Source organism: Adiantum capillus-veneris, chromosome 30, assembly GCF_014529385.1.
Source record: "Adiantum capillus-veneris isolate H3 chromosome 30, ASM1452938v2, whole genome shotgun sequence".
NCBI lineage: Eukaryota > Viridiplantae > Streptophyta > Polypodiopsida > Polypodiales > Pteridaceae > Adiantum > Adiantum capillus-veneris.
In genome coordinates this window covers 89065367-89137455 of record NC_140960.1, presented here as the reverse complement: position 1 = coordinate 89137455, position 72089 = coordinate 89065367, and the positions used below count along the sequence as shown (strand labels likewise).

Sequence of the window (72089 nt, the reverse complement as noted above, 5' to 3'; positions counted from 1 at the left end):
TGCATCCACACATGCACTCTTCACAAGTGGTATCAGAACCGATTGGTTTTCAACGAGAGAGCTTCATTGTTGTGAGTGCTTTGTGTACTATTTGGAGCTGATTTGTAGTTGTTCTTGAGTGCTTACGGAGGAGAGTATTCTACCAAAGTGTTGCCCTTTGATTGCACACACATTGGAGTTTATTGGTGTGTGCTTATAATAAGATTTGGAGCAGGAAATTTGCAGCCATGTATGGGATTAGGGAGCTGATATCTTCAGCTTGTGTTCAGCTCATTTGGGCTTTGATTTTTCTGAGATTTGGGATCCTTTTGTTGTGGTTATTCAACCCACATTGTGGTAGATTTGCAGAAAGAGGTTTTCGCAGGTGCATTTCTTGGCCCGAAAAACACATTTTTGGCCATAGTTTCCTCAATGGACTAGAATCTATGCAACCCAGGTATTATTTTGGGGGTTTTGGCACATTCCAAATGCAATGGTGGTATCCTTTTATTTCATACATGTTGGAGTGCATTGGTGTGTTCTTACAATAAGTTTAGAGCAAGAATTTGCAGCAATGTATGTGCTTGTGGAGCTGAGACCTCCAACTTATGTTCCACTCATTTAGGATCTGATTTTGTTGAGATTTGGGACCATTTTTCTGTGGTTATTCAACTCACAGTGTGGCAGATTTACAAAAATTTTGCATGTGCATTTTTTGGCCCGAAAAATGCATTTTGGCCATAATTTCCTCATACAGACTCAGATTTGCGCAACCTAGAAGTCATTTTGGGGAATTTGGCATGTTTTAAATGCAATGTTGGTGTTCTTTTGATTGCATACACATTGAAGTACATTGGTGTGTTCTTACAACAAGATTTGGAGCAGGAAATTTACAACCATGTATGGGATTGTGGACTTGAGATCTTCATATTGTGTTTAGATCATTCAGGATCTAGTTTTGCTAAGATTTGGGACCATTTTTCTATGGTTAGTCAACCCACAATGTGGTGGATTAGCAAAAACTGGTTTTTGCAGATGCTTTTTTGGCCTGAAAAGTGCATTTTTGACCAAAATTTCCTCATATGGACTCAGATTTGCGCAACCCAGGAGTCCTTTTGAGGGTTTTGGCATGTTTCAAACACAATGGTGGTGTCCATTTGACCTAATTTTGATCACATTTTTTGTAGCAATGTGCACAACATTAGTATCCTTTATACATACACACACAACGGCGTTCTGCTTTAAAACACACACACACACACACAACGCTTTGACATCAGAGTGGTGGCATCATCTCTTTGGATTGCGGCATCAGTGAAGAATCTTTAAGCTTGACGGCTGTGATATAGAAAGGTAGAGAGAGCACATTAGCTTTCTCAATGTTTCACATCGATGTTCAACATCAACGAGGTGTTTCCATCTGGCAGCCAAAATTGGCATTGACATCCAACGAGTTTTCTCGGCATTGACTTCTTTTGCATCGACATCGGCACCTAATTTGGCATCAATACACCGTCTCAACATTGGCACATTGGTTTTTATGGCATTGTTAGAGAGAGCAATTTTGATGGTTACTATTCGGCGTGATGTATGCCTATTGTGGTTTGGTTATGTGATGCTTAGCCGTTGATGGCTCACAAATTACCAGTTTTTATCCATTTTTTGGACTCACAAGTTTACACAATTACATGTTTTACTAATTTTCTTGGCAGGCTTCCCACTACGAGTTTGTTGTTCTTACACTTGACAAGTGCCCATTACTGTATACATGGCATATGTGGTTTGATTTTGTCTAGCCTATTTGGCTACAATCGATAGTTTTGTTAGTGATAGATTTTTGATTTAGTGGGAGATTTTTGACCGGTGATTGCTTCTCTTTTGGGATCTTTATGCATCGAATATGCATGATTAGCACCTTGTGTGTGCTTGAGCTCTATTGAGAACAATTTTTTTACTCCCTGTAGGGAGCTCGGTTGAATTCATATTTTTGCTTGCATCTCATTGGGACCTATTTGAGCACTTGTTTGTCGATCTTACAGTGATAGTTTTACGTTTTTGATGTATATTGTGCTACAGATAATGCCATTGTACCTCGTTGTGGAGCACCTTTTGGCTTGTTTTGACAATTTCAACCGTTTTTAAGACTCGATCCAAAAGAGCCCTTTTTGAGACTATGGCTAACCGTGTCTACATAACCTTTTTTGAGGGTCATTGTGGAGCTAATTTTGGCTTGTTTTGGCAGTCTCGACCGGTTTTGAGACTCGATTCAAAAGAGCCCTTTTTGAGACTATGGCTAGTCGTGTTAACATAACCTTTTGTGAGGGTCATTGTGTGAGGTTTTTTGAAGCGGAGCATTGGAGGACCGAGCTATCTAGTGTGAGGTGGAAAGTCCTCTAGTTTTCCTATAGCACTCTTCTGCATTGACCTTATAGTGATTTTATCGCGTTTTTAGTTAATAATCTTGGAGCAAAGGAAACACTGCTGAAATTTTTGATGAAAATTTGCCATAAGCTCTTAGTGTTACTCTCTGCAAGTAGCTCTTGTCAGTATGGTTGGATCTTCTAAGAAAGAAGATTACTACATTAAGAAGTTTGACGGCACAAAATTCACTATATGGAAGCAAAGAATTCTTGATATCCTTATCAAAACAGGACTTGAAAATCCATTGAAAGAGCATAGAGAGGGTTTGTACACTAATGATCAATGGGAGAATCTTGATGCTTATGACATGGAAACTATTAGGTTGCATCTTGGTGAGTCTATATGCATCATGATTATGGAAAAGATCAATGCTAAAGATGTCTTAATGCTCAACATGGGATGGTAAGAGTGAATTGAACAAAGTATTTTTGATGAAGAAGCTTACGCGTCTAAATATGAAAAAAGGTAGCAGTGTCAGTTCACACATGAACGAGTTTAAATGTGTGTTTACTCAATTAACATGAAAGAAGGTAGCAGTGTCAGTTCACACATGAACGAGTTTAAATGTGTGTTTACTCAGTTACTTATGCGTCTTAATATGAAAGAAGGTAGCAGTGCCCCTTCACACATGAACGATTTTAAATGTGTGTTTACTCAGTTAACATCAAAGGGGCTTAATTTTGATGATGAAATGAAAGACATTTTCTTGCCATGTTCTTTGCTTGCATCATGGAATAAATTTAACACTGCCATTAGTAACTATACCCCTAGGGACAAGCTCATTTTCAATTTTGTTACTAGTGCTTTGCTCACAAAAGAGATTCAACATCAATCTCTTGAAACTAGTGGGCATGTTGATGCATATATGGCAAGTGGAAGTAGACAAAGGAACAATCAAAAGCAAAGAGGTCATAGTCAAAGTTGCAATCATTCTCAAGATTGCAAGAAGATGCAAAGCAAGAGCCATGGGCATGACTTGAGGAACAGTGAATGCTACTACTGTCACAAGAAAGGACACATGAAAAAGGTTTGCCATTTGTTTGTTGCAAAGAGAGAAGGGTAAAGCCATTGTCATAAGTTTTGTGTCTCCTAAGAGCAATTTGAAGATAGAGGAGCTCAATGTCATTGAGTCTCCACACCTTGATGTTGCTCGTGACGTGCCATAGCGATTAGATGTACTCGTCTTCACTTTTGATTTGAATCCAGAGGTGTTGTTAGCTCTTGATGTTAGTATTGGATTATTGACTCAGGTGCTGGTTTTCATGTTACTCCTCACAAAAAGTGGTTCTCTAGTTATGTTCTACACACAATTCAGTTAAGCTGGGTGATTATCATTAGCTTGAGATATGTGACATTGGAGATGTGAAGTTGGTATGTGCAATGGTTCTGAGTTCATGTTGCAAGGTGTTAGACATGTGCCAAAGCTAACTAAGATCTTGGTTTTAACAAGACATCTTGATGATCTTGGATACGCTACAATGTTTGGAAATTGTCCTTGGATTATAAAAAAGGGTAGCTCGGTTATGCTCAAAGGCCAAAAGTTTGGCTCATTATATTCCTTGTATGAATCTTCTATGGAAGAGAACTCTATCTTTGTAGCCGAGCTTCCTTCTACTGAGTTGTGGCATAGTTGGCTTGGTATATAAATTAGAAGGAATGAAGCAATTACAACGTTTTGGCTATATCCCTTTGTTAAACTATTCTGATTTTAGTTTGTGTGAGCATTGCATATATGGAAAGTAAACTACCCTTAGCACTTCACCATTAAATCAAAATTTAAGGAATCCTCTACATTTGGTTCGTAGTGATCTATGCGGGCCTATGCTGTATAAGTCTCTAGGCAGGACATTATATTTCTTGAATTTCCTAGATAACTCTTCTCGAAAGCTGTGAGTCTACCTCTTGAAGAGGAAAAACGAAGTCTCTAGTGTCTTCCAAAAGTTCCTAGCAATGACTGAGAACCAATCATGCAAGAAGTTGACAAGGGAGAGTATGTCTCCACTAAGTTAAGGAGTTTTGTAGCACATGAGGTATTTGAAGGAAGTTTACTATGCCGTACACACCTACTCATAATGGAGTTGTTGAGCACATGAATATGAATATTCAAGAGAGGGTCACTTCAATGCTATCTATAAAAAAATTACCTCAAGAGTTTTGGGGAGAGGCTGCTATGATATTGGCGCATATAATCGAACAGTCACCTAGTACAATGTTGAACTACAATATTTGGTAGGAGATGTGGGGCATGCAAGAAGCTTAACTATGACAGATTATGTGTAAACATGTGAGGCATTCTCACAGTGTTGGGGTATAGGCGTCTGTGCCTTGCCCGGTCGCCCAGAGTCTGGGCGCCCACTGACTTGTATACTTTATACATAGCATAAGTGTATAGGGGGCTGCTCACTCTTTGGAGTCTCCCCACCCACATCGTGTTGTGTGTCTCCTTCTCTCTCTCTCTCACTCTTCATCTGTGGTGCTCCCCGATCCCCTTCAATTGGTATCAGAGCTATGGTGACCGCGGAGAGCACGACGGCTTTGAGAGCTTCGAGGCGATAGCTCGCTCGCTCTCGACGGTAGAGAGATTAAGAAAGCTTGGAAGCTTTGTGAGAATGCAATGGGAGCTTGCGAGCTCAGTTGAGAGTGATGTATGCTCTTGTGGAAGCTCAGAAAGGAGTGTGGAAGATTGCGTGTAAGTGAAGGTGCTGCCCTAAAACTGTGTGCGCAGTAGCACAATTTTCAGATTCGTTTTTCTCCTTGTAGAATGCAGATCTGAGAATTCTATCCCCGCAACCCATCCGTTTCGATGTGGTCTACAACTTTGCAGAAGAAACTTTTTGCAAATTCCTCACCGTTTTGCTGGTATTCAGCTCAGACTGATTGTATACAGAAATTCCAGATTTTCTGTTGTCGCATTGTGTGCGAGTTTGATGCACTTTTGGAAGCACGGGAGATGCTTGAAGTTGAGTGCATAAATTCTGAGCTGAAGATGCAATTGCAGCTTGTGTTAAGCTTGTGGTTTGAGGGTTTTTTGGTAGACTTGGGCAACGAAGTACGGAGGCGTTTACACACCACCGAAGCGGTCTCTTGAGAGACGCAGTTTTTTGGAGCACACAGGTGGAGCTTCTTTCACTGGTTTTCATAGGATACTTTGGCAGTGATTTTGTGCTTGGATTCATGGTCTTTGCAGATGGTTTGCATATGGTTATGGCACATGGTTGATGCCCATTATATATGCATTTTGGCGAGCACTTTCAAGTGCCGGTGAGCTCTCTTGAGAGAATTGTTTTCGCATTGAATAAGTTTCCGGATTGCAAATCTTTTGGTGCTTGCTTAAGCGTGGTCACTCCGTTGATGTACGTTGAGTGCGGATTGCCATTGTATGTGAAAATGTGGAGCCATTTTGGCATTTCTACTCATTGGCATTGAGTAGTGTTATGGTTTATGGTAGAGATTGTACTTGAGTTTTTTGCTCAGTTTTGAGGGGAAATTCTGTCGGATTTTTCCCAGATTCTCGCCATAGTTTGTGATTGAGTGTTTACTCTCACTTTGACAGGTTTTGTCAGTTTGTACACAGTTTTGTGTTTTTTGTATCCACTCTCGCAAGAGTGAGGAGTTGTGTATCTTTCTTTGCTTGAGACAGTGGTTTGCTCTCAGGTGGGAGAGTCTTGTGATCTCGAGCATTGTTTGCCATAGTTTTGCAGAGCTTATGCATGTATGTTGAGTGTAGTTTGATGCGCATTGATTGCTCATTGTATTGAGCTTGTAGGACAATGGTTATTTTGTGTTGATAGCCATTGTACGTCGAAACTCTGGCGAAATTTTCCCAGGAGTTTTATGCGTATCATTTATGCGATCTAGGTAGAGATTGCGGGTTGCACTCAGCATTTGCGTGCGGTGTTCTCTGCAGGTGGGAGATTTGTGCGTGTGTATGCATCGATACCACACAGTGTGGGCTTGGTGATTAGCTCACAGATTGCAGTGTGATACTAGAGCAGGTGAGGCTTGTATTGACATTGCGAGAGCTCTATTTTGGAGTGTGTCTCACAGGTTTTACATTGTGTTTCTGGCCATATTTGTAGACAGTTTCCAGGTGTTGTTGGTGAGGTGGTTTTGCTTTCTAGTTTGCTACATTGTGCTCATGGCAGAGATAGGTGATCGATCAGATTGTGACCTCTCACAGATGCGCGTGTTTGATGGGTCAGACTTTGCGGCATGGAGAGAGTGTATGCTTGATGCATTGACACAGCAAGGGTTGCATCGACCATTGAGTGGTGATGCAGGTAGACCTTCAAACATGTCTGACGATCAGTGGCAGGAGCTAGAGGAGATGGCACTATCTACGCTCTCTTTGCACCTTGTGGAATCTGTATATGCTCTTGTTATGTATGAGGCTACTTCGAGAGCACTTTGGCGCAGATTACATGATATGTATGATAGATCTGAGTCATCAAGGACTCGTGTGAGACATGTACATTCACGAGTATGCCAACAGGTGATATGTTGGTATTGTGGTCATTCTGGACACGTTAGACGGCGTTGTTTTTGTCGTATGCGATATCGTAGGAGACATGGCAGTCTCAGAGATGTATGTAGTGATGCCATGGACTCAGTTGCTTTGATAGTTGAGGCAGATGTAGTGTCGGAGTATACTAGTGACGGGGATGTCACTTTTACCTCGAGCTATGCACGAGATGCTATACATGTGCATAGTGCACTCCCTTCGCAGTGGTTGCTAGACGCAGATGCTATGTTTCATGTCACGCCGCATCATGAATGGTTTTGTAGCTATTCTAGCGGGATGCTTGGCAGTGTACGTTTGACCGATGGATTGGTGCATGCGATAGCAGGTGCAGGAGATGTGAGATTGTCATTACCGAGTGGCGCTATGTACCAGATTTGACAGTGAGTCTGATCTCGATTGGTCAGCTTAGAGATTGTGGATGTCAGATTTCGCTACGAGAGCGAGATTTTGTGATGCATTTGGGCTCGCTAGTGATTGCGAGAGGTGCCAGGAGTGGTACAGGTTACCCATTGCATGTGGATCACACGAGAGACGGTGTTGTCTCTGTGATCACGCAGCCAGGTAGAGAGCGAGAGAGCAGGAGAGTCTCTTTTGCTCATGGGTTGTAGGGTACTTTGCATGGAGTGCAGAGTAGTGAGCTCGTTGTGCACACAGATGGGGCACGACTTGAGCAGTCACACAGAGAGGTGACAGAGTCAGACATGCATGCTTTGCTAGTGACTGAGCAAAGCAGAGAGTCAGTTGTGCGAGATACTTCTATGCAGGATAGACAAGTAGAGCGGTCTTGCTCTAGTGAGTCACGACAGGAGGACATTGTGCAAGAGTCTATGCATACGGAGTTAGAGCATGAGAGCTCTAGCGAGTCACAATAGATTGAGTGGTCATGTTTGTAGTGGATGATTGCAGAGGAGACTGAGACGTCAGCAATTATGCAATCATTCCTTTCTATGCTCGACAGTGAGCATGGGGATATAGTTGTGCAGGATATGTCTTCCAGCAGACACCTAGAGCAGTTGGTTTGCTCTGAGGTTGCACGACAGGTTGATGCGTCTTTTGTGGACAGTCAGGAGATGCATGTGGCTGACACGCCTTGTCAGTCAGAGATGCCTATTGCCAGGGATATATATGTTGATGCATGCTCCGTAGAGCTAGCAGGGCCCGCTAGCATTGCATCGGCATTCGGTGGTCTCATGTATGAGATGCTGATCTTGAGACCGGATATCGCAGCTGTAGTGGGAGCATTTGCAGTTGGGGTTTTCAGTCGTTTGTTGACCGATGATGGCATAGTGCACGAGGGAGATATGCAGGTATTGCGTACATACTTGCAGTACGTGTGCGGTACGTCTGGTGGTGTATGGACTTACACGGGAGCAGGACAACCGGATGCACATGATCACAGCCAGCCAGTGGGCATCGGTTGAGAGCGGTTTTCTCTCGCCTTTTGTAGTCTTTAGACTAGGTTCTCTTGCTTAAAGGCACAGTCGCCTTTAAGTGGGAGGTTGTTGGGGTATAGGCGTATGTGCCTTGCCCGGCCGCCTAGAGTCTGGGCGCCCACTGACTTGTATACCTTATACATAGCATAAGTGTATAGGGGGCTGCTCACTCTTTGGAGTCTCCCCACCCACATTGTGTTGTGTGTCTCCTTCTCTCTCTCTCTCACTCTTCGTCTGTGGTGCTCCCCGATCCCCTTCACACAGTGCCTAAAGAGCTTAGAAAAAAGATGGACCCCATGTCACAAAAATGCATCTTCATTAGCTATAGTGGAGATGCAGAGATGGGTTATCGTCTCTTGCACCTAGAATCTTGAAGAGTTATTTGTGGCTCACAAGTGATCTTTAGTGAATCAAAGTTGCATCATACAACTCTTGAAAGAATTTGAGTATTGCAAAGTGAGATTCAAGGACGTAGCCTCATGCCAGTTGAGCAAACAACTCAGTCTATTAGCAATGTACCTATTGCTAGTAATGCTCCATAGAGATCTAGTGATGCTCCTAATAGAGCAGAGTCCAACAAACTAAGTAGTGAGGAGATTTACACGTGTATCTCATGCCCCTGAGCGGTTTTAGCCAGGGTTAAACTATCTATTGATCACTGACTATGGAGAGCCTACCTACTACCAAGAAGCTATTGTGATGGAAGATAGTGTGAAGTGGGAGCATGCAATGCAATTTGAGTATAATTTGATTATGGAAAATGAAAGAACTCTTATAAAAAAAGGTCAAAAGGTGGGCCAAATAGGCAAGAAACAGATCAAGGCGAAAACCACTGAAATAGACCCTAAAATTGATTTTTGGTTGACTTAAAAAACTCCAAAACCATATAGCTAGCATGGTAGACCAAGGACTATTTGTGTGTCAAGTTTCAGTACATTTTGGCACTGAGGTACATGGATCACGATCGATGTTCCTCTGACACAATTTGATACAAAATTTGCACCATAGCTAGAGGACATCACACAGAGCCTAGTGACCTTTTCAAAACTGAATTTGGATATAGAAAACCAGATCAAAAGCCCAAATTTGCCAAGAACTTTGGCAAAGTGTCAGAATTGACCTAATTTTTAATCCAGAGGTCCATTTCCAAAAAATTTGATGACATAATACCTACTCATCATGCTAAATCTGATGGTACCAAGAAAATGTTGGGTTAAAGGCCCGTGTGCCCGGCTGCCCGTTGTTCAGCCGCCCATGTACAGCCATTCATTTACTCATTCATAATAATTATACTCATAACTACACATTGTAGTGTGAGTACCGCCCCGCCACACACTGCGTCTATCTCCTTCTTCGTGTTGGCTCTCTGTCTGTGTGCTCTCCGATCCCAACAAGTGGTATCAGAGCTTGGTAGTGAGAGCATTGAGAGCTTCATCATCATTGTTGAGTGTGTTGAAACTTGCTGCTGTTTCATTGCCGTTTTTTGGTTTCGCGCACGCGCGCATTTCTAAAGAGCAGAAGGTTTTTCTGAGTTGGGCATTGGAAGGTTCAGCACTCTGCGAGTATTTTCAGCAGGTGTCCTGCAGGTGTCCTGGGGTTTAACCCCCCTTTCGGAGCCATTCGTGCCATTAGAAATCCCATCCGAGCTACAAACTAGGAGCTACGTTTTTCATCTCTCTTTGGTAGTTTTCTACTGCCAGAGCTTCCATAGCCATTACAGGTGCCATTGTTGTAGTGTCTTCCACTTACGTGAGCCCACAGCTCATTTGAGAGTGTGTAGCCTCTTCTTGGAGTGGCCTCATACACACAGATAGAGTGGGAGTTTGGCGACATTGTCTTCTTCGACTACAGGTACAGGTACAGGTACAGGTACAGGTACAGGTACAGGTGCAGGTACTGGTACAGGTACGGGTACAAGTTACAGGTTACAGGGAGCTTTGGATACAGGTTTCTTCTGTGGTTACAAAACATGTATTTTGACTGTGGGACAGCCATGCATATGGTTGTGGTTTGAGTGGGAGCTTCTACTCTTCTGGGTAGTCTGTTTATGCGTGTTCTTGAGCTACAGGTTTACATCATATATGTATGTTGATGGATGTGGATATGGCAGTTTGACAGACACTCTTTATGCATGATATTGTGGAGATTTGGTTCACTTATACATAGAGCGGGTTTGCTCTTGCTTGCAGTGTTGCGGTTTGAGTACAGACAGGTACTTGGTTGACAGTAGAGATTGGACTTCGCTGAGCTTGTGCATTGGTTATATGCTCACTTGGATCCATTTATGCTCACAGATTTGTGTAAGCTTGGTCAGCTTATGTCTCTATTGTGGTTATTCAGACATGGAGTATGTTTATGCCTCTATGACAGCTCATTGTTGATGCATTTTGTGGCACAGTTTGCCTAGGCCGGTTGAGTTACAGGTGTCACGGGTTTATGCATTTGTTTGTGGATTTCTACGTACGTTTTTTTGACCATATTATGGGCTGATTTATACTCTATGCGTTTGCTCTTTGATTAAGCAGCAGGTGTTGTCAGATTTGCAACACTACTTTGTTGTGGCAGTTTGTTGGTTGGTTACAGGTTTCTCATTGTTGCATTCTTGTTGTAATGGGCACTAAAGAGGACACAGTTTTCAATATTGAGAAGTTGGATGGTGCTAACTTCTCATATTGGAAAGATCAGATTTGGGATGTCTTGGTGCAGAAGAAACAGATTCGACCTCTAAAGTTGCAGGGAGTTAAGCCAGAGAACATGGAGAGGGATGATTGGGAGGAGTTGGATGAGATGTGCAGGTCTACCATTAGGCTTTCCCTTTCAAAGTCTGTTTATTACAATGTGAAAGATGCACAGGGTGGAGCTTATGAGCTATGGCAGCGGATTTGCGATATGTATGATAAGCATTCGGCTGCTTCTATGGTGTATTGGATTAAAAAGCTTATTGATTTGCGAATGGAGGAAGGTGCTTTCATGAATGCGCATTTGAATGAGTTCAATACAATTTTCAGCCAACTTGCTACGCAGGAAATTACGTTTGAGGAAAATGTAAAAGCTATGTTTTTACTTGTCACGTTGCCTGAGTCATGGGACACATTTAGGACAACCATAAGTAACTCGGTTCCTGCGAATGAGTTGACAAGTACTAATGTGGAGTCTAGTCTTCTCACGGAAGAGATTAATCGAAAGAATAATGCAGGTAATAAGTCTTCTAGTGCAATGGTTGTCAGAGGCAGGACTATGGACAAGTATAAGTCCAACAGGGGTAAATCTAGAAGCAGGTCCCGTGCAGGCACAAGTAAAAAGGATGTGGAATGTTTCCATTGTGGTAGAAAAGGCCATTTCAAAAAGGATTGCTACAAGTGGAAAAGGGAAAATGGAGATGGTAAGAAGAAAGACCATGATGCTAAGGACAAGCCTAAATCCAATGTCAAGATTGAGGAGTTAAATGCAACACAGGGAGAGTGTAGCTCTCAAGATGACCATGTATGTGCTCCGACTAGTGCTACTAGTGAAGAGCTTGGTGATGTGTTGCTTGCATCCTATTTTGATGACGCTTTTCTTCTCACTCATGAGCGTAGTATGCCTATGGATTGGGTCATTGACAGTGGTGCTTCTTTTCACGTTACGCCTCATAGGTCGTGGTTTCATGACTATGATGCTTCGAGCACAGGTACTGTCAGGATTGCCGATGGGCGTTCTATGCAGATTCATGGCATTGGGGATATTCATTTGGCTATGCCAAACTCTACTACGTTTGTCTTGCAGCGTGTGCGTCATGTGCCGGCTCTTGCAAAAAGCTTGATTAGTGTGGGTCAGTTGGATTCACTTGGTTTCAATGTATCTTTTGGTGATGGAGGTTGGAAGATCACTACGGGCAGCCTTGTTTTGGTTAAAGGTGCTAAGAGGAATACGTTGTATTCCCTTTGTGTAGCTAGTGTGGCTGATCACATTGTGGGGATCACTGAGCAACCTCCTGCTTCTTTATGGCATCAGCGTTTGGGGCATATGTCACTAAAAGGTTTGAAGTTGTTGGCACGTGCGGATTACATTCCCGTTTCAGATTTTGGTGGTTTTGAGTTTTGTGAGCATTGCCTTTATGGTCGACATGTTCGGTCTTCTCATAAGAAAAGTGTTCCACACAGATCTTTGGAAAAGCTAGCTTTGGTGCATAGTGATGTATGTGGGCCGATGCCCAATGCTTCTCTTGGAGGTGCTATATACTTTGTTACGTTCATTGATGATGCTAGCACGAAGGTATGGGCATACCCCATTCGTAAGAAGGATATGGTGTTTGATATATTTAAGCAATGGTTGGCTCTTGTTGAGAACCAATCAGGTTGTAAGTTGAAGTGCTTACGTACGGACAATGGGGGTGAATTTATGTCTCATGCTTTCACAACATTATGTGTTGAGAAGGGTATACGGCGCGAGCTTAGTGCTCCCTATACACCTCCTCAAAATGGTGTGGCAGAGCGCATGAATAGGACTATACAGGAAAAAGTCCGTAGTATGCTTTCTATGGCTGGTTTGTCAAATGGATTTTGGGCTGAAGCTGTTGCCACTTCTGTGGATTTGATAAATCGTTCACCTAGTGTTCCTTTGGGCTTCAAAGTGCCTGAAGAGGTATGGACAGGTTTTCCACCTTCGTATGGTCACCTTCGTGTTTTTGGCTGTGAAGCTTATGTACATGTACCTAAGGCAAAACGCAGCAAATTGGATCCAAAGAGCAAGAGATGTATCTTCTTGGGTTATGGTAGCTCTGGTGAGATGGGTTATCGATTGTGGGATCCTATTGACAGGAAGATTGTGCGCAGCCATGATGTTGTTTTTCATGAGGACTCTATGTATAGAGCATCACCGCGAACGGTTGAGGTTCGGCGTGTGATATTTGAGGAGGATGGACATCGGTATGATGGTCCCATGGCTGCTCGTGGGCAGCCCATTGACCCTCAAGTGGGAGATCAGCCCTTGTTGGGAGATCATGTAGATAAGGGACAGCCAGATCAGCCCTTGTTAAGAGATCATGTAGATGTGGGACAGCCAGATGCACCTCCTGCACAGTCTTTGAGGCGTTCAGAGCGGCGTGCAAGACAGCCTCAGCGTTTTGTGCCTTCTATGGATTATGTATTGTTGACTGATTGCGGGGAGCCATGATGTTATGATGAGGCCATGTCTAGTGTTGACAAGCTCAAGTGGGAGCAGGCTATGCAGTCAGAGATGGATTCGTTGATCCAAAATGAAACGTGGGAGCTTACTCCTTTGCCAAAGGGTAAGAAGGCACTACCATGCAAGTGGGTTTACAAGATAAAACTGTGTTCAATGGATGCAAAGCCTAGGTACAAAGCAAGGCTTGTGGCTAAAGGATTCAAGCAACAGAAGGGCATTGATTTTGACGAGATCTTCTCCCCAGTGGTGAAGATGTCTACTTTGCGTATGTTGTTTGCTTTGGTAGCTACAGAAGACATGGAATTGAAGCAAATGGATGTAAAGACAGCTTTCTTACATCCGGACTTGCATGAGGATTTGTACATGGAGCAACCAAGTGGGTTTGTTATTCATGGTTCAAAGAAGATGGTATGCCGGCTTCTTAAGACCTTGTATGGGCTGAAGCAATCATCTCGTGAATGATATCGTAAGTTTGATGCATTCATGAGTTCATTGGGCTATGTACGCAGTTATGAGGACCCATGCCTCTATACTCGCAAGGCTGCAGATGGTAGTCTTATTGTTTTGGTTTTGTATGTGGATGACATGCTGATCGCAGGGAAGTGTATTTCTGATGTGGATGCCTTGAAACATAGGCTACATGAGACCTTTTCCATGAAGGATCTTGGGGATGCCAGTCATATTTTGGGTATGCGGATCACTCGTGATCGTTCTCGCAAGATGCTCTTTCTTAGTCAGAAAGAGTACATTGACAGGGTGCTTGAGCGTTTTCATATGGAAGGGGGGAAGGCCATTAGTACCCCGTTGCCTCCATATGTAAAACTCAGCCATGATGACTGCCCTCAGACAGATTTGGAGACTACAGAGATGTCTCAGATTCCCTATGCGTCAGCTGTTGGTTCCTTGATGTATGCCATGGTGGCTACGCGTCCAGATCTTGCTCATGCAGTTGGTGTGGTTAGCAGGTACATGTCTAACCCGGGCAAGCGTCATTGGGATGCAGTGAGAGGTATTCTCAGATACTTGAGAGGGACTTCAGAGTTGTCCCTATGTTATGGTGAGAAGGATATGTATGTTTGCGGATATACAGATTCAGACTATGCAGGGTCAGTGGACTCGAGGAAGTCTACTAGCGGCTATGTGTTCACAGTTGCAGGTGGACCGGTTTCGTGGGCATCACGTTTACAGCCATGCGTTGCTTTGAGCACTACAGAGGCTGAATATATGGCTGCCAAGGAGGCCGTATGGCTCTCACGACTAGTGGGAGATCTTGGTATGGCTGGTGATGCTCCGATTCTACATTGTGATAGCCAGAGTGCCATAGCGTTGGCACGGAATCCTGTCTTCCATGCGAAGATAAAGCACATTGAGGTGAGGTATCACTTCATACAAGAGGTGCTAGAGGACAAGCGCATAGAGCTTGTCAAGGTACACACTGACGATAACCCTGCTGATCTACTCACGAAGTCGTTACCCTCACAGCGGTTTGCACACTGTAGATCGCTGATGGGTATGGCTTGACTTCTTTTGCTGTACTTTGGCCACTTTAAAGGCACACTGCCTTTAAGTGGGAGATTGTTGGGTTAAAGGCCCGTGTGCCCGGCTGCCCGTTGTTCAGCCGCCCATGTACAGCCATTCATTTACTCATTCATAATAATTATACTCATAACTACACATTGTAGTATGAGTACCGCCCCGCCACACACTGCGTCTATCTCCTTCTTCGTGCTGGCTCTCTGTGTGTGTGCTCTCCGATCCCAACAGAAAAGTCAATTTGGCTTCTCAACATGGATCGTGATCCAGGTTCCTCTGAGTAGAACGAAAGCAGAATTTGATCACACAGAGAGGTAGTCCACAGGAACCTGGGGGCTTTTTCAAAATTGAAATTGGACCTGAATTGTTGATGTTGTGAGTAAAATTGTGTGCTATTAAAAAATCTCGTTAAATTTTACCGATTGAAAGATAGAACTAACAGAAATGGCTGTAAACTCACAGCTATCAAGCATTTTTTGATAGATTTCAAGTACTAGACAATACTACCCAACAAGTAAGATCAAAATAGGGAAATCATGCTAGCTAATGAGGCAACCCGGTTTGGATTTTGCAATACCAATTCTTTAAGATCAGGAAGATTGTACCAGAATAGGAATCCCAACATCATAGACCAAGTAAGCAATCACTCAACTGAAGGTAGCGTGAATCAAAGAGCACTGCATCCTTTAGAACCCATTGTAGAGGAAAGCTTTTTTGACACCTCGTCAGAAAGATCATACAGCCTAATGACTAAGGACTCCAACAAGTTGAACCCTAAGGAAACAACTTCCATGGGGGCGGGTCCTTCTCAACCTGCATCTAACGTAAAGTGTTTCAATTTGAAAATGTGCTTAAGGCCAAAATCTATAAGGATGGAATGGACCGCTATTGTGTTAAGTTGGAAAATAAGCCAAGCGAGTTCAATGGATGAAACCAGAGTAAGAGTGGTAGCCGGGATATATGCTCAAAAAAGACAAATGAAAGCTTTCCATGATCAACATGTGATTAGCAAAAAAGGGGATTACGTTTTAGTGTATACCCTTAAACAACGCTCCAAAAAAATTGAAAAAGCAAGGGATGGGGCCTTTTGTAATACATGATATATGACAAAGTGTGCCACCAAGCTTGCAACATTGGCAGGAGAGGAGATGCCTAATTGGATGAGTGGCTACAGATTAAGGAAATATCTTCTTTTGCTGACACCAGAGGAACTCCAAACAATACATGTCGTAGATCAGTGCAGAAGTCAAGCCCATGACATTCGATAACATGCACAACAAGAACCCAAAATTAGAATATTAAAGCAAAAGGAACAAACAAACCTTTGGAGAATGGCCCAACAGAACAATTGTATCAACTCCATGCCAATAGCATCCATACAAATGGAGGCTACATGGTTAGGTGGCATGGATTGACGCATTATGCTGCAGCTTGCCGATGGCACCACCGACGAGCGTGCATTAGTGGACACTAGGGCAAGAGAAAATATTGTTAACTACTCCACTTTTAGGAAATTAACAAAGGAGCCTCTAACGCCAAATACTATGGGGTTCAAAGTGGCAAACAAAGGCACAATGGACAGTGTGGGACATGTAAATTTACCAATAACTGTTGACAGAGCGGTTTATCCTCATCAGATTCATGTGGTAGAAGATAAGGATCTTAACAAAGCAGTTATTCTAGGAGTGCCATGGATGCACACTTATCAAGCCACACCAAACTGGCATGATAATACTTTGCAGCTCCAGCAAGATGACCAATCTTTCGCCACACCCTTTGTACCAATAGACTATGTATGGGAACCTCTCTAGTCAACACCTGATCCAATCTAGCGATGTTTTCCAATGGTGGTCAGCAAAGTTTGGGTTTAAAAATCCATTATGTAAACCAATCCAAAGAAATTATGGATACCCAAATGACATGGCAATACAAGCCCACCCACGGTGCATCAACAGAAACCTGACCTCGCCAAACCGCCCAAGGCTTTTGTCAAGCAACCTAGGCCAATCCAATCTCAACATCGACAACCAAAAGAAGTCAAGTGGGTATGGAAACCAAAACTGCATCGCTCATTGGATGCCTCGGCCATGAAGACCACATCCAACAATTTCAGTGGCGACCAAAACAGATCCCTCAATCACAAGACAAGGCAGGGTCACAACTTCTAGAGGCAACTCTCAAACAACGGGCTCATCTTGCACAACATTTTGTTACCACATGCATATCCTCGATTTGCATCATAGAGCCACAATATACAGTTATGCATAGACACATACTTCATCTCATGCACTCAGCGAAAGGTGTGCCCACAGTACAAACAGTGTTTGTCTGGGAAGACTCACTCTAGAAAGGGGGGAAAATGCAGCAAGATCATCATTTTGTATATATTATCATCATTTCTTTTTCTTTTCTTTTCTTTTCTTTTCCTTTAACAGTTTTTCAGAGCCTTATAACTCTTAGCAGGCATAATCATGAGCCATATTGACACCATCCAAATACCAGGTTAAGAATATGTATGTATGAGAGATTACACTAATTTTGGAAAAATTTTGGCCAACTAATAATAATTATAACTAATTTTCCTTTACTAAAGAGCAAAAAACGACAAATAATCAACAAAAATTGATAAGTCGAGCCAAGAAAGTCATAATTGACTTTTGAAAGCAACCACCAAAACTTCAAAGCAAGGGCTTTGAACATGGCAAATATGGAAAGATTCGGCACACGATAGATTTTGAGCCAACTTCTAAAGGATCAAAACTATAGATTGAAGGCCATGTGTCGATCGAATATCAGAATGAATAACGGTTGGAACTGCAGGTGATATGAACAACAAGATAGGATCAATGGAGGTAAGTATGAATGAGGCATTCCGGGTAGATTGGGAACATATAGCCAAATGGGGCAGCATAAGCTCATTTGCATTCAGAGTTCGAGAGAGAGCCATAGAAGCATAGGGTTTTCCGCTTTGTTTCTACCCACTGCAACTACCTCTGTAGCTCTTACTACACCGAATTCGTCAGGTTTGATCATTAATCCTACAAGAACATGTATGTATGCCCCATACTGCATCAACATTACCAAACAACAAATCAGAGCAGATCACAGTCACAAAATTTGCAAGTTGTCAAGGCCCATGGGGGACTCCAAAACTCACCCGAAACCAAAACTTTTTCATCAATAGACCCCTGGTAACTGGCAGAATCATGTAGTGCAAAAACAGTTGCAAAAGGTGGTGGAACATGGATCACGATCCATGTTTCGCAAACCCTAAAATTAGAAAAATTTGTAGAGTAGCATCCCCATATGCCTAGGAACAACTTCCACTAGCTGAAATTTCAAAATCCTTCCCGATGTGGTTCATGATCCATGTACCTTTTTACTAAAATCAGGGTAGGAGTGGTTCACTATAGCTGGGGGGATGCAAAACCATGGCTAACCATGCAGAAATAGTCACAAAAAGGGCTTTTAAAATCATCAAATCCTCATGGTTTGTTACCTTCAGTCTGCAAATGGTCTTTTGGCAGTAATCAAGGAAAAAATGGTATGTTTCCAACAAAAAACTCATGGGGTAGGGTTAAGAGAAGAGTATGAAGCTTCCCCACTGGCCAGAGCAGCAATTGAAACTACTTAAAATGGTCTGTTTCCAACGAAAAACTCATGGGGTAGGGTTAAGAGAAGAGTATGAAGCTTCCCCACTGGCCAGAGCAGCAATTGAAACTACTAAAACAGAAGGGAGCCCGAAAGAAAATGAAAGACAATCATCAAGGAGATGTAACGTAAAGGTGTAATTAGAGTCACAGCAAAGCGAAAGGGTACCTGCAAAGTTGTGCAAATTGCCTGGATCAATTTTCCCCTTTAGATGAGTTTAGAATCTGGTGGAAGTTGGTGGGGAGCTAGGCAAAGCTATGATTTTCAGACACAAATCATCCAGAATCAAGGCAGTAATAGATATCAGTCAAAGGATATGCCCAAAAGTGGTTCCAAAAAACCAATATGGTCAAGACGGAAAAAACATGGCCATAAACTGGGAAATTGAGTAAACATAGAAAAAACATGTCCAAATTTGAAAATATTTCACCAGTGTGCTAGGAAGACCTATAGGAACATGTGTGCAAGAGGCTATGTCAAAATCCTTCCCAACATGGATTGCGATCCATGTACCTTTTTGCCAAACCAGAGAAAAATTCATACCATTTGGCCCATTATATTCAACAAAGCCAAGCCATGAAGTTTCAAGTCATTTGGATTCCAGAATCCACATCAAAATGCCAAATTTCTCTAAGTCTGAGGATGATTTCCAAAAATTGACCTAAGTATGAAACCAATGATCCGAATCCCCGATTTTTTGGACCAAGGCACCATCTTGATAAACCCTACCAGCTGGTATCGTCAGATCTTCATTATGTTGCCTAGCATGCGCGATCCATGTTCCCTAAATCCTAAAACCAAAGCAAATTGTACAGTAGCATTCCCATATGCCCAGGAACAACCTCCCCTAGTTGGAATTGCAAAATGCTTCTCAACATGGATCGTGATCCATGTACCTTTTTGCTAGAATTCATATGTTATCCTATGCCTTTGTGCCTATAGTAATCCTAGATGCACTTGTGAATTTGGTCAAATTTGGGATAGTTTTGACAAAGTTATGCTCATTTTTCATTTTGTACGTTTTCTGCAACTTTTTGACAGTTTTTTATCAATAGATCAATCTTGTTTCCAATCTAAAACTCAACTTAGGATGCCTCAAAGGAAAGCACAAAGGGAGTGGGGAGCACCACCATATGAGATCGAATGAGAAGGCCCGTATCATTGAATAGGTGCTCAAAGCAATACCGGCCAATATATTCATCGAAAGATTTCAAGCAGCGGACGTAGAGATAGTAAAGACCACCATCTTTCCAAGGGAATTGTGGACACCACACCAAAAGTTTGAAGTGCAAGCAGGGGCCAGGTGCCTACAGTTGGACTGAAGTCGCGGAGCGGAGCGTGGGTCGACTCTCTCTCTCACACACACACACAGTGAGCTTACACAGTACAGTACGCAGAGAGATGTTAGAAGGGTTATCTACCAAATTCTTAGTATTCACAAAGAATATGTTAGTATATACAAAGAGTTAGAGGTAAGTGAGTTAGGCGGGCGGCCGGCCATATCCGCATAAGAGGCCACTTGGGCTTTAATCCCAACAACCTCCCACTTAAAGTCCAATGTGGCACTTTAAGTAACTGTAAATCTATGAACATAAATGTACAAAGATTTACATGGCTGCCATCTATCCAATGCCCAATAACTCACGACAATGCACAAAGCCCTCTCCTGGAAGTCCCTTTGTGAGTAGATCAGCAGGATTGTCCTTGGTGTGGATCTTCAGCAGTTGTATCTGCTTGTCTTCAAGTACTTCCCTAATGAAGTGATACTTCACATCAATATGCTTAGTCTTCGAATGGAACACTGGATTCTTTGCCAATTGTATAGCACTTTGACTATCACAATATAACTCTGGCATATCTGCATTGATTCCCAAGTCTGCAACCAATCTACCAAGCCAAATAGCTTCTTTGCATGCCTCATTTGCTGCAACATACTCAGCTTCTGTAGTAGACTGCGTAACACAATCTTGTAATCGAGATCGCCATGATATGGCACCTCCAGCCAATGTAAAGACATAGCCTGATGTAGATCTCCTCTTATCCAAGTCTCCTGCATAATCTGAGTCAGTGTATCCTCTGACACTCAAATCCTGACTACCATAGCATATGCGCATACTCTTTGTATGTTTTAAGTATCTCATGATACCTTTCACTGCCTCCCAATGTTTCTTGCCGGGATTTGACATATATCTGCTAACCACTCCCACTGCAAATGCAATATCCGGACGTGTAGCAATCATTGCATACATCAAACTACCCACTGCAGACGCATATGGAATCTTATCCATTTCAGCCTTTTCTTCCTCAGACACAGGACAATCTTGTTTGCTAAGTTTCACATATGGTGGCAATGGAACACTCAATGCAATGGAACACTCAATGCCTTTCCCTTCTCCATATTGAAACGTTGCAAAACCTTGTCAATATACTCTGTTTGAGATAACCAAATCAACTTCTTGGATCTGTCTCTCTCAATGCGCATACCAAGTATATGACTTGCCTCACCCATGTCTTTCATGTCAAACGATTTTGCCATCTTTGACTTCAAAGCTGAAATTTCTTCCAAGTGTTTGCCAGCAATCAACATGTCATCCACATACAAAATAAGGATCAGCCAACTGCCATCCTTAGCCTTCTTTGTATATAGACAGTGATCGAACTCACTACGTTTGTAGCCTTGAGAAAGCATAAACTGGTGGAACTTATGGTACCATGCCCTCGGTGATTGTTTTAAGCCATAAAGACTCTTTAACAACTGGCATACCAAATGTTCCATGCCTTTCTCAACAAACCCTTCTGGCTGCTGCATGTAAATTTCCACATCTAAATCACCATGCAAGAACGCTGTCTTGACATCCATTTGGTGCAACACCAAATCCAATATAGCAACCAATGCAAGAAAGCATCTCAATGTAGTCATCTTGACCACTGGAGATAAGACTTCATCAAAGTCAATGCCTTGTTCTTGCTTAAAGCCCTTGGCAACAAGCCTTGCTTTGTACTTTGGCTGACTATCATGAGCGGTGATCTTATACCTGTAAACCCATTTACAAGGTAGAGCCTTTTTGCCCTGTGGTAATTTAACCAACTTCCATGTCTGGTTTTTATGCAGAGCTGTCATCTCTGACTGCATGGCCAACTGCCATTTTTTCGAGTCAACCACTTGTAATGCTTCCTTGTAACAAGATGGTTCTCCGCAATCTGTGAGCATGACATAATTTAGAGATGGCACATAACGATCAGGTGGTTTGGAGACACGCTCAGAACGTCTCACCACAACTGATTCTGCCTCTCTAGCCACTATAGGCTGTTCCTGAGCCTGACCATGCTGTCTTGATGTGCTAGCACTAGGTCCATCTTCCCTGAAGACAACTCTTCTGATCTCCTCTGTCTTCTCTGGCTTAGCGTGAAACTTGGCTTCATTGAAATGCACATCATTGCTACGAATAAGCTTTCTGGACTCAGGATCCCAAAGCCGGTAACCCATCTCGCCCGATTCTCCGTAGCCAAGAAATATACACTTCTTGCTCTTTGGTTCTAACTTATTTCTGAACTCCTTAGGAATATGGCTATAAGCTTCACAACCAAAGACTCTGAGATGCTTATACGAAGGTGCCTTGCCTGTCCATAGCATCTCGGCCACTGCACTCTTATCCAGAACCCTACTAGGAGACCTGTTGATCAAATGGACTGCTGTAGCCACTGCTTCCGCCCAAAATCCATCAGGCAACTCAGCATTTGACAACATGCTTCTGACCTTCTCTTGTATGGTCCTATTCATACGTTCTGCAACCCCATTCTGTGAAGGATTATATGGTGCAGTAAGTTCCCGCTTAATCCCTTTTTCTTGACAAAAGTCTTGAAAAGCTTTGGAAACGTACTCTCCACCATTGTCAGTTCTCAAGCACTTCAGCTTCTGACCACTCTGATTCTCCACCAGCTGCAAGAATGTCTTAAAGACCTTGAGCACCTCATCCTTGTGCTTCAAGAAGTAAACCCATACTTTGCGAGAATAGTCATCTATGAATGTACAAAAGTACGCTGCTCCCCCTAGTGACAAACTAGGCATTGGTCCGCATAGGTCACTGTGTACAAGAGCTAACCGTTCGTCCCTACGATTCCTCTTTGATCTGTGCGGTTCCTGTGTTTGCTTACCATAAACACAATGCTCACAAAACTCGAAATCTTGAAATGAAAAGCCAGGCAAATAACCATAATGAGAAAGTATTTCCATTCCTCTTTTTGACATATGTCCCAACCTACGATGCCACAGTGACACACTTGGCTGCTCAATCACATTAATTACATGGTTTTTAACCTCTGAAACATGTAAAGTGTACAGAGTTCCTGACTTGCTGCCATGTGCTACAGTCATCGAACCTTTGGAGATCTTCCAAGCGCTGTTCCCAAAAACTGTCACATAACCCGCATCATCCAACTTCCCTGTACTAATCAAGCTCTTTCGGATTGCTGGAACATGTCTGACATTCTTGAGCCATAAAGAAGAGCCATTCTGAAACTTCAACTGCACATCTCCCACTCCAAGTATGTCACAAACCTGCTCATTGCCAAGTCTGACATAGTCTTTAGTAGCCACATATGATGTAAACCACTCTTTGTGCGGAGAAACATGTAAAGATGCCCCTGAGTCGATAATCCAATCACTCATAGCATGTCCATCCTCTGCAGTCAAGAAAACAGAATCAAGATTGCTTGTAAGGAAGATGTCACCAGCTGCTATACCAGAATCACTGTCTGAACCAGATCCTGTGACATTCACCTCTTCAATCTTCACTGAACTCTTCTTTTCATCTTGCTCAAAACTCTTTGTTTTGACTTTTTCTTGTTTCCACTTCGTACAGTCTCGCTTCATGTGACCCTTCTTGCCACAATGGTAGCATTCTATGTCATCCTTTGACTTCGAATCACGAGACTTACTTCGGTTTTGTGCCTTCTTACCCTTCTTCTCTTTAAACTGTTGTCTCCCTCGAACGACCAAAGCACTATTGCCTTTGCCTTTGTCAATGTTCTTCCTGTTCACTTCCTCTGTGAGCAAGCTGCCTTCTACATTGGCACTTGTAAGACCTTCTGGCGCGACAGAATTACTTAACGCTGTACGAAAAGTATCCCAACTGTCTGGCAAAGTGATTAAGAGAAACATAGCCTTCACTGAATCTGGAAAGACTATCTCTTGTGCTGTTAACTGGCTGAAAATTGAGTGAAATTCATTCAGATGATTTGACATGGCTGTCCCTTCCTTCATCTTCAAATCCACCAATTTCTTGAGCCAGTAAATCTGAGAAGCAGCACTTTGTTTCTCGTACATATCACATAGCTTTTGCCATACGCCATACGCTGTAGTCTCTTCTGCTACGTTGAAGTAAACATTTTCTGCCAGTGTCAGCATGATTGTGGAACAAGCTAACTCGTCAAGCTCTTCCCACTCATCTTGAGCCATAAATTCTGGTCTCTCCCCTTTGAGCTTCAGTGGCTTCACTTGTTTTTTCTGCACCAAAACCTGCCAAATCTGCTTCTTCCAGAATGGAAAGTTTGTGCCATCCAGCTTCTTTATGTTGTAAAGAGTCTCACTGTGAGAAGATGCCATATCTGCCAAACTGTTTACTCCTGAGAAAAATCCGGCAGAGTTTCCCCTGTAAACTGGCCTCTGTACCCAGTAAACAAGCTATAATCAACAAGCTGAACACCTCTCCTCAGGAACTGTCAGTATTTTTGAAAATTTTTGACAGAGTCTCCCCTGTAAACTGAGCTCTGGGAACCAAAAGATAGCTCAAGAAACAATCATAAATAGCTGACCAATGACAAATCTAAAAAATCCCTGTAATATGCTGTCCCGTAAGCATACACTGTCTCCTCTCTGGGCGATGACAGAACCTGTATCTGTCTCAAGACTGAACCCTGAACAATGCCTCAACGGCCTGACGCATAAGATGCAATCCAGTGTCTACACAAAGTCATACATCCTAAGGGATAAAAGTCGCCAAAGAGGATGCGTGTAGAGGGGAACTCCAGCAACCTAATCCACCTCACACTGGGTAACCCAACCCCCAGTGCTTGGCTTCAAAAAACCTCACACACGACCCTCTCAGATGGCTCAGCAAACTGCCCAGAACTAGCATACATCCTATAATAGACCAATCACTGTCCTATGACCGCTGCGGCGGTCTGTCTGCTAGCGTGACTCACAACTAGCAGACCCACAATCACAGTACATCAATCTGCAATACATGCCAGTGGTGTCAAGCCGTCGTATGGCCACACCTCCCCTGGAACCTGGCAAGCACAAGAAGTAGCAATGCAGACTGCAATATATATATCTGATGATATATATGTGTACCTGGTCTATAGATGATGCTCTGAAGACGAATAAGTGATGTATGTCGATGTCGATATTGATGTCGACCACCTCCTGCTTGCCAATCTACACAAGACGGATTTCTTTGCGGCTGAAATCTATCTTCTGCTGTAGTGCTCAGAACGAAATTCTGAGGGCATAAACGGCTTCGAAAGGGGGGTAAAACCCCAGGTCACCTGCTGGAAACGCTCCCGGAACGCCGAGTGTGAATTTTCGAACTCCGGATCCAGAATCTGCCGGAAAAGTGCGCGCGCGCGCGATTGCGCAAATCCGCACTGAACCAAGGCTCTGATACCAATTGAAGTCGCGGAGCGGAGCGTGGGTCGACTCTCTCTCTCACACACACACACAGTGAGCTTACACAGTACAGTACGCAGAGAGATGTTAGAAGGGTTATCTACCAAATTCTTAGTATTCACAAAGAATATGTTAGTATATACAAAGAGTTAGAGGTTAGTGAGTTAGGCGGGCGGCCGGCCATATCCGCATAAGAGGCCACTTGGGCTTTAATCCCAACATGGACAGCTTTCTATGACTACCACCATGCGGAACGGATTTCAGAAGGGCTCATGAACTCATAAGCTCTATCAATACAATGGGGAAGCCACCCTGACGGACAAAGATGGAGAGACAGTCAAAGTTAAAATCACCGCAAAAATAATCAATGAACCTCTCCATCTACAGCAAGGGACACACAATCTATTGCAAAAGACAAAAGCAATAGATAACGACAAAGCCTTTCTAAAGCAAAGAGGACACAAGCTGACATATCAAGATTTGATCTACTCAGAAATAGAATTGTCATTGCGCCTCATAATGCAACATTTTAAAGTACAGAAGCCACCGAGATACACTGAACCGTTGTTGCACATGGTAGTGGTAATGGAAATGGGGTTAGCAGAATGAAGAGTGGTCAGTTGTGACTTTGGAAACTACCTTCTTGACACCTAGTAGAAGGAAATCTTAAGGGTAGCCAAAAGAGCAAGACCTACATGAACGCTGGACCAGTGCTAACTTGAATTGCCTACCAAGCATTGCGAATGATGGCTGATCTACCACCTACAGAAGCACAGATAGCTTTGATTTACAAATCCATAAGAGCAGTAAAATCGATAGTTGGACCATCCACAAGGCCAAAACTAGAGGTTAAACAAACAAGGCAAAGTGCAACAAGAGCAGACACTGACAGTGAGAAGACAGAGTCGGATGCACCGAATAGTGAGGAAGTGCGGTCTAAGGAAAGAGATACCCCTTCAGAATACCATCATTTAGATGAGGAGCTTGGGAGTGTGTTTTCCATGAGATATACAAGATTGAAAAAGAGAACAGCCCGAGCGGCAGAGGCCATCCCACTTACCCAAGCAAGAAGAACAATGAAAGAAGTGCAGGTGCAAAGAGAAAGAATCCGACAACAAAAGCACGAAGAGAAAAAAAATAAGGGAACAGAAGCAGACGATGAAAAAGAGGAAGAGGAAGAAGAAGACATCCCTTTACTATGCAGGCAGATAGTAGCTCTTGAACGGATCAAACAACGTAAAAGATAGGAAGCAGAGGAGAATCTAAATACTGCCAGCGACATGAGGCAACGGATTCAGAATGAGCTCAAACCAAAGATGGATCAATTAGAAAGAGAAGAGACAAAGCAGCCATGCGTCAATGATTACAAATCATTTGACAAATCTACGAAGGCCAAGGAAGGAGATGATAACCAAGAAGAGAAGGGAGAGCAGGACATGATAGACCAACAAGGTTATGATTTTGAATCTCCAAAAGGCAAAGAGGTATCTTCAAAGGCTAGAACAAAAACAAGAGAAGAAGTTGTAGACCTTCCAGAACAAGGGGCAAATAAGGTGCTGTCACAACAACACAAGAGAAGGCAGACCAAGAAAAAGAGACAGCACTGCCAGAAACTACTACAATTCCAACTACCTACTGAAGTACTAAAAACAAAGGAAGGAATGACAGAAGAGGCTGGAACATCGAAATAGGTCCAAAGAAGCCAGCAAAAACCACGATCGGCTTGTTCGCAAGCTGTTGTAGAGGAGGGGCAGAAATGATAAGGTCATTCAACATTGATGCCTATTTAGAGTAGATCAAGCTCCAATTCCAATGCCAAAGAGCTCTCTACAACTTGCATGGGCTAGAGCTGGAAGACACCAAGAAGGAGGCATCTATAGCAGCAGCTGAAAACACTCTGTAGCTATAAGACAAAATAGAGGAGTTGCAAAAAGTTCAGCTACAACTCCAATCAGAGTTGCAAAGAGAACAAGAAAATGCAGCCTATTGCTACAAGGAGGTCCAACAATTTAATGAGGCCAACACTACTTTGCAAGTCGAGCAGCAACAACTAGAGGAGGATCTAACTAGAGAAAGAGAGTAGAGTGAAAAGCTGCAAGAGTCCTACGCGGTGGTCAGCAAGACTCTGAGCCCTGCAGGAGACGTCGAGCTCCTCAAGCTTGACATCTAGATCAACCTCGTTGAACAAAGAAGTCCAAGATCTAAAGGAGGCCCTTGCTCAAGAAAAATATGACAGACAAATCATGACAACAGGGCATAGAGCACTACCAAAAGCCAAAGACGAGGAGATTGAAGATTTGAGAAAACAGTTGGCGGGGGCTTGGGGAGATTGGAGGCTCTAAGGGAAACAAAAGCAAAGCCTAAAAAAACAACCCCACTAGAATTTGAGCAAACAGGAGGATTTGAGCATTCCACTTGTGAAGCTCACCAAACAGATGAACCAAGTACAAGCACGAGGAAAGTAACGCAGGAATCTGAAGATCCAGCCACAACATCTATCTCAGATTCGCCAAGGAAGAAATTCAGTGTTGGAATCGACTGCCCTGCTCATGATCACTCCCGATGAAGTGGTGAAAAACCTTGGGCATGAGATGATCGCCCTGCCATTGATGCGGCAAGAGGTCAGATTATGGAAACAAAATATGCTACCTGCCCTTGAGCTAAACAACAGAGGGGATTACAGAGATGTTCGTGTCACCGCGATACAAATTTAGATTATCATTGACAATCAACCCCTCTGGAAAAAAAATGGTTTGAGCAGCGACCAACATATGAAACATACTATAGGAATTCTTCGCAACATCTTAGGATCGATCCAACTTACTATCCCATCAACAGACGGCAATCTTGGGACAACTTTTACTCTTGGCAAAGTAAAAGACCAGCAGTATTGAACTACCCTGTCATAAAAAAGCCAAGCAATAACAACCCCCGTTCAGAGAAGTATATGGTTCAGACGCTCAGAGGGGGCATCAACATGATGAAGGAGATCCCAGATCTCGCATGCCAAATGCTCGTGAAATTTTCCAAGATGCTAATCACCTACATAACGGCATTCAATGATATAGAGGCAGCGGAGCATCCCTGGCAGGTATTTGTGGAAGGCACAAGAGAGCTCTGCTGGAGTATGAAGATAGAAATCCCAAGCAAAAATATCATCATGGGATTCTATGCAAGAGTCATGTTCCTGCCCTCCCACTACATGCAGACTTTTGAGGAGGCATTCATGACCTGATTCTTTGAGGTAGACTCCTCCATATTCTATCCCATGACCAAAGATTTGTTAGCCCTTGTTGTAATCCCACAACTAGAAAACCATGTTCTTCCCTAAAAAGTGAAACCGTACTAATCCTTATATGTTTGAGCCTATCCCTTCTCAGTGGTACACACTATCTCAGTAGGTTGGATTAGCTTCCACTCCCCTTGATGCGCGACGGAGCTTTGGAGCGATGTAAAAGAGTGACATCAATTGTATAAGATGAGGCACTAGGACAATGTGTGTGTGTGTGTGTGTGTGTGTGTGTGTGTGTGTGTGTGAGTGTGAGAGAGAGAGAGAGAGAGAGAGAGAGAGCGAGAGAGAGAGAGAGATTTTATTATCGTCCTCATAGGTCAAATATGACCTATGGGACCAAAGTTACATGTGATGTAGTATGTGTATGGCTAATGAGTGGCTCTCAATGCTCCAAAATTGTGGTGATTAGAGTTGCCATGGAGAACCCACACTATGGCTAGGAGAGGAAAGTGTATAGGTCTAACTCATGGCTGAAAATGTGAGAGAAGCAAGTTCGGATGTGACCAAAAGCTGAGCACTCTAGTAGTGTGTGGTACTCAGACTCTCAAACTTGCAGTGGGCATACTGTGCACAATCGATTTGACTCTTCTCCATTGTCCCAACGCCCTGTCTCATATCGAAGGTAATGGGAGCTAAGCCAAATGGCAGTGATAGTGTGTATCACCGACAAGGGGATAGGGCTCAAGCATGTAAGTGTGAGTACGGTTACCTCTTTCAGAGAAGAACATGGTTTTGTAGTTGGGGGCAATATGGGTAGTGTATTGCATCCATCCCATGCTCAAGATCTTGCTTTTATGCGTCTTTTGAACTTTTTTTATTGCTTCCCATGCAATTGTAGGAAGTTGATATGAGGGTTTTTGATGCATCTTTATCATGTACTCCACAACCCTTTCCATGCGCATAACCTCAATTAAAAGAGATATCGACTCAAGAAGTAGGAGCATATATGGTGTTTGTGTCTTAACTTGGAGAAAGTCTGTAAAACAACGCTTTTGGACATTCTCAAACTCTTTCCAATTAGAATTTGAGATACTCCCACCCCACACTTCAACTCCATAACGAAGAACCAATGTCACCAATGCATCAAAAAGATACTTCTTGAGAACCCAACACTTGATGTTTCGCGCATTACATAGTTCTCAAATGCATAATATGCTCTCTTTCCTGCTTCCAAAGGATGCATAGCACATTCATGCCACTTGTGATTGGACGGAACCTTAAGGCCAAGGTACTTAAAGCTCTCAACAACTTCAAGTGTCTCATTGTTGTACACAATGCATGGATTCTCCTTATGGTTGGTTTTCACAAGCATAACCTTTGTTTTGGACTCATTCACAATCAGTCCAATATGCAAGCAAAAGTTCTCAAGGACAACCATAAGCTTTTGTGCATCCTCTAAAGTGTGTGTAGAAGCACTACATCATCCGCATACAACAAAAGCATGATTACCACATTGCAAATAGTGACCTCTTCAATTCCTTCTTCTTGCATAAAGTCAAATACCATTTGTTCAATTGATCGATGCATAGACCAAAGAGAGTCGGTGACAACGGACATCCTTGTTTTAACCCCAATAGTGCTTTTTTGTTAATTTAAATTCCTCTTCCCATGTTCAATTGACACATCGCCTTCTCATAGATTCGAGAAACCACAAGCATAAACTCACTTGGCACTTGGAGTTCTTGCATCCTTCTCCACAAATTGTTACATGGAATCATATCAAAGGCTTTCTCAAAGTCCACAAAATAACAATACAATCGCTTGCCTTTCAACCGACTTTCCTCCATGAGAACACGAAGAGTGACAAGATTATAAATGGTGCTATGGTATCGACAAAAACCTGCTTGTCCTTTTGAACGCTTGTCATTCTCTTCAGCCCAATCACTCAATTTCATCTCCATTATGCACCCAAACAACTTTGTGATAAGAACCCCAATCATTATAGTCCGGTAGTTGTTTAAATTCTTCACATCCCCTCCTTTATGCAAAGGCTTAACCCAATTAGTACTCCAATCATAAGACATACCATGTTGAAGTGCAAGGTTGAACATATCACACATCCAGTTATGGATAAAATCTCTCGTCCATTTGATCATCTCTAGCTTGATACCTTGAAGATCTCTCGCTTTGCGAGTGGCCAACTTTTAAGCCCACTGTATACATCCTCAATAGTAAAAAAATAGGGCATACATGGGAGTGAACCATAAAATGGTATTTTTTCACCATTTGGTTGCTCATATAATTGCCTACAATGTGTATACATATCCACAAAACTTAAGTTACCAAAATTCTCAACCCGCTTGCCCCTCAGGTTTCTCCAAAATCTTTCACATGCACGTGCCTTTTCTTGGACTTGAAAAAGTTGTTGCTTTACTTCCCATCTTCTTCTCTTCTTTTGAATCACTGCCTTGTATGTATGCAAATGACTTTTATAGTTGTCTTTGTCCATAGTTGCATCTAGCTTTATCAAGGACTTTTGAGCATCTTGACATTCTTTATCAAACCACCTTTTGCGTGATCTATCTTTGTTGATAGCACGGAGATGCTATGGCAAAGCATTCTTCGCACAAGAACAAATAACTGTCTTGAAAGCTTCCGATTTAGTTTTCAATGGTGCATCATATTGAATCTTTGTCATCCATAACTTTTGCTCAACCATTTCAATGTACATTGGTGCCCGTTTGAAATCCATACGTAGTGATAAATTCTCTTCCCTTTGGCTGAGATTATCATGCTCAGTTGCTTCTCCACATGCAAGGTCAATACATAAGGTCCAATAGTCTGATTCCGAGGTCCATTGGCCAAACATAAAACTCTTTATGCGATACATGATGGCTTTGAAGAGTAGCATATAGTCAATCACACTATCCCCATTATGTTTTCTACATGTAAATACATTGGTTCCACTCCACAAAGATACACCATTGGCAATGAGCATACCCGTGCTATTACACATGTGTAAAAGTATTTTTCCATAGTGATCCAGCTCTTTCTCATCCATTGAAGTACGATCATACAAGTAAACTTTCTTCAACTCCCTTGAAATGTATGGCATATCAAATTGTTGAGTATCATGTTGCAATGTTTTTGTGCCAGCATTCATATCCCCAAATACAATAACATCACCTTCTCCTTTGAAATACGCAATGTCCTCTTCTAAATAAAAAAATGGCTGATATGTATTCATGCAAGCATAAAAGGAAGAATCATGATGAGATATGTAGCAACTGGCTACAAAAATGGATGTTCTTTTTGGTGTCATAATTTTCAGCCATACATAACGTTTGTACTTACAATATTTCACAATTGATACAGAATATTCCAATCCTTTCTTAACCATACATGCTACCCCTCCTTGCCCTCTTCATTTCTTGAGATTCTTTGACCACATCAAAGAATGTATATTGTAATCCTCCAAGCCGTTAATCCTTTGTGTATCATGCTCCCCAGTTTCAACAAGAAGTACAACATCGTCTTTTCTTGTTAGTTCATTAATGCCAACCCCCACATTCCATGGGTATCCATTGCAATTCCAAAAGCATATTTTCAATTGTAGCTCGGTTCCATAGATCACGCATCCCTATCGGCTCGACGGACTTGCCTCCTCCTTGGACACATTTTCTTTGTGAGAGATCTCCTTGTTTTTCTTATTCTTTTCCTCATATGCCTTGTGACACATATTTTGTTGCTTAATAGTGCAATCTTCACAAACAAAACATTTTGTGTCTCTCAAATAGACCCGAATATTATCAAGGATTATCTTTCGCTTGGTCTCATCTGGCATGGTGCATACAATTGGCCGTTCTCTCAAGTGAGGAGCTCCTTGTTACCCACTCTATGTGCTCCATAGACCATAACTTCGGACATGCCAAAGTGGGTTTTGAAGAAATATTTGATAACAATGGCAAGAGAAGGATGCATCTCTAACTTCTATTCTTGCAAATTCCACAAATAACAATGTTTTTGGAATGCAGCTCCCGTTCCTTCAACTCCTCCACATCCACATTCTTTGTTTGAGTCATAGCTTGCATGAGGGAGGAATTAGGAACTACATTTTTACCACATATATCATCCCAAGACTTGTTTTTGCATACACTTTTCATGTCGCATACATCCAGGCTCATGGTGTCAAATTTCTCCTCTTTCAATACATGGTCATGCTCTACTTTGGTCGTGCGCTCCTTCAAAGCTTTCAAGTCCACAAGAGAGCGTTTACATTCCTTGACTTCCTCTTCAAGTTGCATCAAACGTGTTGTTTGCATCTCGAGTGTCCTCTTGAGATTCTCATTCTCAACCACAATAACCCTTAGCGTGTCATTCTCCATTGCAAGTGCCCGTAAGTCTTCACCTTGTTTGTTTACGGTCTCTTACAACGATACCAAGTATGCCATGTTGGTTGAGTGATTGTGTTTCTATCTCCACACTTAGGAGATTTTGGATCATTTTCTACAATAGTTGTGGACCTTGTTGAAGAAGAAATAACCCTTGCGAGTGCCAGAAGACATTGTATATAAAATAAGAGACGAGAGTCAGCTTTCTTGAACTTATTCACTTTAGAAATGCTGCTACAAAAATGCCTTTCATAGCTTTAAAAATTTCTATCTTTACATCAATGCATAAAGGGTGTCGTGCTCTTTGATTGAGGCTATAGATCACCAAAATCGGAGTTTGAAAAAAATGGATGAACTAGAGAGAGAGAGAGAGAGAGAGAGAGAGAGAGAGAGAGAGAGAGAGAGAGAGAGAGAGAGAGAGCATTAAGAGACTTGGAGATGGATAAATGGAGACAATGCACAATACACACACACAGACACACAAACAGGGGGGATAGAGAGACTCTGTGTGTGTTTGTGGGGTGGGGGGGATAGAGAAAGGGGGTGAGAGAGGAGAAAAAGATAAATGAGAAAAAGGGAAGGAGAGGGAGGAAAGAGAAATTAAGAGAGATGTGGAGAGAGAAAGAGAGAGAGAGAGAGATGGAGATAAATAGATATACTTTTGTAGTGGGAGTGGTTGGCAGATTTATGACAAATCCTAGCAAGAAGCACTCGAGACTAGTGAAGCACATCTTGGGAATTGTGATGCATCCATTGTAAGTTACAGGATGCAAATTATGCGAGTTGTGTGGATAGTCAAAGATCCATTCTAGCTATGTTTTTCTATTTGTTGGAGCAACCATGTCATGGACATCGTGTCTCCAAAACTGTACGACATCTTCCACCATAGAGAGAGTATGTGGAATTTTTTTATGTTAGCAAGGAAGATGAATGGTTAGCTCACCTTGTGGAAGATCTTGGTATTACTCTGTTAACCCATTATTTTGTTATTAGTACCATTCTTACTATTTTCTAGTCATGCGTCGATCGTTTCGGTCCTGTAGTTACATTATCATGGATTGGGTGATCGTCGATGAGAGGTGCACCACAAAGTTAGCCGATGAGGATTAGTTGGATGTAGGTCTTGACCGGTCAATTGTGGGCCGCCTAGTGTGAATGGTGTGACCCATATAAAAGTCATGTTGCCCTAGTTTTTGCATATTCTCAAGTATAGAAGATAAGGGTTGTTTCTTTCTACCTTCTTTTGCCCCATCCTCTTATCCTCTTGCTATGTGAGAATGTGTGTGCATGAGAGAGAGAGAGTGTGCAATCAAGGGCAAGTGGCGGTAGGACGGTGGCAAGACAGTTGAGCAGTGACGGCAAGCTTCCTCTTCACTATGGTAGGGGTTTCCCTCATCGACGGCTACACAAAGGTGAGTGACACACCGATTGCATCTACTGAACTTGCATGCATGTCTAGGTTGTGTGTTTGTAGCCCTAGTGACACACATGATGCACAACAAGGCCCGTGCAATCTAACATTTTTGGCATTGTTGCTGAGGAGCATTGCGCATCAAGCTCTAGGTTAGTTGTTCTATTGTTTTTAAGGTTTTTTGTTAATCTCATAGGAAAGGCTAGGAATGGTATTTGTTTTTTTTTCTTGGTCTATTTAGATTTGTGGTTGGAGATATAAATCTGTCATTTTCCATTGTGATTTTCATAGTTCCATGGTCAAGAGTTCAAATATGTTGTTTGTGGTTGTTGGAATGGATTTTGCTCCTACAATTCCTATTCTGTTTGCTGCCAATTCTGTTTTGCACACAGTGTTTTTATGTTTATTGTTTTGTTTGTTGTTAATTTGATTTATTTGAAGTTAATTTTTGCAATTTTCGAAAATCTTGATGAATAGTGTAATTAAAAAATGAATTTTAAAATTGTAAAAAATAGAAAAGGAAAAATAAGTTCCACATGTTATTTTAGGAAATGATGAAAAAATGAGTGACCAAAATGAAAGGATCTCCTCAACCACGTCCCTAGTCTCAATCTCGATCTTTGATTTTTATAATAGGATGTAGGATCCTCCATAGCTTCCTTTCAAGTGAAGGAATAGTGAGTCCCAATTTATATATATACCCCACTCCTAAAAGGGAAAAATGAAGCGTGTGGGATTTAGGCTTCACCTTTCCCTCCACAAGCCTCCTTTAAATTTTCACCTTTTGCCTACATGTCCAAGTAGATTTTGAATATTTTGAGGGTTATGAGAGCTTCGTGTAGCCTAACCTTGTGTTGTAAATCACACCACATTCCCCCAAATGAAACGCTCATTTTGAGCTATCGCACAATCTATTCCACATCACACACTTAAAATGGGTTAGAAAAATTAAGTAAAACAACCAGAATAGATAGTGACAAGACCTCTTAGGGTACTCCTCAATGCTTTCACAGTACCCGCATCACATGTATTTATGCTCAAGTTGAGCCCTAGAGTCTAAAAAGCTTGAGAGTGCTTCAAATTATGTGGGCACCCACTACCCATCTACATTAGGATCCAAGCCTTCGGCCGGGACCCAAGGTAGTGCGACCCAAGACCCACACATTGTGGCTAGTGACTCTTCCTCGGACTACAAAGGACTCAAACATGGGAAAGACCAAGAAGATTTTCGAGCACATGCAAGAAAGCATGAATCAGCGAGAACAAATGGAGGAATAGGTTGAGCAGATTCATCAGGTCCTTTGAGTACCGCACAACATCATAGGCAAATATGTCTTCCATGTCAGCTGTGGGACTTAGATGTGTTGTTGGAGGCAACCAAAATGGACTTTGATGCAGGAATCATCCAATAGGTTGTCAACATCTTTGACCCAGAAATTGGTTTAGTAGAAATCAATAAAAGAGAATTCCAAGCCACAACAACAGCTCTTGGCCATGTGTTGAGGCTACCATAAAATGTTAAGGCTAAACTATGTTCATCTAACAAAGTTAGTAAGACTCCAAAAGAGGATGTTGAGGCTACCAAGAAAAGGAAGAAGGGATCTTAGGGAGTTTCAATGGCCGGTTTGCAGTACAGACCAGTGTACAAATTCATTGCAAAAGCCATTAGCCTAAAGAACAATCCTACCTATGTTGTTGAAAATTTATTTGGGATGTTATTGGTCCAAATTAAAAATTCCAACGCAAAAATTAATTTGGCCATATTAGCCTGATCCATCAGACAGCTAAGGTGAGAGCCCAACATGCCTTCAAAGCTTGGTATACATGGCAGTTTTTATAACGGGCAACCTATATCCTAGTGCACCCCAATATACACAAAATTTGGGATAAGGCTGGAGGGAAAGCGGTAGGAACCAGTACAGACATTGAGAAACATCACACTGAAGGTCAAGGAATAGAATAAGAAACTATTGAAAAATGCATTGATTTGGATATAGTTATAACGGGAACAAAGAGGACATCGGCATAAGCAGACGCTAGCATAGTTGGGGTTGGTGCCAATGACAACATCAAGCCACTTGAAAAGAACAAAAGATGATGGCTTTTCTAAACCAGCTAAAGCTGAAACAGACGACTCCAGCTAAGCCTACTAAAGGGAGACAAGGCAAAGGTTCTTTACTCAATCACTCTATTGAGCTGTCTCAGACCTCGCCACCATCCAACTAAGAAAAAGAAAACCCTTGAAAGTAAACAGGCTCCACCAGCCATCAACACTAGGAAGAAGGCTACAATCCAAATTCAATTATCCTTTTATCTATGAGGTCCCTAACCCGAGAAGATTGGGACGACTTGGTAGATGGCCTTCCTTTATTCTCAAGTTCCGTTGATGACACCCTACTCCGTTTCCATGAAGTAGAGTCAATAATTATCCGATCCATTAAAAGTCAATCACATGACTAAACCAATCTTGACTTATCCAGTCCATCAAAACTCAGTCACACGAGTTAACCAATCATGAATTATCTAGTCTATCAAAACTCAATCATATGACTTAACCATTCATGATTATCTTAACTAACTAATAATCTTGTGAAAAGTACCCGACTAATCATCCGTAGACCTAGATCCGTTAGGATACTAGTCTCCCACTTTCAACACCACACTCACCCGTTTTTCTTGTTTTTTACTACCACACTAACATACACAAACAGTGTTCCTTGATTAGTTCCAGACACACGTTCTTTTATACAACCCTTCAAACAATACCAAAATGAGTCAAACAAGGCCTAATGAAGACAGTCCTATATTTCAACAAAAATAGCTTTTCCAATTTCTTATGAGTTGCCGCTATCCGCGAACTTTCTCTGTCTAAGTAAGAGAGTCTTTGCAAAGGATTTATTTGCGAACCACTAATTGCCCAACCTTACCATCTCGCTAACCGTGAGGCATCCCCCTAATTGCGAGGCATCTTGCTAACCGCAAGGCATCCTCCTAACCGCGAGGCATCTTGTTAACCGCCAAGCATCCAACTAATGACGAGGCATCTTGCTAACCGTCAGGCATCTCGCTACCCGCAAGAAACAAAAGATATTCTTCCAACAGTTCTTCTCTTTAAATGATTCTTCAAGCATGATCAACCAGCTCTTCATATCAACCAATAACAACTTATCAAACAGTAACAATTTATCTAGCAATAACAATTTAACAAACAGTTATTTCACTAATCTATGAAAACATATGCTTGTTTCTTGTGATAGAATCACATTTCTTGAACAATTCAAGTGAATTCCCATGCTTAGCTTCCCAGATCAACATGAATAGAAATGCAGAATTATAAATTTGTCTTACCGGATTAGTGACATGTTCGATTACCTCTCGTGTTGGAGGTTGGACGGCTTCAACTTCTTCCACAGCTGGTGATACATCCGCTTGAGCTATGATGGAGTAGATGATACCTTCCTTTGCACATTTCTTGGAGGTGGAATGACAGGAGCATCCTTCGAGCTTAAAGCCACTCGCTTTGGGCCCATTGTATCGCAAAAGAGAAAAGGAAAAGAGAGAAAGAGACTCAAGAATCTGAGTGACAACACGACGATGGTAGAGATGGAGATGTGAGACCCTGGGACTGCCTTAGCCTCGGTCCTTCACTTAACCTCCCTTTATAGGACTTGCCCTTAGGATCCCGTCTCCATTAGCAGCCGACCGTTGGTCCTTGACCTCTAGGGTGGCCCTTGGCCTGACATTACTCCCCCCTTGGAGAAGCATTTTTGTCCTTGAAAACAAGAGTGATCATACACTAATGTTTTTCCACAGTGGCATCCTTCATGGATCCAGCTGTTTGCTTGACCGAAACACGGTTCACTAGGAGATTCAATGAAACCAAGAGTAACATCTTGATTTTTCACATTGTTGTCCATTTGCAACCATCTGATTGTATCGGTTCCTATCCAAGCATAGTGTGTAGACTCCATTTAGAACGCACATGAGCACGCTAAACGAGTTATCACAACAAAGATGTACCGGAAAGAGTACCTCTTTTCACTTTCCGTGAAAGTAACTTGCCGACATAACTCATCAGCCAAGTTTAAGTCCTTGACTTGTTCTCAAATTTCATCAGTAAACAACCCCACCATAACTAGTGTTCAAGGTTGAGAACCTGACTTATACATGAAGAGACTAAACCTAGTCGCAAACATGCTTTAACTCATGGTAAGCAAACTCCAAGTAGAGCAATAAATGCTTATTAATTGGATTGCTTGGTGCTAACATACGCACTTTGCATATCCTTTAGCACAAGATTACACTTTGTAATCTGCCTATCCCCTTGGATAATTGATAGTACTTAGGTGTTTTTCCCCACGGTTTACAGACAGTCTTCCCAGATGACCCATAAACGAGGATCACAATATCATACAACATTGCTGAGCAAACAACAATGTCCTAAATAACCATCTTGGTTAACGTGAAAAATCCACAAGCATCCAAACCGAGCCATGATCTCTATTAATGATTGGTAGATCCAAAAGTAAGCTCAGAGAGATACTACACATAGCGTGAAAAATGCTTCATAAGCAACTAATGTGATGAATACGCATGCCGCTCCAGATCAGCCTTTGGTAAACACTAGGACCCATAACATCTAGTGTGCATGCATTTACCAAAAAACAGATCCGAACCTATATATCCATGATCATCCTTGCCAATACCTATGGTGAATGTGATGCTCCTAGCACACAATAAAGAGGAATGTAAATAGTTCTAAAAAGAAACTAAATACTTTCAGCTACAATCATTTTTCGCAAGCTTTGTTAAAACGTTTGAACCATAATAGAAGGTGAAACAGTAATCACTTCTAGGTACAAACAATGAAACCTTTTCATTAATAACTCATAGCCTTGCTATATGCATAAACAACCATCTGTAATGTTATTTAGCTGCACTTGTACCTTATAAGTCATTCTAAGTATCCAACAATTTCTAGCCACCAAAATTGCTCCTGATACGTCCTGCTGAAAATGGTCTATAAAACAGATTTAACCAGCACTTAGGGACTTTGTCGTGACACATACTTGAAATAGTGGGCGCCAATCTTAGTCCCAAAGACTCACATTCTCCACATGTGGAATATGTCTCATGTAAGGATGTCTAAAAAACAAACATCCTTGCAGTACAAGATATACTTGTGCGTTGAGGTAACTGCAAACACTCTATGATGGGAGTGAGAGGGACCCTCATTAGCCTTGCTCCACACTAGCTAAACCGAACTCCTTGAGTTCCTAGACCATGTTGTATCCCATGTGATAACATGTGCCAAATTAACCCTACAAGTGGGTTTATAACTGCATTAGGTAGAAACTTATTTTGGACACCACAACCCAAATTGCTTGGCTCTTACATGACCTTGTCATTTCTCTGTAGGTTAAACATAGTGTTCACTTATCTAGAGTGAAAGGAACCTACCCAAATTTCCCACTTACAAAGGCCTAGGAACACTAATTGAAAATTAGTGAAATGCAAGTAGTATTATTGCACATGTAACCTTGGGTGTTGCCTTTGCAATCCAAACCCCTTGGTTAAAACAACATTGTCAAACCCCTTGGTTAAACTTTGCAGGAAAACTGCTCAACTAGCATCCGGCCCTTGGCCTATGTCTGTGACCCCCCTTGGGCTTGCCCGTGGCAGTACATTAATTTGGAAGTTGAAATTTTTCCACTACCCCTTGGCAAGTTGTGTACTTTTTTCGTTGAAAATGCAAGTGTGAAGGTTCCAAGAATTGACCATGGACCCTTACTAAGTGATGTAGTAATCATGATCTGGATCTTACCCCAAAACTGTTCTCATATAGACACGCTTAGTGCTAATAGAATCTCCACTGCAGTTGAAGTTGTATTCACAACTAGATCTTTGTCACACTCAAAAATCCATAATCTTGGGTTTTTGTGAGCAGTCGTGCGGTCTGAAATGCTGGCTTCATCCATACACCTTAGTAGAGATAAGCCCTTACGAGTTTAAGACGTTCAAAAACTCAACTTGACTTTCACACTTAAAGTGTGGAGTGCTAAAAAAATGCCCAAAAAATCACTAATGGCAAGACTCTTGCTTGGCCATTTAGAAGTGTTCGATTGTGAAATCAATCACTCATGGACTACAAACAGATGGCTCTGAGCCATGCCAACACTCTTAGCCATGCCAAAATAGGTGGTAAGAGATGGCTCTTAGCCCTTCATGTTACCGTATTGACATGAAAAGATTTCAAGAAAATCATGCCTAGGTTCACTGTTCCTGCATAGAATTTGGGAAGAGAGAGAGAGAGAGAATGTTGGGCTGAGGAAAATCCCTTATTCGAATGTGTTGGATGCCCCATGCATATGATCCCGTGTCCTCCCATGGCATCCTCCCGCTCAAGAAGTCGTTTCCACGGCTCTACCAATCCTCGGCTTTGTGTAGGAAAGCCTTCCCACGCAGTCCTTCTTTCAAGGCCACCTTGGCTCCTCGGTTGCGGGCTTGGAATCCTTGTGTCCATGCTTGTCCTGCTTAGGACGCTTGCCCACGGCCTCACAGCTTCTCCCTTGCAAGAGGGCTTGCCCACGACCCGAGAGAGAGAGAGAGCACGAGCATGCATGCAACCGTTCTCCCTCCTCCTCCATGGCTCCTTCTCCATGACTTTGATACCAATGTAAGACAAGGGAAGCTAGAGCCTGAGAGTCCACCACTCAACCACCCATTATATAGAAAAGCCCCTAGCCCTTTGCCCTAGTTGGACTCCCTTTCCACACTGCCTAGCCCGGCCCTGCCCTTGTCTAGTTCGGCCTTGCCGGTGTCCTGAGAGGATACCCCTCAACAAGATGGTGTTTCCATGAAGAAAAACATGTCACTCATGAAGAGGGATCAATGTAGTCAAAAGTGAAGCTTACCGTGCCATGGTTTTGACTAGAGATTATCGTGTGTGCTACGAATGTGCTTCAAAGGTTTCCATTATATCATGTAAGCAAATGAGAGACACATGGTAAGACTCAATGTAGTCCATGCACACCTCAATTGAGAAAGAATCAACAATCCAAAAGATTGAAATATGTTGCAAAAGAGGGTGGAATCAGTCACATGCAATTGTTGAAATATATGCAATTTCTATATGCTACACCCAAAATAGATATAATCAATGAAAAGTTGGTACCACTAGGGGAAGTTTGAGGTTCCTTTTTGCCTTTTGATGTTTAGAGAGAGAGAGAGAGAGAGAGAGAGAGAGAGAGAGAGCTCTACGCCAATGAGAGGAGCGCTTCCGTTACAAAACCTTCGTTTTAAAAATTACTTTTGAATTTCTAAAAAGAATTTTTTTGAAAGAAAATCTAAGGTAACTTTTCATTATGTGATCCTTTTACCTCAAAAAAGGTATCTTTCACCGAACAAAACACGTTTTTGAATCTTCTCACAGCATTCTTTTCCCTCCTCTTCCCACCTCTCTCGTCATTCCACCGCCTTCTTCTCCCTCCTCTTCCTCCTATCCTCTCTTCACCTTCATCTTCAATGTGTCATCTTCTTCAAGAAATGGAATCCGCCTGGTCTAAATACCTTAGCATATCCATTGAAACCATTACCACCTATGCACATTAAACAAGCAGAAATAGTGGATCCTAATATCCATAACCAAGGGTAGCAAGAGGAGAAAAGACTCCTCAAAAAAACAATCCTTTTCATATTGAAAAGAAAGAGTGAAAAATTTTAGGCTTTCTTGAGCCAAGAAGACAATAAAGGAAGTCCGAAGCATGTTCACATGCACAAGGAGCTTCATCTCCATACCGAGAGCTCCAATCTTCCTCTGCACAAAGATAAATATAAGTGATTTATATGGTGACAATTATTTTGACTTTGCTTGGGTTATTTGTGGTACTTTTCTCTTATAGTTGCTATATTATTTTTTCTTGTTTTGTGCTACTATGCTTCTTACACATCTTCATCCCTAAAGCATATAGGAATGGTAATCCATGGAGTCTGCCATGGAAATCTTCCATGTCTAGCATGGCTCCATTGCAAAGGAACTTTACAAAGGAAGAACTAATGGGTCTCTAACAAAGAAGGGGGTATTCTTATGATCATTTCTATGTTCCAATATACCGATGTGTGGATGAACAGGAACAAATGGCCACCTTGAAGATAAGATCCATTTGCACATTGCACCAAATGAGTCAAGATTTACACAATGCACATACACATTTTTCTTTAGCTTTTGCTTTTGAGATAAATGAAAAGGTGTGTAGATAATGATGTCTTTCTTTCTACCATTATTTTCTTCTATGAGATATATTCTTACTTTTCCCTTTTTATAATATGCCTTGCAGGTCCCGATAAGGATTGAAAGAAATTTATATGCCAAGAAGTGACAGAATACTGCTAAGCTAAAACATACTCCTTAGTTAGAGTCCTACACTTTTGCTAGTGTTGTTGGAAGTTTGTATCGACTATTCACTACAATTGGCATTTTGTACAATATATTTTTATATCAATGACAATTAACTTTGAACATTACTTGTTTGGTGCAAATGTTTTATCTTGTTGGTTTCCATTTTGTAAGTCTTTTTTGTGGTTGGATAGAAAAAGGTGTGCAAATGTCATGCCCTTAATATTGTATGGCTCTTGTATGTTAAAAAAAAAGAAAGTGCTATCATACCCCAGTCTTGTCATGCCCTTGCATCATAACACTATAAATAGCTCATGCAAGTTTCCAAAAATCACCCTCCACACTTATAATGGGCAATACAAATAGAAATATGGATAAGGATACATGCTCCTCTTCCTCATTTCTTATGAGAAAGAACAAGGAGAAGAAGAAAAAGAGAAAAGAGGATGAGCAAAAAGGAGAGGAGGAGAAGAGAGGATGAAGTAGAAGAGAAGGTACATGGGCATACTTTGAGCTAGTTTTCATCATCTCAAAATGTTTGATTTACAAGGGGTTTATAGCTATACAAGATGTCAATTTTCAAAAAGGGATACTGTAAATTATTTACAAAATGTTATGTGCTCTTTAGAAAATGTTCCACCTCATATCTATTTTGAGTTGCTCTGCAACTTGCCTGCAAAGTTTCTAGAAAGGAAGCCTAAGAATACAATGAGTGCCTCGCGTGCTCTTTTAATCTCCCTGAAGCATATCACTCTTTGAAAAAAATATTCTCTTCGATGAAAGAGACTGAAGTGGAATCTTGGTATTTATTCCTTTCTTAGGTGATAGGTTTTTAGGTGCAGACTTTTCTTCTTGCTTTGAGCTCTTTCCTTGGTTTGCTTTTGATTCATCATGTAGCTCCTCCTTCTTCACCTCCTCTTTAGGAACTTTTGTAGTAGTGACTTGGTCCTTGCCATTAATGACTTTCCCTCCCTATATACTCAGCCACAATATAAGTAAGAAGAAGCATATAATTAAGGAGAAATACTTGTTTTTCATATTCGGATATAGAATATGGTGGACAACATCCAAGTTTATTATCAAGGTAAAGATTTTTTTAGCAAAGGGTGTCCCTCATGCATAAAATTAAAGTACCCTTAAAATTCTTCAAGCAAGGTACTAAAATTAACAAGAATTAAAAAACCTAGCAATGTGACTCAAAAAATGGTGATTTTGACCCCTCCACTTCCACTAAATTCGCATAGGGAGGAAAATCCTTTTTTTGGGAGGCCTTTTTGACATTTTTCCCTCTCCAAGTGTCCAAAAGAGGCAATTCAGGCTCCATCTTAGGGTTTTTGGGCCTTTTCGACGTAGTGGTAGGGTCAAAATTATCATATTTTGAGTTCTAAAATCAAATTTTTCTTGTGCTTGTTATTGCGTCCTCCTTCTGCAAAAATTGGCTAGTCGAGGTTAGTCGACTACTCAATTTTCGTGCAAGGGGGACACATGTATTATAAGTTCATAAAAAAGAGTGATAGTCCTCTTTGCATAAAAAGTGAGTAGTCAGAGGCTAGTCCAAGTACTTATTTTTCCTGTAAGGTGGACACATGCCTTAGAAATTGATCAAAAGAAGTTGATAATGGAAGTAATATAAATTCATACCGAGCTAAATAATAACAATTGTTGTTCGTAGCCAATGCCAAAAACCTGCTACAATTTGAGCTTATGATAGAGTATGTAGAATTATATTTAGTGTTTAGGATATGAAGTATTCAAAAACATAGAAGAAATAAATTGGAGCAAAGCAGCTGCTCAAAATTTTTTTAAAGCAAAATGAATAGAAAATGTTTTTTGGGTGCACTCTCCTCTTTATATAGTAGTGCACAAATATCTAGACAAGATTTCATTTTGCACAAATTACAATACAGAAATTAATCTTTTTGCATGGATTTGACTGTTGTGCACAAATTTCAAGGCTCATAATTGACATGCTATATATACCCCAAAATTCCTCTAAATCACTTTTTTTTTTTTTTCTCAATTTCGTCCAAATTTTTTAGCGTGATTTTTTATTCAAGATGATGCTTATAGGACATAAAGGTACATTTTTTTCCTCAATCATTTCTTTATTGTGAATAAAATTCATTTTCTCCATTGAACTTGTGTCCTTCCTACGAAAATTCAGTATACTCGAATTCTTGAATGGGCCTACTAGAACGCATAGGGAAGACACTACTTGGATTATAAGATTTTTTTGGAGTTTTTTCAACATGTGTCCTCCTTGCACGAAAACTTTGTATACATGTGTCTCTCTGTGCATTGTATTTTGCGTAGGGAGGACACATTTTTTAATTGATCTATTAGTAGCAGTGTGTATCTTCCATTGAACTTGTGTCCTCCCTACATGAATTCATTGTTTTCGCACTTCCATCTAGGCCTACTAGGATTACGGAGGGAGGACACTTCTTGGAGTATAATCTTTTGATCAAGTTTTTTTAAAATGTGTCCTCCTTACGTGAAAACTATGTATATGGGTGGCTCTCCATGCATTGTATTTTTGCATAGGGAGGACATGTGTATTAAATATAGAATCTCTTAAGTTGGACACCTTCCATATGTATTGAGTTGTGGAATATGGTGTGATGTATATGGTTGAGTGGTCCTAATGCATGATTTTCATTGCTTTTCTCCTTTTACAGAAAAGTCTTTTAGAAGGAAGATTTTGGAAGGCATGGAAATTGAAGAGGTTGAAGAGATAAGTGGTGATAGATTATGGACCTACTCTACCGAGTCAAGCCAATATCAAAGTTTTCCTATGTCAATGAAATATTTAATGTTCCTTTTTAGTTGGAGGGATTTCTTGAAGGCTTAATTCAACAATGAAATTTTAGACTTTTTGTTGGTCTCTTATTGACCTTGCAAAGGAGCACAAGGTTGGAAACTTTGTATACTTCTATGATATTTTCAAAGCAAAAACCTTAATAAATAGCACAGGGGCTAAGAATTTGGCATTACTCCAAGATGAATGGAAGAAGATTCACAACTCGGAGTGAACAAAGTCCTACTTCTTGAAAAACAAGAAGACGTAAGAGTTTTTGGACTTGCTCTAGGATTTATGGGCTCAAGAAGTACATATTATGGCACTATATATCTTTGCCTCTTCTTGTGACATAGGTAAGCTATTGCAGGGTTACAAGAAGCAAGAGTACTTAAAGTGGAGGGAAAAAAAAATCAAAAGCATGATGTTGGATCAAGCAACCACAATTGATCCTTGTATTATTCCCCATTTGCATCCTTGCCTCTATGTAGTGGAAAGCCATTGATGTAAAAACCTCTCATTTGTAGATGACCTACTATATACATCTTTCCTTTTTTGTATACTCCTCTGTATATCTATAGCAATATCAAAATTCTCTAATAAATTTTTTGACTTCTTTTGATCTTGTTTTGTGCCACATTTTTTGTAAAACCTTCAAGCAAGCTATTAGCTTTTTGAGCTTCTCCACCATGTCTAGTGTGTTTGAAAAACTTGGTTCTTACTTGGTAGTCGGACTTCTCCGTACCTTGAGTTGACCATATTTGACAAGCTTCCATATTTCTTTATAGACCAAGGAGTGTGATTGTAGATAATATACTATACAAAAAAGAGAATTCCTTTATCCACTTATGCAAGAGTTGAACCAAGGAGTGTAATATGTTGCACAAAAAAGAGAATTCCTTTAGCCACTTATGCAAGTGTTGAAGAAAATTAGAAGAATAATAATTCATAATGATTACCTATTTTTTCGTAGAATCCTAAGAAGGTCCTAGTTGTAATGCCAAGGGAAAACCCAAGGGGGGTCACGACCCAGGCCAAGGGCCGACTGCTAGTTGTGGACAGAGGATTCTAAGTATAAATGGCCAAGGGCCTATATTATGGGTGGTAGGGTGGAGAATCCTTCTCGGCAGTTCCCTCAGTCTCACACTGGTATCAGAGCATAGGGGAGAGTAGCCATGGAGGGGAGGGGAAGGAGAGTTTCACGGCGAGTTGCATGGATTCTCTCTCTCTCTCTCTCTCTCTCTCTCTCTCTCTCTCTCTCTCTCTCTCTCTCTCTCTCTCTCTCTCTCTCTCTCTCTCTCTCTCTCTCTCTCTCTCTCTCGTCAAGTTGCCATGGCGTTGATTTCTCCCTCTCGTGAAGCATGGAAGAGACATGGCCGCTCTACCTCAATCTCATCGAGGTTCCATGGCAATAGGCCACAGGAAACGGCTCATGTAGGGCGGGGCTTGTCATGGCCAAGAAGACATGCGGGAGAGGCCGCTTGCATGAAGGAAACGGGTGGCTTCAACTTGCATGAAACGAAACCGCGCTGAGCTTGCCGGATTTGCCGAGGCCTACTGAGGAAAATTCATCACTGCTATGAGGCCTGGTGAGCAACAAAACTCTCTCTCTCTCTCTCGCTCTCTCTCTCTCTCTCTCTCTCTCTCTCTCTCTCTGCAATTTGATCACGCAGGGCTGTCGCCATCGTTTTGCAATAGAGCGTCGTTTTTTTCCTTCTCTTTCAAACATGGGCACCCAAGTGTGCCCAGGGGCAAATCGTAGGGACCCATCCCATGGGGAGGCCACCCATATAGCGAAACCATGCAGCCGTGCAGGGATTGTGCGACCATGCAAGGGTGGACAACCCTCAAGGCTGCATGGATTAACGATGCACAACATGTAAGCATCATCTTTGGGAAGAGTTGATAGGATTAATAAAGGATATCGAAGCTTTCAAGTTGATGGCATAAGATTTCATGCTTCTACAAGGCACAACATGATTGACCAAGCCCTCGACATCTCTAAACATTGATCCACCTGCAAGAAAAATCACTATATTTAGCAAGGGAAACTAATGAGCCGTATGCAAGGCTTATGGAGGGCCTGCTAGGTGCAAAATAACAAGCGTTAGCGTACAACATGCAAGGCATGCGGCAAACTATGGCAACACGTCTGCAATTGTGTCATATCTGTCGAAGATGGTGATCTAGACGTTTTAGAAGACCGATAGGCACAATAAACTTGAAAGTAATGTTTCTCATTCATTACCATTTTGCAAAAGTTTTTGCATTAGTAAAAGCAAGCTTTGTGACCATGACTTATGGTGGAAGGGGAGCTTGTTCCAAGAGATGTTTGTCAAGGACAAATGTCACGGTGTTCAGGCAAGGCCTATGGCATGTAAAGCGAAGGTATTCGGCAAGGCCTACCATTAATTACAATTTCAAGAAGATGTACAACAAGTTTGGTAGGTCATGACTCCCAGGAAGTTGTATGTCATTGATGCAATCAGGCTACCCATTGTCGGTAAGCATGATCCGACAAGTTTTCCTTGTTAATTGGCAATGGCTACACGCAACACAACACTGCGCCACTCAGGGTTCCAAGCAGGTATAAGGTACATACTTTGCACATTTTTTTTTCACTAAGTTGTACAATTCGACAAGGTCGATTATCTGTCCATGCTAAACAAGGTCGACATTCTTGGGACTTTCTTTTGCTATGACATTTGTCTGTGAGCAAGAGTATTTGTATCTATGAGCAAGGGTAGCATCCAAAGTGGGGCTAGTGAGATGTATCATGCAAACAAAAGACTTCCCACGTTTGGAATATGCAATGAGCATATGAACTTGGGGGAAACTTGCCAAGATGTCTGTAGGTTTTTATGTCATACGCTAACTCACTCGAGCAGTGCATATGACTATGAGCCAGATTCAAGGGCGCTTCTTACTTTTATGACTTACTAAAAACCTGGCCACAAGTGGGCGACAAGGTTAGCAAATTTAAAATTATGCTTGTTTCTTTTGTAATTTAACTTTTTATTTGAAAAAGATTTCTTAACTGTGCAAAGCAAAGTGCTCTGCCAAAAGCAAGGCTTCTCTTATGTGCCAAGGTATTATTGATTGACTTCAGATCAACAATAATGGCACACATCTTTGGGAATACGTGGATATAAGATCACAGTTTACGCAACGATACACTGTGATGTATCCATGCCAGTGTAATCATGCAAGGCACGTATATTAGGGCTTCACATGGTCGAGACTATCATTGAAGTCAAGGTATTATTATTCTGCATGGCATACTAATACGATGGACATACGATACCCCATCATTGTATACACTTCCGCTATAACACTAGCTACTCTGTCAAGGACGAGGTAAGTTTTTGATGTCTTAAAACATTTTCTATTTATGTTTATTCACAAGCCATACTTAAGTCATTCTAGTAGATTCATGACCACATACAATGTAGGTGGGTCAAGATGTCATTTATGTTACCTCTGTCTATGAGAGCGTTGTACAAATACACTATTGGACGTTGTAGGATAAGCTACAAATGAGACACTGTTTGCACAAAAGCATTCGTAAGGGAAATACAACACAGTAGAATAAGGGATTTTTCCTCAGCCCAACATTGGGCCAACATTCTCTCTCTCTCTCTCTCTCTCTCTCTCTCTCTCTTTCCTAATTCTCTGTGGGAAAGTTGAAATTAGGCATGATTTTACTAAAATATTTCTATGTTGATATGATAATAGGAAGGACTAAGAGTCATCAGTTTTTGAAGGGCTAAGATCCATCTATTTCGGAATGGCTAAAAGCCATCTATTTGTAGTCCATCAATGATTAACTTTAAGGTCAAACAATTCTATCCAGTTGAGTATCCATCAATTCTAATGGACAAGCAAGTGTCTTGCCATTACTGATTTTTTGGGCATTACTTTAGCGCTATATACTTTAAGTGTGAAGATCAAGTTGAGTTTTTGAAAGTCTCAAACTCGTAAATTCTTATCTCTACCAAGGTGTATAGATAAAGAAAGCAATTCAAACGGCACGGTTGCTCACAAAAAAGCACAAGATTTTGGATTTTTGAGTTTAAAAAAGATCCATCTGTGAATACGATTCAAACTTGAGTGGATCTCCTATTTTATCTATAGCACTAAGAGTGTCTATACGAGTACAATTTTGGGGGAAGACCAAGATCGCGATTACTAAATCACTTATTAAGTGTTGATGGTCAATTCTTGGAACCTTCACACTTGCACTTTCAAGGAAAGAAGTCCACAAGTTGCCAAGGGGTAGTGGACAATTTCAACTTCCAAAGTTGACTTCAATTACTATTGGCTGTTGGTTGAGCAGTTTCTCTATAACCTAGATCTAACCAAGGGGTTGGACAATGTAGATTTAACCTAAGGGTTTGGATTGCAAAAGAAACACCCAGGGTTACATGTGAAATACTACTTAAATTTCACTAATTTTCAATCAGTTTTCCTAGGCCTTTGCAGGCCCAAAATTTGGGTAGGTGCCTTCGACTACAGGTAAGTGAACACTATGCTCAACATCCAAGTACACATCTGATTTGGTTTAGTTTCTCTTTTGAACATGTTTTTGTTTACTTTTCCAAGTAGGATGCATAAACTTCTATGTTTTCTTCCATTTTTCTCTTTAAGAGACATGACAAAGTCATGTAAGAGGAAAGTATTTTGGATCATAGTGTCCAATACACCTTCCATCATTATGCAGTTTTGGCACATGTTGTCACATGGGATACAACATGATCTAGGAACTCAAGGGGTTCAGTTTAGCCAGTGTGGAGTAAAGATAACGAGGGTCCCTCTCACTCATGTCGCAAAGTGTTTACAATTATCTCCACACACAAGTACACCTCGTACTTGAAGGATGTTTTTTTTCATAAATCTTTTTTTGAGACATATTCCACATATAGAGAATATGAGTCTCTAAGACTGACACTGGTGCCTATCATATCAATTATGTGTCATGATAAAGTCCCTAGGTGCTGGTCAAATCCGTTTTTTTAGACTATTTTTAGCACTACGTATCAGGAACAATTTCAATGGCCATAAATTATCGGATACTTAGAACCACTCGTTTAGTTACAAGTGTTGTTAAACAACTCTAACTGGTGTTTGTCTTTAGGTCTCTCCCGTGTACAATTTCACCTTGTACCTTTCAAAACCCTCAACATCTAACTCCTCCTTGGCCTGTTGAACTTTGATTATTGTAGAAATACTAGTGTAGTGGAACATCCAATTTAACATAATAAAAACCTCACTATCAACCTCAAAAGCACTTAGCCACCAAATGTTCTTCTCTGACTGTACACTTAAATGTTCAGGGTTTTCTCCCCCCAGTGTGGTATCAAGAGCTCTATTGATGAAGGTTATTGATACCCTCTCAAGTTTTCTATCCTTCACAATTTCACTTTCATCTAATTTGATCACAAGAATGACTTGCCCATTCACCTCAATATGCTAAAAATCAAATAATTTTATTATTTCCATATGTAGAGTTCTTAGGTCAAAGAAAAGATTGTTGAAAGAGTTCAACTTGAGGTCTTTCTTCCTACTAGGATATATGTCATTGATGTGGAAAGGTTCTCCAAGGTTTCTTTGTGATTAGTCTAATGAAACTAAGGACTTGAGGTAAACACAAACTTATAAAGACTAAACTAAGAACTTGAGATAAATACAAACTTAGTCTAGCTAAACTAAGGACCTGGGGTAAACAGAAACTTACAAAGACTATAGCTTCCAAAGATATTGACTTACAAAACAAAAACACCAATTTGAAAAATACACTAGTTTTACCTCATTGCTTTAATTGTTCTGTTGTAGTCTCCACCTCCTCACTCGAGACTCTCAATATTCTTCAAGTTCTTTTATCTTTATCTAAGCCCAAGCTCTGTCCTCTTTCTTCTAGCTATATTCAATAAAATAAATGTAAGTTCTCTACCTTCTCCTTGCTTTCTTGAAGTTGATGATTAATAGAATCCTTGAATTGTTGTAGCAAATTGTTCTCCATCAAAAGAAAGTCCCTTTCTGCTACAAGGTTTGGTGTACATCCTAGTAGTCCTTTCATGCCATCTCCTACAAATCTCATCAATGAAGAAAAGTTCAAAAATGATGGGCTACTTGGTGATGGGGTCTATGGGATACAATCTACCATCCATCCATAGGTCAATGTGCTTCTTCCCCTCTGATCACAATGCTTCAATTGCAGAAGAAGGAGTTTCACAAAGCCTATTTAACATGGAGATGATAGATACATCTCTTAGCAGGATTGATGGCCAAAGCTTGGATATGGGGAAGATGATGGGTTGGAAATGGTGCAAAGAAAGGCGTAGAGAAAGGAAAGAAGGAGCAGGGGAAATTTAAAATTTTGGATCAAAAGAGAAAACAAGTGCTTTGGCAGGGATAATTTTTGGGAAAGGGACACACTTCAAAAAAAATTGAAATTGACACTACATGTGGGGCCCTGAAAAGTGACATCTCGTGCATCCAATAAGAAGGTGGAGTTTTCTACCAAATTTTGGGTTTTTGATTTCTTGTTCACATTTTTCAAAATGAAAAGCATTTTCTCTCTCTCTACCATTTCTTACAAGACAAACAAGTGAAAGGGTCACGATGGCTTTCTAAAACAATAAGAAAGTGATAGAATCATTGGGCTAAGTTTAACTAAAATTATATAAGGTGAAGTAGTGTTCGGGAATGTCTCTTTTATTAAGCAATCGAGTGTCGTGCTCGCAAAGAAGCAAACCAAAAATACTAGCAATTTTTTTGAAATTTGTAGGATTTTTGAACTAAGTTTTGACATCATTTCATCGGTTTTTCTTATCTTTACCATGGTTTGCTCATATATATATATATATGTGTGTGTGTGTGTGTGTGTGTGTGCGCGCGCGCACGCGTATGTATAAATAGATAAATAAATAAATAAATGTACATATATAATAAAAAAATGAAAGTGTCATGACGACTTTCAAAAACAATAAGAAAGTGATAAAATTATTAGGTTGAATTAAATTGGTATCAGTGTTTGGGAAAGGATTACCTCAACTTAGTCTTGAACGGATTGAAAATCGAGACTAGCTAGCTGCAAACCATGGTAAACGTAAGAAAAACCGATGAAATATGTGAGAGAGTCGTCCAAAAATTTTGCAAATCTCAAAATTTTTGCTAGTATTTTCAGTTTTCTTCTATGTGAGGAGGAAACTCGATTAACAACCGCTTAATAAGAGAGACTTTCTCAAACGTTAACACTGATTGGAATCAAGCCATGTGAAGTTGTGAAATGAAAGGTGAAATAAAAAGAACTAATTAATATATGTGTGTGTGTGTATAGAATTTATTAGAATTATGCAAGGTGAAGCTTCACTTTAGCATTCTAAAACAATAGAATGCAAAAAAAAAACATATATGTGTGTGTGTGTAAAATTTACTAAAATTATGCAAGGACTCTCCATCATGCACTGAAAACAATGAAAGTCTCCCTAACCCAACGCAAGGCTAAGGGTTTCTTTTAGAAAGCCAAAAAGAGACCTCAAACTTTCCCAAATGCATGGTCATATAATTGTTCATTGATCCCAAACTTTTGAATCAACAACTTTATAAACATTAAAAAATATCCTTTGTCTTTAATTTAATTTTGACACGAAAACACACTCAACCAAAATAGACTTTTGGCAAGCACTATTGAAAAAGATTTGCAAGAATCTGATTACTTCACTTGGCAAAATATCCTAGGAGAAAGACTTGATAAGTGCATAGTCCTCACGGATGGGAGTATGTCTCTTGAAGAATCTGTGATGCATTTGGCTAGGCTGATCAACTCCTCCCTTGTCCAAGAACTAGGTGAGTCAAAATCGGCAAAAGCACCTCCCAACCTGCCTATATATAGGCCTAGCCTATTCCTATCCAATGCTCCTCTAGGATAGTCTCCGACAAGGCCCTTGTCCTAACATCCAAACCATCTTAAATTTGTTTCCCCAAATATTGCCCCTACCCTCTGCCTTGCCCGCATGGACCTGTGTCTCGCTCCATAGCTACTGCTGCAAGTGGGCCTCCCATCTCACTCGACTGTTGCTCATGCATGCTCGTCTATCTCTTCACCCATCGCCTCGCCAGGCTGCCGACGCTTGCTCATATTAGGCGGAACGGCACTTGCTCAAACTGTCCCGACATTTTTCTGCTCGACATTGCATCAAGGGATCTTGGTGTATTACCTTTCTATTTTGGAATTTTTACAATTGGGTACCCCTACTTGAAAGTAGCGCGCGTCAAATGCTACGTGGAAAACATCGAGCAATTCAATCCAATGGTCAAGGAATTGCCAAAAAGGAGAGGCGTGTAGAACCAAACTAAAAGCCCTTACGTCTGCTTCACAAAGGCTTGTACGAAAACACCATGGCTTCTTGTTTGTCTGTGTATTCGCCAAGTGAATTTGCTGTCGAAAGCTGATCGAGCTCGTAAGGTTGACGATTGCTCGAACAGGTAACCCTTCACTCAGACGCTTCACAACGCTTTAACCAATTGAAATCCTTAATTTTTAAATTTGACCCGCCCACAAAGTGGTAGGACCCAGAAATGCTTGCATAGCCATCCCAAAGAGTCAAGCGTGGCAGTGCTTGCAATTCACCTGACTACCCTGCTTGGAATGCTGAGAAATTCAGAAGAAGCGTGCAACGCAAGATGGGAGTATGTGGAGAGAGAGAGAGAGAGAGAGAGAGAGAGAGAGAGAGAGAGCCCAATAGTGGAAGCAGTTACTCAACGATGACCCTCCAAAGCCCCTCTCAGATTCTGGGTGCCTCCAAATAGGTAATCGAATGATCTTTGTGAACAGTAGTAACCGTCTTGACAACAAGCAGCAAAGATGCTGTAGAAAGTAATTCTAGCAGGACCCTTGGATAGACAATAATGACTACCAGCATGTTCGGTGTGCATTAGATCTTGAACCTGTTCAGCCATACAGACTAGAACTCCACCGCCTATACACCTTACTGGGAGACAACGTATGATGAATAGTCGTGTGTGAGACTCGTGTGACACTGTCGTGCTCATAGGACAGAAGCCAACATAGTATCTGTTGATGGAGGATCATGAAGACGAACAATCCTCGCCTCTTCTTATGCTGCACACAATCTACTAAAGAAGTGCATAGGTGCTCTATCGAGGGAGCTGTATGCTATTGGAGAAACTCCCCGAGGTTGTTGCAATAAGAATACAAGGGGGATAGGCCCTCTAAGACTTTGAATGCAAAAGTGGTATCTATGTTCAGTACATTTTGGAAAAATATTCGAGGGTAGAAATAAGAGGTAGTATGGCTCACGAACTTAAGGCCATTTGCGTGAAGCTCGTGTGGGTATTGCATATCCTTTCATTCCACATGTATAGAAGATGTCGCTTTTGCACCAAATCCAAAAAATCATCACTCCTTTGTGTGTAAAAATTCTGCGCTTGCAATAAGACATCGGGTATGTGCAAGAGGTACAAGCCCCATTGCACTATAAAGCGCGGGTCATGAGGTAGTCACAACACCTCTCAGCTAGGATTATCAATTCAACGTATCTACCTAAGCATAGGTGCTATGGTAGTTAGCTTTCTAAACGAGAATCTACTATCTCCATCAAGACCAATAGAACATGTACAATATCACGAGGCTGTGGCAACCACCAACCATAGTGGTTGGTTTCGTTCTCCTGATTTTTGTTTAATTTTTGGGACCCTCTTTTTGAAGTCACAAATGGCCGGACATTGTGTGGCCAGTGTGAAACGGCCGATGACTGAGAGTTTCACCCACATTCAAGAAGGGCAGGTCGCCACGAGATGGTCGGGCTAGTCGGCATTGAAATCCGAGCAGTAGAAGGGGGTCTAGGCTCAGTTCAAAGTCATTTAGGCCCCTTGCTACACTTTATTAGTCGATGGGTACTAGGAATTGAACTCAAAAGAGGCAAACTGGACACATGGTGACTCTAGGTGATTTTGCTAGTTCTGCATGAAGAGCCCCCGGCCCAATTTAAGAGCGGAGACTGATTTTTGCTTCACAAGTGGCTGCAGTGTGTGTGAGTAGTGGGTGCAAGTGATCACAACTTTAATGGAAAGCTTGCCTTCTTCCTTGTCTCATGTAGCGCGATGATTTGCTCTTGTGCATCTCTCTTCCCTTTGCATATATGGTAATGCCCCACTGGTTGGGCTTCTTAGATGACCATGTGCAATTCTCGGGTGTTATGCACGTTTGCCAAGGCAAGAGCCTTCTGTACAGGAACCGGATTAGCTAGTTGCTAATCCCCCACAGGTATGCACAGTTCCATTGCGAAGAATTGCGAAACCGGAGAGTTTTCTAGCGTAAAAGCTCGTCCAATTCAAAATGGAACTGTCCCATTGCGTGCGGGAGCACCCGAGACACGCGTAGACGCGTTCACTTTGCCCAAATCGATCCACAACAGAAAATTACAGCCCGCTGTGTTTTTCTGCAGGTTTAGGGTTTCGTACCTAAACTACATGACATTGCTAGGGGATCCTCAGGATGCTTAAATAGGGCTTTGGGCACCTGATAGTGACAAAACAGCGAATTACAGCATGCTGAAATTGACCTGCAGCTCATCGGAAAGCTGCCAAACCGCAAGGGAAAGTGTCCTTGATGTGTACTTTTGACCTACGCGGGTTTTTGCATCGTTTTGCTAGGGAGATTGGGTCAAAATCTTGCAATTATAGCCATGGACAGGTTTGGACAGCTTGGTGAGAGCTAGGTGAAAGTGTTCGGGTCGTCTATTTGCAATAAGAATAAAGAAATACTGGAAAGGGCACCAGTCTTTGGGGCCTACAGGGTGTCACTGTCTGCTTCGAAGCACTCTAGCTCCTTGTCCGTGTGTTGTTTGAAGTGTAATTTCTAGTCACGAGCTTATTTGTGAAGTTTCTCTGTGTTGTAAAATTCAAGTAAAGAATCGGGTGGAGGCTAAAGTCTATTGCCCTATGGGTTGTTTCATGGTGGATAGAATCACTTTGTCCTTATAGAGTGAGCCTTGGTTCGTTTGCGGCGAAGACAGAGAGTACAAAAACATGGAATTACACTATGGCTGATAGGACAAACGACACCAGGGAAGAGGGTTGCTCTTCACAGGACAAACAAGCTGTTCCTCCTCCAATGTTCGAGCGTAGCGAGAGTTCACGACCACCCCTGTTTGTACCTTTTGTTGACTTGAATGCTCCACAAGGTCAAGGGTATATGACTGGGCAATTAGACGAGGATGCGTTCAAGACACAGTTGGTTGCTGCTGTGAATGTGTTTTCTCTATAGGTTTATGGAATTTTTGCAAGCGCCACCAGTGTCACAGCAGACAAGGCAACTGTCTCATGCAGGAGAGCCTATTGTGTCACGTGCGCATCTAACCCTATGTGCATGTGAACAAGCTACTTCATGACAAGGGTTCAGTTAGCTTAGGAAGTGTTCTGGCACCTTTGTGAGTGTTAGCAGACCGTGCATGTCGAGACACTTAGAGTAGTTGCATTTCCTTTGGTTGCACACAACATGATCATCAGATTACAGTCAGTACCCATCAGGAGCATTTTACAGTGCATAGAATTTATTTTTCCCATTTTAGCCATTTTTCACTTACTATTATTAAGTGACTTTGCTGGGAAACTGGGTAGGGCAAATTGACTAAGGCAATATATAAGAAAACCTAGCGCTAGCACTTTCTGGCAGAAGAGGCAGCAGGGACTTAGTGTTTGGCAGTGCACCTTCTCAGCAAGACCCCCGGCGGAACAACCTAGCGTTTTCAGCCATCCAGAAAAACTCAACGTTTTCAGCATTTGCAGATCAGTCCCAGGTTTTGCAGATTGCAGATCATGCCTGACGACAGCAGATCACAGCAGATTCCTTAGCGTTTTTGCAGCAAGACAACAAATCAGCCTAGCGTTTTTGGAACAACAAATCAGCCTAGCGTTTTGCAGATTCTCGGCGACAGGAGCATCATTGCATCAGCGTTTTGCATTTCCAGCAATCAGATTCCGTACCGTAGTCCCCAAACGGCGCAGATCTCCCGCAGTAGATCCTTGCCTCACGGTCAGATCAGCCAGCGTTTGTAGATTCAGCCGACTATTCGTAGATTTCAGCATCTGCCTTTTCAGCGCGTCGTCGTCGCATCGTATCGTCGTTGACATCGTCGGCAAGACCATTGCATTCAGACCATTGTAGAGATTTGTGCAATCAATAGTAGACTGCTCTTGCCTTAGAGAAGTGGGGCCCTTGGAGGACGGTTTGACAACATTCTGGCGTCGTATTCTTCTCTCTCTATCTCTCAATCTCAGCACCTTCATTCACACTGTTTACCACTTTGTTTGTGATCATTTGCACTCTCTCACGAAAGGAACGGAAGGCTCTCCCTTCCATATGTAAAAGGAACTCTTGAGCACAGTTCAGAGCACTCATCTTGAGCAAAGTTCAACATTCATTTCCGCTCTACCTTACATGTCGAGGCTTAAGCCCAGGTCCCTTGTGCGTCTGTAACAAACTGCTGACGTGTCAAAGCCCTGAAGAATGGAGTCAACTTGCACATGCCGGCCGAGGGGCCTAAACTCTAAGAGAACAAGTAATAGAAGAAGAAGTCCTACCAACTTATGGGGACCCAGTTTGATGGGGCCCCAGTGACATAAAGGATTAAAATAAAGCAGGACCCACACACACACTAAAGGAAATTGCGTGGAACTGATGATGTGGCAGGTTTTTCCAAAAATTACGCTGATTGATGACGTGGCAGGCTGTACGGATTTTCGCGTTTTGCGTTGGCTGATGACGTGGCAGGTTGTACGGATTTTCGTGATTTACGTTGGTAGCTTTTTGGCTTTGCTTTTGGACCAGATGCTTTTGAGTTTGAAGGCTTTTTTACTGTAAACAGCCTTTGGGGCCTAGGGCCTTTAAATATGAGGTTTGGGCTCATTCTCTGGCATGCTTCTTGGAGAAGGTGCAGAGTCTAAAGTACCGGCTTGTACGGTGTTGATGCAATATAAAGAAATACCGAAAGGGGCGCCAAGGTTTGAGGCCAATGCTCTCTGGGGTGGAATTCCGCTACTCCGTGTCGCATGTCGTCTCTCTCTCTCTCTCTCAGTTCAATTGTTATTGAAGTGCTAAAAGTCTGTTCAGTCTGTTCGTTTCTATTGGCACGTGGTGCCCGTCTTATGACAGTGGTATCAGAGCATTAGGCGTATGCTTTTCTGAAAGCATACCGGTGCCACGAAAGAGCAAACAGAGCAATCTAGAGACTTCTGGAATTTATTCGAGGTATCTTCGCCCTCCAACCCGGACTTATTAGCCACTCCCACCTTTACTTCATCGCGCATTGTGCGCGCTCGCGTCTCCACCGCTCATGTCTTTCAGGGCATAAGCCATTGAGATCACTTGCAAGAGAAGGATCCAAGATTTGTTTCGAGCTACTGTTTTTCTCAGAGACAGTACCATGCAGATGTCTATAGCTACCAACACTTCCAAGGACTTTGGTAAGCTTTCAAGAAAATTTTACCCGAAGCTATATGGTTTCTGACATCTTCCTTCGGAGTGCAACTTCTGGCTGAGTGGGGTATCCTGAAAAGCTTGCCATGGAAACCTTAGCAGATTATAACTTGAAATTTCTCGACATCTCTCGGTAGATGTCTCTTCACGATCAGATGACTTTGGAGATCGAGTGCGATCGCTATCTTGGGACTACCATCGCTGCCAACGAAAACACTGTTTGTCCAAGAGCTGATGGACCTTGTTGTGCTCGGCTATGACCTTATGGAATGAACCTAACCCTAATTTTTGGTGCATGTTTTAGGATGGAAAGTCAGTCGACTTTTCAAGCTCGATCGATGTCGAGATTGCTTTTTAAGTTTGAGTTTTGTTTGAACTTGTTTGGTGATCCTGTTTGGAATGTGTTTGAAATGGATGGTATCTGTTTTGGACCTGTCTTGGTGCTGATTTGAAATGTTTGACTCTGGTTTTAATACTGGTTTCATTGATTGGTGATTTTACTCCTGGGTGGAGAAGTGAGAAATACTGTTTTGGTATTGTTTGAACCTCGGAACGACGCAGGCCGATGCCCGAGGAGCGTTTGGTTGTATGGTTGTATAGTAATGGTTGTTGTGACTCCCTGCCCGGACCTGGATGGTTATGCGGGAGGAGTATTAAGAAGTGTGAGTAGTGGTTACTCTCAGCACCTCTTAACGACTCAGACTGCGGTCTGGGGGGCGTTTGGTTGTAAAAGCCCTCTATATCTCCCGGCCCGGACCTTTTTAGGTTATGCGGGAGGAGTGATGAGGGAGTCGTCGAATATCTTTCGGCCCGGACCTTGTTAGGTTATGCAGGAGGAGTGTTCATCGACGACTTTATGTTTCTAGGCCTTGTAACACGCATATGGGAGCATTTGTCTTGCATTGTGATGTGCCAACCACTGAATATTGCTAATTGGATGAGAATTCCTGAATATGTAATTTTAGTGCATCAAGACACCCGTGGTAGATTAGTATGGTCTGTGTGTGATAGCTAATTTTATTACGCCGGAATATCAAGAGTTCCGATCTGGACGGAAGGAGAAGCTAACTCCTTGATCAAAAGAGCCGAAAGGAGAAGCTAACTCCTTAACAAAAATAGCAAACTGATTGTCCCTCGGAATGACCCTCAGAAATTTTTGAGCTAACTTAGTTATTTTGCAGATATGCTGTAATCGACAACTTGGGGGCATTGGAGAAGCCGAAAGCTTACAAAGAAGGTGGTGCAGCTGTAAAGTTCAGTACTTTCAGTGGCTTTGAGGATAAAGCAAAGGCTCTCACTTTCCTCTAGCAGTTTGATACAACTTATGCAAGAGGGAAGTTTACAAAGGCCTCTAAAGTAAGAAAAGTTGCCACTTTCTTAAAGGACAATGCGCTTACATGGTGGACGACATTGTTAATGCAAGGACAGGCACCTGCCACTTGGGTTTACTTCAAGCAAATGTTTGCATCTGCTTGGCTGTCAAATGAATTTGAAGAAGCCGATGTCATGACAGTTTGGCACCGGCTTACTTCGGCTACATGCAAGAGCTTGCTGGAGTACAATCGGAGGTTTTGTAAAGCGTTACTCTCAGTGACCTCCTATAGATTTGTGCCATTGACAGAGCAGATATAGAAGTATTGCTGTGGGCTGCCTAAAGGGCTTCGTGATTACTGTACCGAGAACAGAGTGGCTACCCTCACTCAGCTAATGGAAGTTGCTAACATTGGTCTTGCCTTGTTGAAAGGAGAGGACAGTGGGTTTCCGAGCAACGACAAAGGAGGGCAGCAAAAGAAAAATTCAGCGAAGAAGCCCTTTGTGAAAACAGCTTGTGAAGTGTCACAGGGGTCAGAAAAGGCCACCAAGGACAAGGTTTTAGCCGGGACTTCTGGAGCGTAGGCAAAGAAACAGAAAAGGAGGCCTTTTGTGCGGAAGTCGCTCGAGGAAAAGAAGGTCCTAATGGCTGAAAATAAATGCTTTATTTGCGAGCAGCCTTGTCACTTTGCTACCAATTGTCCACAAAGGAAAAGACCAGCTGACTCAGATGATAAAGAAGACCAGAAAGGCAAGAAGCCTAAACCCACGGCAGGTTTGGTGCCAGATATGGTGGGTGATAGGCCCAGTACAGATATGAATGAGTTATGCAGGACTTGGGGTAAAGCTAGGGATCAGACAACACTCATCTTCTTTGATCCAGGTGCCAAAGCCAACTTTATCTCACCAGAGTTAGCTATGAAGCTGGGCATCAGAGTTGAAGAGATGGGGTACACAGCACAGGCAGGGTTGGCATGGCCTGGCCACTCAGAGTGTGTTACTCCCATTATTGGAAAGCTGCGTCTGCATATTCAGTCGTATGTGGACACAGAAGAGTTCTACATCATGCCGTTGGAAGGATGTGATGCCTTGTTGGGGATCCCGTGGATGTTCCGAGTGCATGGAGTCTTGGATGCCTACAACAAAAAGATCACTGTATAGCATAGGGACAAAACTCACATCTTGGATGTAAAGCTGAAAGGAGAGTCAGTCCCTATTGGATGTGCTTCTGCTATCACTCCTGTAGTAAAGAATCATCTTTTTGTGTATTTGATTTTGCATGTGATGTCTCAGATAGTGATCAACCAAATTTATCTGTGTTAGATAAAGGAAGGTCAGCATTTTTGCAAAAGTTTAGTGATTGTTTTTTTGATTCATTACCGTCGCAATTGTCGCCAGAGAGACCTGAGGACCATCGGATAGATTTGGTGCCAGCGTGTAGCCTACCAAATAGACCTCCCTACAGGGTTAGCGCGGTGCAGCAGAAAGAGATTATGGGCTAGGTTGAGGAGTTATTAGAGAAGGGGCTGTCACAAGATGGGGCACCACGTGCCAATAGAAAAGAACAGACTGAACAGACCTTTAGCACTTCAATAACAACTGAACTGAAAGAGAGAGAGACGACACACGACACGGAGTGGCGGAATTCCACCCAAGAGAGTATTGGCCCCAAACCTTGGCGTCCCTTTCGGTATTTCTTTATATTGCATCAACAAAGTACAAGTCGGTACTCCAGACTTTGCACCTTCTCCAGGAAGCATGCCAGAGAATGAGCCCTAACCTCATATTTAAAGACCCTTGGCCTAAAAAGCAATTACAGTGAAAAGCCTTCAAAACTCAAAAGCATTTGGTCTAAAAGCAAAGCCAAAAAACTGCCAGCGTAAATCACGGAAATCCGTACAGCCTGCCACATCATTAGCCAACGCAAAACGCGGAAATCTGTCCTTAGGGTTAGGGTTAGGGTTAGGGTTTTTGCAGTTTTAGGGTTTTTGGCAGCAAAATTAGGGTTTGCAGGTTTTAGGGTTAGGGTTTCCAGAATTAGGGTTTCAGCAGTTAGGGTATTTGGCAACAAAATTAGGGTTTGCAGGTTTTAGGGTTAGGTTTTCCAGAATTAGGGTTTCAGCAGTTAGGTTTTTTGGCAGAAATTAGGGTTAGGGTTTTTGCTCTCGGGCAACAACGTCATCACTTTGTGACACTTCTTCTGTTACTTGTTCTTCTTAGGATTTAGGCCCCTCGGCCGGTAGCTCCGTTCTTCAGTAGGTCGACACGTCAGCAGTTTGTTACATCTCCCCTTCTTGAAAGAGAGTAATCGTCCTCGATTACAACATATCTGCAAAACAACTCAAGTTAGCTCGAAAATTTTCGAGGGACATTCCGAGGGACAATCAGTTTGCTCTTTTTATTAAGGAGTTAACTTCTCCTTTCTGCTCTTTTGATCAAGGAGTTAGCTTCTCCTTTCGGCTATTTTGATCAAGGAGTTAGCTTCTCCTTTCTGCTCTTTTGATCAAGGAGTTAGCTTCTCCTTTCGGCTGTTTTGATCAAGGAGTTAGCTTCTCCTTTCTTCTCTTTTGATCAAGGAGTTAGCTTCTTCTTTCGTCTAGATCGGAACTCTTGATATTCCGGCGTAGTAAAATTAGCCATCACACCAAGACGGTACTGATCTTCCACGGGTGTCTTGATGCACTAAAATTACATACCCAAGCAATCTCATCCAATTAGGAATATTCAGTAATTGGCACATTACAATGCAACACAAATGCTGACATATGCATGTTATAAGACACAACAAACAGCGCCGCTAAGCACTCCCCCGAGACAAACGGTCTGCGGTATGAAGCTACTCAACGACTACCTCGTCACTCCCCCCACAAATAACCTAAAGAGGTCCGGGCCATGAGCTCAGAGGATTGTACAACCAAACACTCCCCAGACCACAGTCTGCGTCGCTTGGAGGTTCAAGCATACAGCCAAACGCTCCCCAGGCATCAGCTTGCGTCGTTCGGAGGTTTTCTAGCATACAACGGAAACGCTTCCCATGCATCGGCCTTCGTCGTTCCAAGGTTTTCAAACATACAACGAAACGCTCCCCAGGCATCGGCCTGCGTCGTTCCAAGGTTCAAACAATACCAAAACAGTATTTCTCACTTCTCCACCTTGGAGTAAAATCACCAATCATTGAAACCAGTATCAAACCAGAGTCAAACAATTCAAATCGGCACCAAAACAGGTTCAAAACAGATACCATCCATTTCAAACAAATTCCAAACAGGATCATCAAACAAGATCAAACGGAACTCAAACTTAAAAAGCAATCTCGACATCAGTCGAGCTCGAAAAGTCGATTGACTTTCCATCTTGAAACCTGCACCAAAATTTAGGGTTAGGTTCCTTCCATGAGGTCGTAGCCGAGCACAGCATGGTCCATCAGCTCTTGGACAGACAGTGTTTCTTTGGCGGCGATGGTAGTCCCAAGAGATAGCAATCACACCAAACCTCCAAGGTTATCAACTCGAGAAGAGACATCTACTGAGAGATGTCGAGAAATTTCAAGATATAATCTGCTAGGGTTTCCATGGCAAGCATTGAGGATATCCCACTCTGCCAGAAGTTGCACTCTGAAGGAACATGTCAGAAACCTTATAACTTTGGGCAAAAAAATTTCTTGAAAGCTTGCCAAGTCCTTGGAAGTGTGCGGCTTGGTAGCTATAGACATCAACATCTGCATGGCACTGTCTCTGTAAAAAGAAGCAGCTCGAAACAAATCTTGGATCCTTCTCTTGCAAGTGATCTTAATGGCTTATGCCCTGTAAGACATGAGCGGTGAAGACGGGAGCGTGCCCGATGCGCGATGAAGTAAGGGTGGGAGTGGCTAATAAGTCCGGGGTGGCTAATAAGTCCGGGTTGGGGGGCGAAGATACCTCAAATCAAAATTTAATAGCTCTGTCTGCTCTTTTGTAGAACCGGTATGCTTTTAGAAAAGCACACGCCTGATGCTTTGATACCACTGTCACAAGACGGGGCACCACGTGCCAATAGAAAAGAACAGACTGAACAGACCTTTAGCACTTCAATAACAATTGAACTGAAAGAGAGAGAGACGACACACGACACGGAGTGGCGGAATTCCACCCTAGAGAGTATTGGCCCCAAACCTTGGAGTCCCTTTCAGTATTTCTTTATATTGCATCAACAAAGTACAAGCCGGTACTCCAGACTCTGCACCTTCTCCAAGAAGCATGTCAGAGAATGAGCCCTAACCTCATATTTAAAGGCCCTTTGCCTAAAAAGCAATTACAGTGAAAAACCTTCAAAACTCAAAAGCATCTGGTCCAAAAGCAAAGCCAAAAACTGCCAGCGTAAATCACGGAAATCCGTACAGCCTGCCATGTCATCAGCCAGCGCAAAACGTGGAAATCTGCCCTTAGGGTTAGGGTTTTTGCGGTTTTAGGGTTTCTGGCAGCTGAATTAGGGTTTGCAGGTTTTAGGGTTAGGGTTTTCAGAATTAGGGTTTCAGCAGTTAGGGTTTCTGGCAGCAGAATGGGTTTGCAGGTTTTAGGGTTAGGGTTTCCAGAATTAGGGTTTCAGCAGTTAGGGTTTTTGGCAGAAATTAGGGTTAGGGTTTCTGCTCTCGGGCAACCACGTCATCACTTTGTGACACTTCTTCTGTTACTTGTTCTTCTTAGGGTTTAGGCCCCTTGGCCGGTAGCTCCATTCTGCAGTAGGTCGACACGTCAGCAGTTTGTTACAGGCTGATTCAGCCTAGTTCTTCACCCTTTTGCTCCCCAGTGCTCCTAGTGAAGAAGAAGGATGGCTCATGGTGCATGTGTATTGATTACCGTTCGTTGAATAAGAATACCATCAAGAATAGGTTTCCAATTCCTAGAATTGATGATATTCTCGATCGTTTAGAGGGTGCTGCAATTTTCAGCAGGATAGACCTAAAGAGTGCGTACCATCATATTCGTATAAGGCCAGAGGATGTGCACAGGACTGTGTTTAGAACGACATTTGGTCTTTATGAGTTTCTAGTGATGCCGTTTGGGCTAACAAATGCTTTGCCATGTTCAACAGAATGATGAACCGGATTTTCCGCTCGCATCAACAGTTTGTTGGGACGTTCTTCGACGACATGATAGTGTATTTGAAGAATGAAGAGGAGCATAGGCGTCACTTGACCATTGTGTTCGAAGAGCTGCGCAGTTACAGGTTACTTGTCAATCCTAAGAAAAGTGAATTCTTCCTGGAGAAGATCCACTTTCTTGGCCACATAGTCTCAAAGGATGGTGTTAGAATGGATCCCGCAAAGGTCGAAGCTATCAAGACATGGCCAAACTTGAAGACTGTGCATGATGTCAGAAGCTTCTTGGGATTGTGTTCCTACTATAGAAGGTTTATCAGGAATTTTGCAGAGATGGCATCGCGTCTTCACGCTTTGCAAAAGAAAGAGGTCACTTTCAGATAGACCCAAAAAGAGATTTCAGCTTTTAGTCTCTTAAAGGAAAAGTTGACTTCAGATCCAGTAATTGTTTTGCCAGACCTCAGGAAGTCATTTGTGGTCCAGTGTGATGCGTGTGGCAGTAGCATCCGAGCAGTGCTAATGTAAGACGGACGGGTAGTAGCTTATGAAAGCTGAATTTTGCGAGGGCCAGAGAAGACTATGCAAGTCTATGAGAAAGAGCTCTCGGCTGTGATTCATGTGCTTTCTAGCTGGAAGCACTACCTCTTAGGTGCTGATTTTGTTGTCCAAACAGATCATCAGACCTTGCGATACTTCTTGACACGGTCAAAGTTATCCGAAAAGCATATGCGATGGGCAAACATTCTTTCCATGTTCCACTTCCAGATTATGCATGTGGAAGGCAAGAAGAATGTTGTGGCTGATGCATTATCAAGAAAGCCACAAATTTCAGCTGTGTCAATTCCTTATCATCATGAGCTAGATGACATGAAGGAGCAGTATACTGCTGATGAAGATTTTGCAAGGATCTTTGAACAGTTACAAGAGGGGCAACATCACGAGCACTATCTCCTCAGAGATTGTTATATGATGATGCATGGCAGACTGTGTCACAAGGCCACTGCGACATAAGGTCATAGAAGAGAGTCATGTCCCACCGTATGCAGGGCATCGTGGTATTGATGCGACAGTCAAAGCGGTAGAGACATTCTTCTATTGGCCTACCTTGAGGAGAGATATGGATGCCTTTGTGCGAGCATGCTTAATTTGCCAAAAGGTCAAGTTTGATAGGCAAAAGGGCACCAGGGCTGTTACAGCCACTACCGATTCCGGATAAGCCATGGGAAAGCATTGCTATGGACTTTATCTTTGATCTTCCAAGAATGCCAACAGGGAATGATGGTATATGGACCATTATCTGCAGGTTCAGCAAGCAGGCCCATTTTATCCCTGTCAAGAAGAAGATAAAATCTAATCAGATGGCACGCTTGTTTATGTACGATGTGTTTAAGTACCATGGTATGCCACAATCGATTATCAGTGATCGTGATCCTCGTATGACCAGTTTGTTATGGAGAGGATTGTTTGAGAACATGGGCACTACGCTGAAGTTCTCGTCTTCGTTTCATCCACAAACTGATGGACAGTCAGAGGAGGCTAATTCTACTGTCTTAGATCTGCTGAAATGCTATGTGTCAGATAATAAGGGCAAGTGGGAACAGTATTTGCCTATGCTTGAGTATGCGTACAATAATACGGTGCATTCGTCTACTTTTGAGATTGTTGAAAGCGACAAAAAAGTTCCTCCCATTTTGCATACAAAGGACAAGATCTTTGAGGCAGATCGATATGTTGAGAACATGGATGAGATGTATAAGAAAATTAAAGTTGTCTTAGAGACGACTCAGGCAAAACAGAGAAAGGTTGCTGATCGTCACCGTCGTGAATTGCTGTGATCACTTGGTGATTCGGTTCTGTTAAGGTTCGAAAAGGCAGGTTAAAGAAAATGAAGGGCAAGGAACGGCTGTTTCCTAAGCTCAGTATGCGTTACTATGGGCCTTTTCAAGTGCTTGACAAGATCAACGATGTGGCTTACAGGCTCAAATTGCCTGATGCGTGGAAGATTTATAATGCGTTTTACGTGAGCTGTTTACTATGTCACGAGGACGTGGCAATTGCGAACCTTAGTTGTTGGTTTCTTTCCAATGATTTTTGTTTTATTTTTGAGACCCTCTTTTGGAAGTAGCAAACGGTCAGACATTGTATGGTTAATGTGAAGGGTAGTTTCGCCCGCAGACGGGAAGTGGTCGGCACTGGAATTCGTATAGTAAGAGGATGTCTAGGCTCAGAGCAAGATCATGTAGGTCCCCTCGTAGCACTTAGCAAGTTGTGGATACTAGGAAGTGAATTCAATAAAGACACAAAGTCAAGGTGGGACTACCAACAGAAAGTATCCAACAGTTGGGCCACATTGCACTTTTTGGATGCGATCCCAATGAGGATAGATGGTCAGATGACCAATGGGAGCCCAACGGAATCATTTCCTAGCTATTTTGGGCCGTGAAATGTGTTCGCGTCATTACCTCCGGTATGACTAGGGGAACATTTTACAACTCTGCCGCGAAGTCAACTGGGCAACCAGTTGGGAGATTTTTAAGCGGCAAACCCGAAACGGGAAAATGCTTGTAAATGTGCCAAGTGGCAGATTTTCATGGACTTGCCTCTTACAAAAAAATGGACGCTGACTGGGAGAGGCCTCATTTTGGTTTTTGTCACAGGTTAAGAGCTAGGGAGTGCTCTCTTTTCCTCTTATGTACAGTGTGCTGCTAAGAGTGATGCCCTGCACGCTACACACTGCTCTCTCTCTCCCCTACGTGCAGTTATCTGATGCCCCACAAGAGGGCACTTCATTTGACTGATGTACAACTGTGTGGGTTCATGCTTTTGTGCTGAGGCAAGAGCCTCCTTGAGCAGGAACAGGGGTAGCTAGCTGCTACTCCAAAGCAGACATTGGTGAGGGTCATAACCTCATTGTACAAGTGCAAATTCAACGCTGTGTATGCGCAGAAAATTGACTGTTTTTCAGCCATACAGACGCCATAACCCTTGGGAATCGTGCCTCACTGGCAGAGGACAGCTAGGGGACTGTTTGGGGTTGAAAACAGGGCTAAAAGTAGTAAATACAGCCAGCTGAATTTACTGTTTTTGGGCTGGAATCAGAGAGTATACGCCAGTGGAAGTGAGTTCTAGCAGGGGAATTGGTTTCGCGCAAGTTTTGGGGCTGTTATGTTGCCAAAATTTGGCCAAATCAGCTAGAGGGATATAGGTGTGAGAGAGAGAGAGAGAGAGACTTCGAAAGATCGCAGGAGAAGATGCTGGGGCATGAAGCCCATCCTCGTGACTCCCACTGGAGTGTCACTATACGGACATAGTGGGTGCTAGTGGGCTGCCTATATAAGGCACAAAGGCATAGGTTGGCATTCTAGTAAAATACCCCCATGACCTAGAAAAGAAAATGCAGGAAACTAACCTTAATCATAGGGCGCCCAAGAAAAGGGGGAAAGCAGACTAGGTCCAAATTGGTTCGACCGGCCAAAGTGGCACGGCTAGGACCTCTAGCAGCCTAAATGCAAATGCATGGGTGGCAAGCTTGGTGCACAGTAGCCAAATACAAGTATTCCCTAACCCTAGATGAAGCAGTAGAGTGGTATAACTCTTAACACCTGCTCTTAGTGCTTGATGCAGCATGCTAAACAAACCGTTAGAAGCTGAAGTTGTGAGGCCTCGAATGAAGATGTCGCTGCAAAAAAGCTCCAAGTAGATGCCATCACGAGCAGCGTAGGGAAATGGTTACTTCGGCACTACTAAGTGTGTGTACCGCTCGTCCCGAACTGTGTATAGACTCAACATTCATAGGAGTGCTGAAAGGTTTGCAAATGTCCAATCCTGAAGAAGATCGGGGGTCACTCCATTTGAAGAAAAGGAGTAGCTGCAATCCATGAAGGCCAGCATCTGACCTGCAAAATCTCCAGGAAGGTCAAATTGAGAAGTTTGCACTGCAAAACTCGACCGTATGCTGCAGCAGTCACCGAAAGATTGCACGCATCACCAGCAAATGGTGTTTTGTCAGTACGTAGAGTGGCCTCCAAGTGAGGGAGAGAGCCCAACTAAGCAACCAGCTTGTTATGATCCTCAACAAAACCAAGCAATCCCTGCTATGGTTGTCCTCTGACAGCTAGACCAAGGTGTCTGTGCCGAAGTCGCCTCTGAGAAGAGGGGTAGCTAGACTAAGTAGTCTGTACTGCAGTGTTGCATAGAAACACGTTTCATATCCATATGAAACTTACGAAACGTTTTTTTCATATGAAACGCATTTCTTATACCTTAACCCTACTTCACTTGAAAAGGGTTTCTCTTGTAGAAATTTGTACCGAATCATTTAGTACCTTTTGGAGAGTCACATCGTTCTATTTGACTGCACATTGGCTGATAGCTTAGATATCTTTTTTCTATGCTGTATTGGTGGAGATTGTAGTTTGTGGCATGCTTTAGCTGTGAACTTGTGTTAGCTTGAATCTTGAAATTACTAGATTGGTAGTTCGGAGTTTTCTCGGAGTTATTAACTGCAATATGGGTGGAAGGGGTGCTTTTCTGCATTCGAATACGTATATTTAGTAGTAGTGGTTGGTGAACGGCGATGAGTAAGGTTTTCATTTTAGGGATCTTGTAAAGATTTTTCTTGAAGCAGCAGTTTGTGTGAAACGTTCATTGAAGGAGCTGAGTGCTATTCAATAATTCTGGATAATTGAAAGGATGGCACTTGCAGGCTGGCATTGGACGTGCAGAGATGTTCCTCAATTGTTTAAATCAGAAACTGGCAAAGATGAAAGATGCAGATTTTTCCATGAATGGGTCGGTGCGATGTCGTCGGCCACATTATCAGGCAATGCAGTGGACAAATATCAAAGCCAATGCTAGTCATGGGGGTGGAGCTTCTGTAAGGCGGGTTTTGCTGTTCCAAATGCTGGCAGTGTTTGGAACAATGCTATGCATGAATCCAATTGTAGTTGATGGTTTGGCAAGAGCACACGAGCAAAGAAGCTTTTTGCTTTTTGATCCCAGTAAAGTTTCTAGTGACGAAGTGGTTTTGCAAGGGTTGCCTTACACAGCAAACTTAGGGAGGCCAAGTACGAGTCCTGAGCTGCGGTTGAAAGATGATGAGCTGGAAGAAATTCTTTCTGTGAAACTCAAGCTGCTACGCAGCAAGGCATCAGCATTTCGCATCTTCATCAACTTACCTGATGCCAACGAGAAGACTCCGGTCACATGCGCCGAGTTCAGTGGATCATATTTCCATGAGCCTAGAAGAGTTAAGAGCCCTGACTATGAATTGCAGGTTACAACTTTTCGGATAGGTATCAGTGACATCATAAAGGATCTGGGGTTGTGGGATCACCCAAGTATTCTTGTCACGTTTGTGCCTTGCGGGGTTGACAAAGGACTTCCTGTTGCGCTTGAAAGTATGAGAATCGAATTGGAGTGATGATCATGGGAGCCATGATATACGCACATGCTGGCTCCTATGGTGCTTTATGTATATTCTTTGACGAGAATGAGGATCATGTGGAAACATTGTATGTATTATTTGGATTTAATTGTATATATTATATGATATAATTCTGTACAGTTTTGTAGTCTCGGCTTCTCTGCTTCACAGGAGGTAGTTCATCTGACTTGCTTATGATCATGGAAGTAAAAATGTTCTTGAAGAAAACATTTCAAATACTAAAAGGGAACCTCTCTCTCTCTCTCTCTCTCTCTCTCTCTCTCTCTCTCTCTCATGAGTTTTTTTACAGTGCCAATGTATCACAGCTTGAGAGAACTCCGGGGGGGTCAGTTTTAATATATAACGCCACATATGTTGCCCCCAACTACAAAACCATCTTTCCCAAACAAGGAAATTACACCCATTGTTATATGCTCGAGCCCATAGCCTTGGGGTGTGACCTGCACTAATGCCACTGTCGGGCTCAGCTCTCATCCTCTATGACATGATGGGGCACCAGCGAGGAATCCCATCAACTATGCACTCAACAAGTTTGCAAGTTTGAGTATCACACATGATTGGGTGCTCAGCTTTTGATCACATTAGAGCTTGCTTCCCCCACATTTTCAGCCATGAGATCTCCCCACACACATTCACTTATTTCCACAATTTTTAAGCATCAAGAATCCTTAACATACCTTTCTTTTGGTGCCGTCTATATAGGTCATATTTGACCTTTGAGAATATTTATGAAATCTCTCTCAGAGAGAATGCCTTGCTCTAATGAATGCTTTCCAAACATAGTGAATTCCCATATGGTTGTTGTCTGCCATCCCATGAAAGATGATTAGTAACGGCTTTCCAAGCAAAGAGCAAAGTGAAGGGGACATAGCAACTAGGAATATGGGCATCCATCTTGTCGAGCACAATCTCCCAGAGGGAAGTTTGCCAGTGGCCAAAGGCAAAAGTGCTAGCATGCTGACATAGTGCGGCAATCATAACTGTCCATGGCTGAGATTGTTGTGCAAGAGTAGGCAATAACATGGCCTTCCTCCCTTGAGCGTGGTGGCGAAGGTCCAAAATATTCAGCCCCCAAAACGCTTCAAAGTGCAAAGTTTCTCCATTGATAACAAACAGAGGCCTTTCTTGTGAGAACTAGTGTGCCACAAACGAG

At 42.2% G+C, this 72089-nt stretch overlaps 1 protein-coding gene across 1 annotated transcript; it reads left to right on the top strand.

Moving 5' to 3' along the window:
• Positions 1 to 53930: 53930 nt before the first annotated feature.
• LOC147418370 (polyphenol oxidase F, chloroplastic-like) lies at positions 53931 to 71066 on the top strand. Its single transcript, XM_086506670.1, has 2 exons — positions 53931 to 54088; positions 70196 to 71066. The coding sequence occupies exon 2, from the start codon at positions 70217 to 70219 to the stop codon at positions 70910 to 70912; it is 696 nt and encodes a 231-aa protein (XP_086362796.1). The 5' UTR covers positions 53931 to 54088; positions 70196 to 70216; the 3' UTR covers positions 70913 to 71066.
• Positions 71067 to 72089: the final 1023 nt, after the last annotated feature.

Excerpts from the sequence above, each read along its gene's own strand:
- LOC147418370 (XM_086506670.1), top strand. The coding sequence starts at position 70,217 with ATGTTCCTCAATTGTTTAAATCAGAAACTGGCAAAGATGAAAGATGCA.